At 40.3% G+C, this 60948-nt stretch overlaps 6 protein-coding genes across 10 annotated transcripts; 5 read left to right on the plus strand and 1 right to left on the minus strand.

Moving 5' to 3' along the window:
- The first annotated feature begins 16572 nt into the window (after window positions 1-16572).
- LOC116805904 lies at window positions 16573-20451 on the plus strand. The gene is made up of 4 exons (XM_032741068.1): window positions 16573-16809; window positions 19237-19428; window positions 19494-19764; window positions 20014-20451. Exons 1-4 carry the CDS (start codon window positions 16623-16625, stop codon window positions 20177-20179), a joined length of 816 nt encoding a protein of 271 aa, XP_032596959.1. The 5' UTR covers window positions 16573-16622; the 3' UTR covers window positions 20180-20451.
- Window positions 20452-38282: 17831 nt separating this feature from the next.
- Window positions 38283-40491, plus strand: LOC116805899 (mitochondrial sodium/calcium exchanger protein). Its single transcript, XM_032741055.2, has 6 exons — window positions 38283-38381; window positions 38447-38664; window positions 38728-39379; window positions 39461-39994; window positions 40064-40317; window positions 40426-40491. The coding sequence occupies exons 1-5, from the start codon at window positions 38283-38285 to the stop codon at window positions 40301-40303; spliced, it is 1743 nt and encodes a 580-aa protein (XP_032596946.1). The 3' UTR covers window positions 40304-40317; window positions 40426-40491.
- Window positions 40492-44040: 3549 nt separating this feature from the next.
- LOC6568861 lies at window positions 44041-49485 on the minus strand. Of its 5 annotated transcripts, none has more exons than XM_032740951.2 (6): window positions 49390-49481; window positions 45867-47317; window positions 45592-45724; window positions 45379-45521; window positions 44931-45275; window positions 44041-44866 (listed from the first exon to the last, which is right to left on the minus strand). In XM_032740951.2, exons 1-6 carry the CDS (start codon window positions 49413-49415, stop codon window positions 44301-44303), a joined length of 2664 nt encoding a protein of 887 aa, XP_032596842.1. In that variant the 5' UTR covers window positions 49416-49481; the 3' UTR covers window positions 44041-44300. The 5 variants fall into 5 exon arrangements, with proteins under 5 accessions (XP_032596842.1, XP_032596845.1, XP_043070408.1 ...); XM_032740954.2 differs by having other exon boundaries at window positions 44049-44866; window positions 49453-49485; XM_043214473.1 differs by lacking the exon at window positions 49390-49481 and adding an exon at window positions 49307-49387 and having other exon boundaries at window positions 44049-44866.
- Window positions 49486-49894: 409 nt separating this feature from the next.
- LOC6568860 lies at window positions 49895-50978 on the plus strand. Its single transcript, XM_032740959.2, has 4 exons — window positions 49895-49921; window positions 49985-50165; window positions 50229-50499; window positions 50554-50978. Coding segments are annotated over exons 1-4 (822 nt in total). The 5' UTR covers window positions 49895-49919; the 3' UTR covers window positions 50922-50978.
- A 212-nt stretch (window positions 50979-51190) lies between these two features.
- On the plus strand, window positions 51191-56550 carry LOC6568859 (Fanconi anemia group I protein). Its single transcript, XM_001995349.2, has 13 exons — window positions 51191-51339; window positions 51413-51867; window positions 51928-52163; window positions 52228-52337; window positions 52404-52857; window positions 52914-53002; window positions 53061-53170; window positions 53234-53508; window positions 53577-53911; window positions 53978-54321; window positions 54389-54720; window positions 54778-55540; window positions 55599-56550. The coding sequence occupies exons 1-13, from the start codon at window positions 51235-51237 to the stop codon at window positions 56179-56181; spliced, it is 4191 nt and encodes a 1396-aa protein (XP_001995385.2). The 5' UTR covers window positions 51191-51234; the 3' UTR covers window positions 56182-56550.
- Window positions 56551-57951: 1401 nt separating this feature from the next.
- LOC6568858 lies at window positions 57952-60392 on the plus strand. Its single transcript, XM_001995348.3, has 4 exons — window positions 57952-58134; window positions 59108-59345; window positions 59399-59532; window positions 59809-60392. The coding sequence occupies exons 1-4, from the start codon at window positions 58050-58052 to the stop codon at window positions 60363-60365; spliced, it is 1014 nt and encodes a 337-aa protein (XP_001995384.1). The 5' UTR covers window positions 57952-58049; the 3' UTR covers window positions 60366-60392.
- The last annotated feature ends 556 nt before the right edge of the window (window positions 60393-60948 follow it).

The raw sequence follows: 60948 nt of genomic DNA on the forward strand, positions 1-60948 counted from the left end.
TAGCATTCACTGAATGTTCTGTTTTGTGCTATGTTTTTACATTACAGATATGGGATAGTTGTATCAGGAACTGAAGGAACTGAATACAAAAAGAACACCATGTATTGTGCGACTGCCTGCCCACAACTCAAACTCAACTATTTTTGGCTTGACTATGTGTGCATTTGAAAGAAAAAATGTTAGCACACGGAAACACGAGATATCCCCAACCAGAGAAAGAGAGACAGGTCGAGAGAGAGAAAGCGAGAGAGAGAGAGAGAGAGAAGAGTTGAATCGCTTAAAATGCCAGTTTGAAGTCTATTATTTGCTGGACACGAGCACATATTGATTGCATCGCCAATCGCAGCTGGAACAGGCAAGGAATCCCGGGGGAGACCAGCAAATTGCTTCAGCAAATACAACAAAATACTCGCAAAATGGGCAACAAAAACAAAAATCGGCACTTGGATGCGACTTGCAGTTGAAGTTGAAGTTGCAGTTGGGGCAGGAGCAAATCACATGGTAATGGATGCAGCAACACAAACTGAAACAGAAACAGAAACAGAAAACCGCAATCCGAGCCAGCCCAAAGTTGCAACTTGCTAGTTGCAAGTTGCGGGAGTTTGAAAACTTGTTTCGGAAAAAAGCAGACTTTGGCTTTGGTTTCTGTTTCTCGCGCGGCGGCGTCGGCTTCGTGTAGCTCAGCATTTAGCGTCTTGATCGGTTTATCACCGATTAATTAGAGTTTGATAAATACGCGCACGCCGTGAGTAAATAAATCATGACAGCCAAACAGTATTCAGACATTCAGCGTAGGAGTTCCACGTCGAACTCCGCGAACGATCTCCCCAAACACACACACACACATATGTGTGTAAGTATGCGAGTGTGTGTGCACACACATTCCTCAACCATTTGCATATGCCAAATAAGAAACTGAAAGAGTGTGTGCCAGTCAAAGAGAGTTTGAAAGAGAGCTCGACTAACAGATACCCTGCATCCAACTTTTACATATTCGACTTGCTAATCATATTTACAGTATGAAAATACCTCAATAAAATGTTAACAAACTTAACTATGTCGACTCGTCTGCTGCTGCCGATCAAGTATATATGTATATAACTCATATTGTTGCAGGTGCTTTTCTCTGCCTGAAACATTCTCCTGCACAATTTCAGCATACCCTTTCAATTATTTTTAATGGGTTCAAAGCATAGAAATAAAGGTAAAAATATTGTGCGCAGTTTTGCGCGCTTTTGCATTTTATTTTTGATTGTTTCTACTGTCGTTGCTTTTGACATTCGCACAAAAGGCCAGTTTGAAAGAGGGCCCAAAATATCTTTGAACATTTCTCTGTGAGACCATTAATTATGTACCCGAAAAAAAGAAACCAGAAAGAAAACCAAAATGTCCTTTGAGATGCGACTGATGTTGATGAGTCCTGACTTTGAGTTAAGCTTGAGTTTGAGGTTTAGCTGTAGCTAATTTTGGCTGGATTCAAATTTGTTTTTGGTGGTCGGGTTTGGGTGTCAAAGGTGCTTTGAATTATGCGCCTGCTGCATATGAAAGCAAATGCAATTTTTGTTGTTCTATTTTGTACACTTGAGCTTTGGGTTTGTTTTTATGTTTGGCTCAGAATTTTGAATGAGTTTAGGGGCTTGGGTGGTATGACTGGTAAAATTAGTGGATAAATATGTGTGGGGGATTGAAATGAGGGGAGGGGGGTTCATATAAGGAGGCTTCTGGTGCAAACGGTAAAGGTTTGTGCGGAAATTAAGTAAATCTCTATAAGTCTTATATTGAACAAACTCTTTATAAATGTTAATTGCCTGCTGATTTGTTTGAATTTATAAATATTTACTTAGAAACATTTGACCTGAAGCCAGCTAAATACCTATTCAGATTAACTTTGTAATTAAGTAAATTCTTAACTTACTATTTAATTATAGGAATACTAGCTGCAATGTTTTCGGCTTTCAACTTTCATAATTCTCTTTCTCTCTCTTGATATCATAATTGCATTTTCTTTTGCCAGCCACAAGTATTATGCACTTTGTTATTTGCGCTATTGAAAATTCACGAAAAAAATTGTTCATTTAATTTTGTTGCTCCGACTGCTCTCTCTCTCTCTCTCTCTCTCTCTCTCTCTCACACACTTTCACTCTCTTTCCGTCTCTCTCGCTCGCAATGTCTCTTTCTAGTTTTAATTTGGTTTTTTGCATAGCCACATTTACGAGAAATGAAATGAAATGTCTTTGGTTTATTACCGCAAGAGCTGCACTAGCAGCAGTAGCAAAAGCTAGAAGGAGGTTATTATTATTACTACAACTCTCCCCGACTGTTGGTAGTGGTTGTCGTTGTTGTTGTTGTTGTTTTTGTTGCTGTTGTTGTAGTTGTTGTTGTTGTGGACTCTATGGCACAATGATTGCTACCTTTGCTGCACATTCGCATCGTATCGCATCGCATTCGGCGTCTTTTATTCTTGCCCATGGCACTGGCAAAAATGTTGACCACTTTCTGCTTGGCAGCATTCTTCTCTCCAATCCCCTCCACTCCACTTCCCTCCACTCGACTCTGTGCTCCTTTTGCATTTCAACTCAAGCGTTGACCATTTTACTTGGGTAACTCGTCCTCCTCCTCCTTCTCATGCTCCTTCCTTAGTTTTCTTATTGTCGCACTAAAATTGTGCTCAAGATAACTCAAGGCATGAATGAATGAAATAAAAGGCTGCCTGCTTGGCTGGCTGGCTGCCTGGGACCAAAGTATTTGCGGTCTTTCACATCCTCTTGCACAATTATCCAGATTTCAATATTACTTCGTCATAAACAAAAACTGAGTGCGATCTTACTTGCAGAGAGCAGGGAAAATGGAGGAGTCTGTTTGGTTTTAGGGACCAACTGCACTTTGAGTATTGTGCAGAATGCTATTATTAATTCTATTATTGTTGACTCAGGAATTTTAAGTCACTACCACCCCAAAAAGGGGGTTGGGGCTTGGGTTCGGGGCCCATTGCATGCCTGCATCTTAGGGTCGTTTATATTTATGAAGCCGAGCAGCTCGTTAGTCAGCCAACCACAAACGCTGTAAATCAAGTAAAGGAAATTATATTTTCAATTTGCAGCACTAAGACGAAAATTCCCTAAAAGTCTAATATATGCCTGCCAATTCACTTGGCATGATTTAATCGTGCCCATTAACACACTCGCAATTTTTTCTTTCCCCGCAATTTTCCCATTTTCCGCGCATGCAAATTTTCTCGCAAATTGGCTTAATTTGCAGCGAGAGAGGCCCTTAAATCATATGGGAGAAATATGGCCTGAGGTAAAAACTTTCAATTGCCGTGCATTTCCAAGCAATCAAATCATTACGACTGTCACACACCCATCACACACCCGTCACCCCACCACCCCTCACACTAACACGCGTTGACATTTATCAAAGAATTTCAACTGTCATTTAAATTCTTCTGTACTTGGCCACAAAACAACACGCAATTGAACATTCATAAGCTTCATTCGAAACTCGAGTCTGCCGCCAACAAAATTGGGAACCCGCAAGGGTACACAATGGGAAACAAAAAACCTAATAACCCAAAATTCGCAAAATTGCCAAGCGGGGGTTGAGTTGGTAAATGGAACACTCCCCGAGAGTTCAGTTTGCCACTTGCCAATTTTCCGACGCTCAAGTGAAAATCTTTGATATGCCAATGCCAAACAACAGTTTTCCACCAGGCAAACACAAAAACAAACAACCCACAAAAAGGGAAACGACGATGACGACGACGACGACGGCGACACGTGACAATTGTTCTGTTTCGCATCACCCCCCTCCCACACCCTAGGCAAACATTGCGAAAAGCTTGCAATTTTCCATTTTCGCAGTTGACGTGTGATTTTCATTTTATTTTTTTTCGCAGCAGTCAAGTATGTAATTTGTGGTTAACATTTAAAGAGGGTGTCTGAGCCAAAAGATTTTCAATGGATTACTTAATTTTGTCGGCTGCCAAATTAGCTCCAAGCACAAATCTATTTAATAAGGAAATTAACTGGAGATAACAAATATATACATATAAAAACACCTTACAGCTATTATTAATCACTCCACATATCTAAATAAATCTTGATATTTTTCAACAGCTGCACAAATACAATCAAGAAGACCTATTGCAAAATTAAAAACTCATTTCCAAGCAACTAAGTATTTATTTATTTGTGTCTAGGCGCGGGAACACCCACTCCTCCACCTCCTTTGGCATTTCAATTTATTGCACAATTAAAAAGTATTTCTCATATCCTGCAGCCCATAAATTCTTCACCTACGCGAAAAACTCTTCAGCACCAAAAACTGGAAACGGAAATTACGAAGTGCCTAGAACACTGAGAGAAATCTGCATAAAAACACAAAAAAAAATACATACAAAAGTCAATGGCAAAAGAAAAAAGATAAGAAACAAGTTGGAATGCTCTAGTCGAGAGAGCTCGACTGGGAGACACCCTAGAGACAAAGCTTTTCATATCCATCAGTGTGAATATTTAAACCAGCGCACAGAAAAGCACACGATGAGACAGATACAACTTTTAAATTTATAACAAATTATACAAATAAAAGAAGTTATCGAAGAAATGAAATAAACTTTATCCACATTTGAAGTCCTTAGATCTTATAGGCTTTGTGATTCACCTTGATAATACAGACAGACAGGTATGGCTCAGTCGACTCAACTGATCAAGAATATTTATACTTTATAGATTCGTTCTGAATTCGGTGTACCCTTTTACCCATTTTCAATTAGTGCAGGGTATAGAAAGACATTGCTGTGCCGCTTTTTTGTGGGCTCAGCCGCATCCCGAATTATGAAATAAGTAAAAGCGCACTCCATGCATTAAAAACCTTTTAATTTGCTAAATCGCCTTGCCAGACAACGATGACGACGGCGATGACGATGAAGCACCTCACGGTTACAGATACAGCAATGGCAAAACCGTATACGGGTTACGGGCCACGGCGCAACGGAAGCGGATGGACGGAGTCTGTGTGCATTTTTGAGATTTGCAGACGCCTAAAGGATCCGACTCCTTAATGCCCCAATACCCAAGCCCCATCCAGACGTAGACACTTGGATTTGTACTTTGGACCTGGGCAAAAGTTCTGCAAACACTGGAAAAGCCCTCAGCCTGACTACTCCCCTCCCCCCTTAACTCATCCTCCCTCCCTTTGGACTACATGTGGCGATAATTTCCACTTTGTGCTGCTGTTGACTGCAAAATTCCTATGGGCTTGCAGCAAAATCAAGGAAAAGCAGCTCAGTCTGGCTCTGGCTCTGGTTGTGGCTCTGGCTCTCAGACTCTAAACTCGTACTCTTTTCAGTTCGCCATATAACCTGAAATAAATCTGTGTTTTTCTCGCAATAAATGAAATTTTGGCATTCCTCAGAAAATAGGCAAGCCAAAGAAAGAAAATAAAAAAAATAAAAAAGGGAAAGAGAAAGAGAAAAAGAAAGAAACTCGACTGAAGTCACCTTTGAAAGGACGCACTGAAGCACACGAAATAATTTCACAAAAATCATAATGCATTTTAATTTTGTGCACCTTTAATAAAAGATATAGCGACTATGTTATGCAGCTTGTAACAACTTTTAATGGTATAAAACTTATCGTGTACAAATTTTAAAAATGATTCAAGTTTGAATAAAAAAATAAAATAAATATTTTTTAACAGCTCTAAAATGCTCTTAAGGAAATATTCGACCAAGAGTATTAAAGTTCCTTACTGCTTAAAAGTAAAGTTGCCTGTCCCATTTATGAGGACAGTATTTAAATGGGACTTTGCTCAAGTGCCACAAGGATTATATCAGATTTGATTAAACAAAGTAGTCGATGCGGATAAAGGTAGCAAATACTTAAAGAGACGCCTCAAAGCATGCTACAAATTGTGGAACAACAAATTAATGAAACGCACAAAAATGCGCTGCATGTGAGAAAATAATTAAATTTGATTTGGAAAAGCAAATGAAATGCAATTTCAGCTCAGCTCAGATCGTGGCGTGTCCATGGCAATCAAGTATTGTCATTGGATGACTCCACAGTTATGCTGGAGGCAAAAGCATAGAGAGCGAAGGAGAGAGAGGGGGATTGAGAGAGCTGGAGAGAGACGGGCAGAGAGAGAGAGTGTAATGGAGGGGTACACGCAATCGAAATTAAAAAAACGTCTCGCATTCAAGTTAATTGACAGCTCGCGGACTACAAATTCAACCCACCAATGAGCAACACCCTCCCGCCATCCCTCACCCACCTGCTGCCCCAGCAAAATGCTCATTAAAAGCGTATTATTTGTAGAATGTCTGCGCTTATCTATCGATGTCTGTCTGGAAGTCTTTATTGCGATTGTTGTTGCTGATGATTTTTGTAAATTCATTACAGTTTATTTGGCCAAATAAATTGCAAACTCATTTAGCGCGCGAAATCAAAAACTTTTTTGGCACAACTCAAAGACTTCATTCGGATTGCAAAATCTGAAATTCAGTCAGGCAAAAGCCAAACCAAAATCAAAAGCATTCGCAACATTTTCTCCCCCAACTGCAAGTCAAAGTTTGTTTTAACCATTTTTATATAGACTGGCTGCTTATGTTTATTTATTTTTTATTTATTTGTTGCTCTCGAGCCTAGACTCGCCTAGACATCGTCTGTGGTTTGTCCTGTGTTCCTTGTCCTGTGCTCTGCTCTCAATTTAAATTGTCTCCTTGGAGATTTGTGTGCAGCCGTTGTGCGTTGATTTTGCCATTGAGTTTGCTGCTTGTGTTTTATTTCTTTATTATTGCCATTTGCTCTGCAGATGACTCGACTAAAATTTTATTTGATGCTATCCAAATCGATAGTAATCAATATTGTATTATTAAGCACAATTTGCAGTTTATTTGTCTGCCTGAAACTTGATTAAATTTAAGCTACACTAAACTCGGGCAATTACGACTTTAACTAGTCAAAATTCTCTAGTTGCGAGAGCTCGACTAGTAGATATATATATATATATATATATATATATATGTATATCGTATATATCGCAAAACAAAGGAAGTTTTCGATAAAACTAGATAAAATGTATTTTGCTATGGCAAACGAGAACTTTTTTTAAGCTTGAGAGACGGACATCCTGATCCTGATCCAGATTATGTACTTAATGAGTTCGATGCTGCTTCCTTCTGCCCGTTTCAAACTCTGACACAACTTAATCATACCCTTTTAACCATTTTCAATACAACTCATTTCATAATTCATCATTATCACATATTCAGAAAAATTATGAAAATGCACTCAAACAGAAAAAGGTTCGCGATTCAAAATGAAGCCAATTTCATGCAGAACGACAACAGCAGCAGCAGCAGCAAATGCTCTTCATAAATGGCCAAAAAAAAAGGAGCAGTACGAAAAACACACAATTCAATTACCCCAAGCAAGGAGCTGCAGTTGAAGCTGAAGCGACACGCGACCGCAGAAAAACAGCAAAATAAAATAAAAATTAAAATCATTCAAGCGACGCACTCCAAACACATAAATTATGAAAGGCAGCAAACACGAAAATATTTTGGCCAAAAATGCAAAACAAGAACAAGAACAAGAACAACAACAACAATCAGAACAACATGTGTATTAAATGTTTAACACGACTTTTCACTCATTAACGCGAGATGCTGAGCGAAAAAAAAACAAAAGCAAAGGCAAAAAACCGCAAAAATGTTGAGAGGGTTGGCGCGTGTTTTTGGCATAATTTATGCATGTGTGAGTGTAGATAGGGAGGGGGTGTAAAGTGTAGAGTGTGTGTGCGTTGAGGTGTGGGTCTAGCCAAGTGTTAATTTCGTGGCACATTAAAAACAGCAACAAAAATCATCATCATCAAATTCTGGCTATGGCAAAAAGCAGCAAAGCGCGAGATTTAATGATGAGATTTGTCTGCGTTTGAAATCGCGATATCTAGCTATATTAAAGACTTAATCCTACATTGGGTATATGATTACATATATGTAACCTAAATTTCATTTAGAATCACAAGACGCATTTGAAATAGCAAAAAATTGTAGCAGCAAACAGAAGAATAGCAGACTCTCATAATGATAAAGTAAAGCTCGCCAAAAGTAAAGGACGAATATAGATAAGCCTTCAAATAGATTAATTTATAAACTCAACTCGATCGTATTTTGTGGATGCTATTAATGCGCGTACATGATCCATCTTGAGGTTCTCGCTAGTTTCCCATGGTCCACTAACCGATAAAGAAAAACGCAAATACACAAACAAATAGCAAATGGCAAAACATCAAACGTAGTCGCAACTTGCAACTCGCAATTCTCAAATCGATGGCAAGCCAAAGAGCAGCGCCAAAAGAATGTGACGCGAAAATCAAACTTTGGTAAGCATCTCAAAACTGAAAAGCGACCCGGCCATAATTCATATGCGCCACAAAGTCTGCGGCAATCAAAATGCCAAAAAAAGAGGCAAAAAAAACCACAGCAAGCTGAAGTTGGAGCAATGCTGTCAGCAATGTTGTTTAAGAGTTGCAGAAGCGAACAACATAATTGCAGCCCTGTCTGTGGTGCCTAATGCAAACAAACATGGGATTATGAGAGTCAGAGCACAGCTAGCGATGCCAGTTGATGCCACACAGCCCCTCCTCCCCTCACTCTGACCCGTAACAAGTAGCTGGCGAAATTGGGCCTGTACGTGTTGGCCTCGGACTGAAACGCACTCCGAGCCGAGACAGACAAGGATCGCAAGCGGAGAGATCGTCGAGATCGTGCGATAGCTTTTCATTAGCTGCACCACAAATTGTGGCCTGAACTGAACTCGAACTGAACTTGCCCAATAAATAAGTAATGGCAACATCTTAAAAGTAGTGCACTAGTTGCAGTTGCAGTTGCAGTTGCATGTGCGAATCGATTTTCAACGCCTGCAAGTTGAATGGAATATGTGACTCGCCTCTCGACACTCTACTCTTGCCACACGAAATTATAATTTCACCTACAACAATTTGGCTCCCGTTTCCCTGGCAAACTTACCTCTATTCGCCCCCATCCCTTTCTACCTGTCTATCTCTATATATATAAATTTTTCATGGGAATTACATACGTGATAGATTGTTTTAGCCTCAACTTCAGATGAGCAGTAGCAGCTGGCTGATTGGTTTTGAGTTTTCTCTACCGCCTGCTATTGTTGTTGCTGCTGTTGCGATTGGCATCATTTCATATGCGACGTGACTGAGCCTCAGATTGCCAATCGATTTATTTTGGAATATGGCTAAGAATAGACATGCCGCATCCAACAACATGCATCATGCAACTATGCATGGAAATGAGTCAAGATTGCAGCTAAACCCATCACTGAATGATAACATTATAGGATACATTTCAAAAGTACAAGGAATCTCTTATTATAAGGAGGAATAATTAATAGGTCATAGTTAATGAATAATAATAATAATATATATAATACATATAAAATGTATTTTCAAGATTAATTTGACAAATGTATTTTTTCACGCATACAGTAATCCTTGATGTTGGCAAACTTTCAACGCTGTTAAATTATATTTGTTCCAAATTGAATTCAATTCCCAACAATTCCAAATTATATAATGGATACATTTAAGCATTTAAAGCCCACTTGGTGGAGTGCAGCGCTAATACTACTAATGATCCTCACAATGACAAAAGGCACATCCAAATACATAAGTTTTTCTTATATTGGCAGCATATTAAAAAATGTGATGAACAGCATTCTAGAATGTGTCAGAATAAATCCAAACTAAAAGCAATAGCAACTGTAACAATACAAAAACGACTACAAAATGCAAGTTATTTCAAAGATTAATCTATGCGTATTAAGCAGAAATCGTTGCATTTCCAAAGCAGCAAGGAACACAACAACAGCAACAACAACGAGGAGGCAGAAGGTGGCGCCCAGTGTGGACATGACCCCGACAAGAGTCACAACAGGTGGCAAGCAACAGTCAGCAACAAACGAGGAGTGGGCAGCCCACATGTAGTTGTCCAGGTAGATGTCAGCTGCTCATTTTGCTACAAGTTGTTGGCTGCAAGTCGAGTCGATTGCGGCGCCACAAAGATCAAAAGTATGGCAAATGATTTTACAATGCGCCGCACACTCGTCAATGTCGCGACAAGGGTCAATAATTGACCAGGACCGGAGTCAAGATCAGGGCCGGAGTCGGGAGTCGGGAGTCGGGGCGCTTATTCTGTCTGTTAATAGAGTCGTGATCAACGGCCACGAATAAAGCATATGCACCTAGGCAGAGGGGGGTGGCGCGGGACCACCTACAATCATGTATTTGCTTAAACTTGCAACTGCCCCTTCTTCTTGTTGTTGCTGTTCTTGTTGTTGTTCAATTAAACGTTATGCCAATAAATTGTAAACAGCAAATCGTTTAATCTAAATTAAGCGCCAGCCAAAGAGAGGGTGAGTGAGAGAGGAGAGTGGGAGGTGGGGATGGGGCTGGGGCTGGGGCAGCGATTGAACGGCAATTTCCATCAGCTGCATCATGTGTCATAAACAAGTTGCAAGGCGCCGACAATATCGACAATGCTATGCTACATGGCCCAACAACGCGCAACGCGCAACATTTCCATAAACGACACCATAGACCCACAGGGGCAAGTGCGCCTGCTTCCTGGTCGGACTGAAGCAAGTTGGCTGTTACAAGTTGGCATTCGTTGTCTGTTTCTGTTTCTTGGTTCTTACCTCTTGCCTCTGAGTCTATGCAGCCAGCAAGTAAGCAATTTTTATGCTCATGTTGCACGTAATCACTGCGAGCCGCAGGTGGTAAAAGGCAACCATCTATGCTTGCCACCCGCCCCGCCCTTCCCGTTTCCCGTCATTTCTATGTCTGTGCTCGACTTGGCCCCCGAGAATCAGTGCTGATTGAATTGCACTAATTGCGTATTAAAGCTCAGCATTTTTCAAGGCGAGCACAAATTTGCAAGCAGCCAAATTCATTTACAACGAGAAACACCACAAACACCGCACCACTCCCTTCCCCCTTCAACTCCACCCCTTCGCCCCTCATTCCTCCTTGGCTGCTAAAGGAAGCAACGATGAGGAATCCCGTTGCGGGCTTGTTGGCTTTTATTTCGCTTAATTAATTGGCAGCGCCAAAATGTCTGCAGACGTGGTTTCCAACCAAAAAAAAGGCCATGACAGTTGCCAGGCCAAAACCCCAAAACACCCCCAACACTGTCCACCACCCCTCCACACACCTCTCGACATGTGCAACAAGAAAGCTGTCAACACAGCCAAAAAAAAGGGCTCAAATCGAAAGCTCTTTCCACAAGTTTCTACAGTGTAGCCCCAAAAGCAAACCGCCGCCGCTGAAAGTCAAGTGTCCTTTGAGAATATGTGGCATGTGGCAGCTTGCATGTTGCAATTCTTTCATTTTTTTTCGGCAATGCCCCCCGAAAAACAAAAATAGAAAAAACTAATTGTAACTGATGCTGTGCATATATACATTTTTGGTTAACTCAGCTTGGGTGGGGTGATTTGAGATGCACTCTTGTGGCATGTTGCGCTGTTACATGTGGCACGAAGGGTTAATTAGAACACACAAACGTTTGATTCAGACTGCTTTTCAAGGCAAGGGGTAATTTTTGATAGATGCAAACTCAGATATTCTAATTAACCAACTTTGTAGATAGATGGAAACACTCTGTTTAAACTATAAACATATTCATGAAATTATGAAAAATGCTGGAATGAAAGCATGCAATTTTTGCAGTTGATTAATTATGTGTCAGTGTTTATTATAATTTAATATAACAAATGAATTGGTCTCTGTTTAACACAACTTAATAATGTGCGGGATCGGCTTGTTCATACAGACAGAAAGACACAAAAGGACTTTATACAACCTTATGGATTTTAAAATGGTACCTTCTGCCTGCTACATACACAACTTCACTATCCCATTTACCCATTTCTTGATGCAATAACTCTATTGTTCGCATTAAAATATTTTTAAAATTTAAATTAAGCCCGACATACTCCAAAGTGAAAATACACTCAAAAAGTATGCGAACTACACACAAGAAAAAATGCCAAAAAGTAAAGAAAAAAAAGCAGACTCTACTCTCATTTGTAGTACAATATACATTTATCCCAGTGGAGAGGCTGCGAGTTGAGTTGAGTTCTTGTGTTTGTAATAACAGCATTTTTGCTTAATTAACAAAACAAAGCAATGCCAAAATAAAATATGGTAAGCAAAATAATAAAAAAAGAAGGTATCCTCTATTCCCCTAATACAAGTCAAAGGCTCGTCTTGCATTACCACCTGCGATAGGGTAGGAGAGCAACGGTTGGGTGAGGGTGGCACGTGAGCTGAGGTGGGAAAATATCATGAATAATAACAGAAAAAAGACAACAACAAAGAAATAAAGAACAACCACTCACAATGCTGGCAGCCTCTAAAAAAACGTTGGCAGACAAAAAGATTTATGTTTTCTTTTCATTTTGTACTTTTACATTTCACATTTTACATTTAGCATTTTGCATTTGAGGCGAGCGACGAAAAACAAATGAACAACAAAATTGTATAAAAATTTCTATAGTCTACTCTCGTTGCATACTTAAAGGCACAGGCATAAATAAAAAAAATGAAAAACAAAAACAAAGCAAAGCAAAGCAGCCAAAGAAAATGCTCAAGCACGGAAAAAGGAAAAGACAACGCGATGCCAAGTGCATGAAAATAGAATAAAACACACACACACACAGAAACACACACTCATACAGCGAATGCATTTACCCAAAGTATTCAAAACTGACTCAAATAGGGTGCTTTGAATTAATACTTTTTCGATTTGGTTTTGTCTCGCTGTCAGCCTGCTAACTGAGTGGGAACCAGAAGCTCCCACTTCACAGGACAGTGAGGGGATTAAAAAATTAAAGGAGTTATAAATTTATGTTCTTGCTGGAGTTCAATGTAGGCTTTAAAGTTATAGGTGATGAATATATCAATATTAAAGATTATTACATCTGCTAATCATTAAGAAATTAACTAATATACATTTAACATTCAGACAGACAGACTACATCGACTCGGCAGGTGATGCTAATCAAGGATATTTATCTTATGGAGTCGCAGATGCTTCTTTCTGCCTGTTATATACTCTCCCACAACTTCATTATACAATTTTTACTCATTTTAAAGGGGTAAAATAAGCACTATGTTAGACGGCTATCGGCCTATAACGCCGGCAAACATAGGTTATTTTTGGTCCGTTGTGATAATCAGCACTAAATAAGACCAACAGAAGACTAATGATGAACAGTTCATTAACATAACACTTAAACGCTTAATTATTAAGCGTTATTAATCATATTAATAACTACAATCATGTACAGCACTCTCGGCTCAACTTAACTTAAGTAAATAGCAAAAAAAAACTTTCCAAGCAAACTTGCCTCACATGCATAATAATGATGGAAAATTTGATCTTGGTCAGACAACTGGCGCCACGAAAAGCCCATAAATCATACACTCAAGTCCCCCCAAACACACACACACTAGCTACACACATTCTGATTATATGCGGAGCATGCATGCAACGATAACTCCATTCAAAAGCTGACCATCAGCAGCAGCAACAACAACAACAGCAACAGCCAAACAATTTTCCAATTTTCACATGCGAATTATGGTCAGCAAAACAAACTCCCCCTACCCCAACTTCACTAGCCCCTACTCTGCCCCCTAAACCACACTCTATAACTATTGAAAGTCTGGCAACCCACCACAGATACGAATTTTGGAGTGATTGATAGCATGTTATGAGTTAACATGCTATTATTAGACCACAAGATGCTACCAAACAACTGACTGCATAAACAACAACAACATTTGAGAGCCTGTCGAGCATCGTTGGTCTCTCTAAACCAAATGTTTACTCACGACTTTTCGCTGGGGTCTCTGGGCTTTGATTTTTCGTCTCGATTTTTCGTCATATTTGCCAAAAGTGGAAAATTGTGCAAGAGAAATTGATTTCACATGATTTACGTGCAAGTTTTCGCAACAACAACAGCAACAAACAGCAGCCCAAGATCGAATTTCTAATCTCATGTTCGCTGCTGTTGTTGTGCGCCACTGTGGGGGAGCGGGTGGAGGACGGTATCTTGGCCAAGTCGGCAGTTTGGCATCACAAATCAATCGAATCGGATAATCACATGCCACACAATGCAGCCTCAACTTCAGCTGCAGACGCAGCTCGTTAAGAGCAACTACTGGCCAACAGATGGCGCTGCCGATCGTGTTCAGTTAGTTAGCCTCCTAACTGCTGTAACTGCTACTTGGTCAGTTGCCCAACAACAGCTAGCTACTAACGCCATTTCAATTCCAAGCAGCTTTATCCATTAAATAGTGTTCGTTTTCTATCTATATAGTTAATATAGTTAAAATAATTTCCTTAAGCTGGCAAATGTCAAAGGCAAACTCTGAAACTCAATCAATATTCAGTCTGTGAAGCGCCGCACAAAGTCAATGTCAATAAATGCTGACAAAAAAAAAAACTAAAATCAGTTTGCCATTTATAGAAACCAAATATTGCATAACCAATGAATATTATCCACTCTATCGACTCTATTTAAATATGCGTAACTGTTGTATACTGTTAATCCGCATCGATTTTATGTTAATCAACTAAAGGCCACACTTCTTCACACGCTTATAATACAAAGCATAGAGAGCCGATTTTAAGCTATGTTTACTATCAAATTTTGAATGATATTCAAACTATTTTAATAGTTACTTTAATATTACCTATGCAAATATTTTTTAAGGGGCTTCTCAAAGCCAAGCATACATCTCATTTCAGATATCGGATGTCGATTTTCAAAACCAGATATAGAGATATTTTGTTATTATCAAATTGTTCTAAGCCGAAGACTTTTATTTATTGAGTTACTTACCATTTATTTAATTTAAAATGGTTTTAATTTTATCAACACTGGTTTTTTAAAACCAGCTCTAAGGCTATATTAATGGTATCAAGTTTTGCTAGTTATTAAACTTTTCTTTATTCAGCAAAAGTTTCTCCAACTCATTTGACTTTTCATTTTTATTTTTTAGGGGTATCTTAAAGTCAAGCATGCCATGCATTCTTAGTTTTTGTGTGTTTACGCTTTTGAATGGCTTGTTGACATAAATAAATCAGACATTTGCAGCGAATCTCTCAAAGCACGGAGAATAAACTTTAATTAATGCCTTTTGCATATGTCGAATCATTCTGCAGAAACCTGTTTCGAATGCGCAAATGAATAATCCAATCAATATTTACACACCCAAACCAATGACTTGCCAATTTCCGATGAATGTATGTAGAACGAGCTTGTTGCTAAAAGAATCGTTATAATAAAACATGCCATATAATAAATCAATAACCGCAGGGAAGAAACCAAGCCCTACATATATATATATAAAAATAGTACACAAAATAAAATATATTATAAAAATCAATTCAAAGTTTCAAATAATAAAAATCTCACTTGAATTTCACCGGACAACTTTCGGTAATTTATAAAGAAAAAAGTAAAATGCCAAAATACCAAATGGGCAACAAAGAGACAAATAAATTTCGAGAATCTCTCCAGCAAGCAGACAAATTGATTAACTGTGAAAACTAAACAACAATCAAATAAACTCTCAAACGGTATTCAACATCACAATGCGATCGATCTGATCTGGAGGAGTGTGTCTTCTGCCTTCTGCCTCTCTTGAAGTTGCCGCAAGTTGCAAACAGATCATTTAACGTGACACCTTAATAAAAAATTGTCGCCCTGTGTGAAAAGTGAGAGTCGAGCACGAGCTGCGAGAGAAATTATAACACATCGGCCCAAAACGGAGACCTAAACTTGAAATATATTTCACACAATAACAAATATACGAAAAGAAAAAAATAATAAATACTGGTTTGGTGCTCAGCTCGCTTCAAAATATTCAAGACGGGGCATAAAACTGTCAATCCGAAAGAGGCGACTTTACGGCCAGGCCCCCCCTTCCAGCTTGTTTGCATTGGCTTTGAGTGTGGCTCTGACTCTGACTCTGACTCTGACTTTGCTTGTTGGCCTGGCTAACTGGCTGGCTGTCTGTCTGGTCCGGCTCGGCTCGGCTTGGCTTGGCTTGGCTTGGCACTTAGCATGCGCATGCGCTACCGTTTTCTTGGCCAGTTGTATTTTAGCCATTAGCACGTTCGGAGCTGGAGCTGTTGCCGCCGTCAACAAGTGTGAAGAGTCGCAGAGTCTGAGTCTGAACCAAGTGCTCAACTATATACATATTTATATACAAATAAAAAACTAAAAGTGAATTAAGACTGGGCGTTAAGCATTTAATGTTGCCGCGAAAGCGAAAGTTGCGTGCAAAGTGGAGTTTTTTTAGTTGCCTCAAAACAGCAAATAACTGTTTGATTAAAAATAACAACAAAGACTTTGTTTTAAAACGAAAATTGAACAAACAAAGCGTGCGAAATCAAGAAAAACAACAACTAGAACAACACAGCAACAACAACAACCAAAACAGCGAAACAACCTTCGAGAATTCCTCAACAACAACAACAACAAGACCAACAATAACTCAGCCCAGCCCAGCCCAGCTTCAAAATGCCTGGAGCCAGTTCTCAGTCGCGTCTCTTCTTCTACCTGCTGTGTGTGGCATCTCTGTTGGCCGTCTCAAAATCGGATACCGGTAGTACAAAGAACTCCTACTTTATGTCGTATTTCTATTATCTGATCGTTAACTTTATCAACCCATTCGCAATGCCCGTCTTCTATCGTTTCGCCCATGTCTGCCTAAGCTAGACTCCTATCGAATTTGTTAAACATATTGAAATATTATATATAACTACATATTGTAACTCAATTTGTACATATCTGTATATATTATATATAGTTTTATCTGTAAACTAAGACTGTTATTTGTGTGTTCAAAATGTGATCGGCCAATTGGGTTAGTTTAGTTAGTTACTGATAATTTACTCGTCGTCTTCGTCGTACCTGCTCTCTTTGTGATAAACCTTTTGATAACTTGTACAATAAAATATGTAAAAAAAAACTGCTTTAAATGTGATGGTGTTTTTATTTATAGTCTTAAGTGTATATATCATTTAAGTTGTAAATATGTCATCTGAAAATATTCTTTTAGTGTGCATTTACAAAAATTCATCTTTAGCCTTTGGCCATCATATTGATAAATATATTACTTACACCAACTAATAAATATGTTTAAGCTCTAGAAAATTTTCTTTAATTAGATTTGCATTTTATATACTTTTTCTTTTCTCTGCACTTTCTTACGAAAATTTAAATAGTTCTTGATGTAGATTAAATATAAAGGAATCTTGGATGTTTAGCTGAACTAGTTCGCATTGAATAGATTAGAATGGAAATCGAATTGTACCTATATTCGTGAAAATGAGGCACCTATAGTTGAAATGAAATAATGTAGTTTATATAGTCTCTGAGATTGTATTTTTTGGAGACTAATTTGGCTGAATCAACTTCTTAAATTTTTTACTTTGATTTGAAAACTGAGAAACTTTTTTTAAAGTAGATATGCTAAGGGCCAATACCATCTACGCAAGCTTTACAGCTAAGCAGACTAGCTTAGATGTTATGCAAAAACTAACTGACTCAAATCTAACCTAACCTAACCTAACCTTGTTATAATAATAATAACGATATCTGCCCTGACCAAAAAAATGTAATTCTGATAATAACCAAATCTCAAATTGGCTAAAAAACAATCTATGATCAGGGCTGCGAATGCCAAAGAGCCCATAAAACATAAGACACACCACATAGACATCACACACACGCACACACACCACATATACACACACACAACATAGACACAGCACACGGCGCCAATTAAACATTATACAACAAGTCGCAAGTGGCGCTCGTGCAAGGGCCATAACAAGTTACAGTTGTGGACGTGACGTCTTGCCCAATGCCAATATTCGAATAGACGACTAACTGCATCTAAAACAAAAGCGAATGCCGACCATAAGCCACATGAACTATTAATATATATATATATACATATATATATTCACAGACCAACATTAATCTGCTGTCCACGTTCTCAGCGCACTTGAAGGTTGTTGTTTGCCGCATTGTGTGTTCGTTGTGGCTTTAGCCAATTAGCACATGGCACGCAGCATTTAAGCCAAAGGTATTCTTTGATGATATATGTGGTATCTGCCAGTCGAGTCGAAAACTTAAACACCACTGGATTTCAAAAGAGAGTGAGAGTGAGTGCAGTGAGAGAGACAGATGCTGATTGTGTAGAGCAATCTTCAGCTTCCAGTTTACCCGTATTTTTTTCACATAGTGTCTCTTCTCTCAGAGTCGCTCTCTTGTCCATGATCTTGACCACGACTCAAACTTGGCCGGTTGAGTTGGTAGCTGGTAGTTGGTAGCTCTCATTGACATCAAAAATAGTCGCGAGTCGCATCGGCAGTCAAGGTTAATAGTTGAAACTGTTAGCCGCCGCTGGGCTGGCTATCAATTTGTGTGTTGTTTGATTTTGGTCTTTGGTCTTTGGTTTTGGGTTTTGGCTAATGATTGCCGGCTACGTCAGTGTTGGCTCTGATGCGGAACTATTTAAAACGCGGAAGTTCACACAAGAGATGATTAAGCATAATAAATTTAAATATTTCTTGTTTTTTTTTTTTTTTTGTTATTTTTGTTCGTTTAGTTGTCGAAGTTGTTTCGTAGAGAACTTGAGCTACTAATCTCGTTTGGTCAAAGAAGTTTTAGAAGACTGCTTAATTGGGAACGAGGACTCCACCTTCAAATCCCAATATGTGTAGTTCTCAAACTTGATATCAATAAATAAAAATAATGATAATCAAGTCAAATCTGGTAGGCACATGTTTTCTATAAAACGTAATATGCAAATCGATTTCTATAAAGTATTTTTATTCATATTTTAACTCTATTTTGTTTGCTTCTTTATAGAACTTTGCCTTAAAAAAGTATAACAATATCGATAATCAGTCCAAGACCACTACTAACTTATACACTTAGAGGAATACAAAAAAATACATATTTAACAATTTTGCAAAACTAACTGACTTTTTGTTTTATTCGTAAGTCAGTGTGATTTTATTTTTTTTTTGGAACAACTGTATATAAATTCTCTCTCATGCTGTCACACATTCACATTCGCACACTCATCACACTCGAATACCATTCACGAATTCACTCACAGTGCCACTGCAGCCACCTACCGAGGATCTGGCTTACGATGCCGTGCTCCAATTGGGTCTCTTAAATCATCGTCTGAATCAGCTGGCCAATGAGGAGGAATCCAGGCAATTGAGTTTATCAAATCTGACACTCAACGCACTAGTCAATCGTATACCGTGTAATTGTAACGAAGGTCTATGCAAATGCTGTGCAGGTCTGTTTTCTCATTACTCATCTGCTACTTTATAGGGTAAGTTCGTCAAACTTTTTTGATATCAGGTTTTCTCGCGGTGATTGGCATGAACAGCTGCACGGAGGTCGCCTATCGCCCAGAGGAGTTCTCATTTGAGCTGCGAATGAGAGTCAACGATAAAATTTGGTTCCGCCATAAGGTCTCCGGCCAGAATCCGCCGCCTTTCTGCTTCCGGCCGCCACGCTTCAACTTTGCCCGCGCCTGCATCCAGTTCCACGACATTTGGTTCGTCGGTCGCAACATGCACGTCTGCATGTTCATGTCCGGAGAGTTCCAGGGATTCGAGCTATTCGAACGGTAAGTTATTACGAGTAATGTTAGGTGACATTTGATCACTATTCTCAGATTTTATGGACGGAATTGTGCCATGCATTTCCACGGAAAGTCTTCTTTTGTAATTTAAATGCAGTCTTGATCTAGAGATCAAACTATGTTTTTTGAAAATTGGTTCAGCTTTGACAAAGTTATGGCTGTGTACAATTCTTCAACTAATTGTTTTTTTTTCAGTCTGTAATTTCTCGATTATTTTCCCTGCTTTATTTTTAGCAATTTTGATTGTCTATTGTTTGGTGATCATGGCGTCAAGATCGTACCACCCGAGCAGGGTTATCCGGTGCGTCCCAACGATGTAGCTATTGAGGAGGTCGAAGATGAGATCGAGGACTATGATGAGAATGTTGTCCGCAATCTGGCCGAAAGGATGTTCAGCTGATCGAGCTGCTAGTCAAAAGCACAGAAATCCTCCAATAACATAATCTGTAACCCATTATCCCTTGACCCTTGAACACTAACGCTTTTATACGTAATCGAACACTCTTCATACTGCATCCCACATACTACCTCATGCTCCCGATTCCCTATCCTATATCCTACATACTCCCCTGATTCCCTACTTAGTCTAAACTCTTTTAATTTATTATTATCACCTCGTCATTGTTTATTTATTAAAGCAGGCGAAACGCTTGATGTCATCATGTCCTTTTATCCTGCGCCACTTGGCTGCCTACTCACTTGAAAGCAAAGCCCAACCCTTCTCCCTCCCCACCCCTTCACTCATCCAACAGACCATAAGGAGCCACCTGATGCGTCGCTTGCCAAGTGTGAAAACTGCAAAAGGTGCGACGTGTGATGTTCATCATTCAAAAGCCAGTGAACAAAACTCCCCCCATGCAGATATCCCCTACCGCGTACTCCCCTCCCGCTGACCTTGTCTAACCACAGCATGTGCAGTCAGCGCATCCGCATCCTGTTGTGCCTGCCTCTCTGCCCCTCTGCCTCAGTCGTTTCTTTCAAGTGCAGAATAAAACACAAAGCGCATTCAAATTGTAAAGAATAATGCAACCGGTTGCGTTGCATGTGCAACTGCAGTCATACGAGGTACCCCGAGGGGGGTGGAGGGGAGAGGGTGTAGTCGTATTCTTTTTGCATATGCAGCAACACGTCGAGGCGACGATGATGATGGAGTTCGAGCTGAAGCTGTTGCTGTTGCTGCTGCTGCTGCACTTCGTTTGACTCGCAGTTGACTGTAATAAAGGACTTTTCACAGGACCAGAACGAGAATGCAATACATTCACATGGTAGCAGGACAAGACCTCAAACCGAGAGTCTCTTGCAAAGTATTATTTCGCACTTGAGGCCTCAAATCGTTGCAACAAGGGCAAGTAGCAAGGGGCAGATGGCATGTGGCAGGCAGGTGTCATGCAAATGCAAAAAGGATGCAGGCAGCAGAATATGCATGTATGCAATCCAAGCAATGCAAAACACTTGTGGCCCACACAGCAATTAACAGAGTGGCCAATACTGGTGTGAAAGATGATTAAAAGGCTTGGTGAAAATGAGGAATGGGATTCATTTGCTAATTAGCTACATAATTAGCTTAAGTTTTAAGTTGTGTATAAGAGTGTTTATAACAAGAAATAACGACTACCTAAGGCGCACCGAAGATTATCAATATTATCATTATTACTTCTATGAAAGCTATATGATGTAGAGGTGCAATTTTGATAGTACAATAATAATAAGACGTGCACTGAGTAAATTTGGTTTTGATATCTAGGTAAATAAAAAAAAGTTGATAAAACTAAACTATATTTCTTCGCAGCTGAAAACAGAAAGCACTATTCACTTTCTTTCCTACTCATTTTCTATTTATTCTTTCCTTCCTTTTTCCAGTCATTTCACTCCTTTTAATGTATTTAATTCATTTATTCATATTCACTTTCTCCCCTATATATTCTATAATTATTCTTCACTCCTTTTCACATTCTTATTTTCATTCATTCATATTAACCTTATCCGCTGCTCATTGTATTTATTTATATTTATAAATAAATATTCAAACGTTGCCAAACTCATAGCAAACAACCATTCAATTAAAAGATACTTCCTATATTGACAGATAATTTTCCATGCCTATTGACTTTGTCACACACACGCACAAAGGCCTCAATTATGCTGTTGGTCATTGGCCATTAAGCTATTTAAAGGCCACTTCAGTTCCCGTTAAACACGTTGACCCCTTCGCACAACACAACGAAAGAAGACCATATGTGTGTGTATGAGAGGTGCGAACAACAACTAAGCTGACAATAAAAAGAAAGAGAAAAAAACGCTGGACTGGGCAGCTAATTTAAAATTCAAATTTGAGTGCATTTAGCGTTCAGTAATTGATTTGTTTGCACACACGCGACACCAAACACAGCAACAGCAACAACAGCAACCACAAACTAGTCGAGTCGAGTCGACCAACTGACCCAAGACCAGACCAGACAGACTCAAGCGAAACTCGACCAGGGGAAAACAAGGGCAGCAAACTGACCAGCAACTGACCCCTGACCCTCGATCAGTGTGTGTTGCCCGGCGCAACAGATGCACAGATACAAATCACTTAAGGTCCGCCCCTTTCCTCGGTCACTTTGGTCACTTGATGCGATTTGCAATGATACCTTTTTTTTATCTATTTTTTTTATTTGTTGCCTGTTCCCTGAGGTCAATTATATTATTTCCGGTTTTGTTGTGTGGTCAGCCAACAGAGAGGAAAAAAAACGTTTGAGTTAACTAGAGTGCTCGACTCGCAAATACCTCCTATTCTGTTCATGTTCAATAGGAAAATACGTTTTATACTATTCATCTGTATTTCTAAAATTGCATATCTGTTTATAATATATATCTGATGGTAGGCTATGTCTTTACAAATGTTTATTGTATTTGTATCGATATTCGTGAGACGGATAAAATAAATTTGATGAAAATTATTTCAAATTTGTATCCTCGACTTCTCCATAGAAACTCGGCTGGCTACTTTTGCACAGGGTATACCAAAAAAAAGATATCAAATTGAAGTGTCATGGTCAAATGGTTAGATCCGTGCCAAAGCGAGCCCCAGGGACACACACTCGCACAAACATATAAAGTAAAAGAGGATATTTTGTTATTATGCCCACTGTCTATTACAGAAGCTGTAATTGAATAAGTCACGCCCCAGGCCAAGTGGTCAAAAGGTGTGCCAGCATACGGGATTATGGAGGAAACATGTGCTGACAAAAAAAAAAAAAAACTAAAAAAAAATAGATTTTTATATATCAAGGGAATTTCACTTTGCTTAAAGTTCAATTTTGTTAAGCTTTCTCTTTCTTTGGAACTGTCTCTCTGTCTGTCTGTCTATTTATCTGGCCAGCGAAAGCAAATTTTCAAACTACCCCCAAAAGTAATTAAAAACATGGTCGCCGGTGGAGACGCCACCAACAACGACGACGACGAATGTTAATCAAAGCGGAGCATAGAAAAATACAAGAAAATATATTCGAGTGGAGCAGCTGAGCGAAGAGCTGAGGAGTTATATACACGAAACATTGAGCTACATTGTCCTTGGGGTATAATTTCTTTTAAATTTCTGCATTTAAGGCGGGGGGCAACTATGGGGAAACCGGGGGAGGGTATTCAGTAGTAGTCGTCCGAATACCAGACGGCTAGAGATGTGGCAGCGGAAAATGGTTCATTACTGCAGTGAGAGCATTTCGACGGGGAATCCAAGCGAGTATTAAATATGTGGTATACACAGATAAGTATATATACGTATATGAAGATTTAAAAATAAAAGAATTTTAATTCATTCTAATACTAAACGAAAAGTCATATAATTATTATATATATTGAATAATAATAGTTAATTAAATGAACGTCCTCTGGTCTGAGTATCTTTTAATTAGTTCTTTAACGTTTTCAGCTCGGTATTTATAATATTCTACGGGCTTATTTTTCATACTTCCCACTACTGTTATTGAATTAGAAATCTTTTTACCGAACGACTATTTAATATATACAAACAAATATAAATATTATAATATAATATTTATCTTAATATTAAATAAAAAAATCGAAAGTATTAAAAATTTATTTTATTCCAATGCTTATTTTTTGGATTGGTATTTTGAACTTTGTACTATTAGATGATAAGGACTCCTAAAGTATTCTTCAAACTTTTCAATGTAGTTTTTTATAAGATAATGTCTCATAGTTCCTATAACTGTTAACAAAATAAGAATATTTTCAACATTCGGCATTCCATATTATATACATTTTCTATCATCTCGCCCTCTTTTGAAATTTATTAATGTCATTAGCGCATATTATTTACAAAGAATGCTGCCCTATAACAAATAACTGGGGCATTAATTAAACTTATCGAACAGGTCAAGTTATGTCTCCAGCTACTGCATATGGATGAGCCTTGCTTCTGCCACTTCTATTATATCTATACTCAACGCAGATGACGCGCAATTTGTTAGAATCAAAAAATGTGAACAATTTTTCATAAGATATCTGTGACGAAAAATCTTTCACAAAAGTGAGAGAGAGACACACACACACACACACACATACAGCTAAAAAGCGAAAGGATACGCACAAGCAAGCACACACATATATATATATATATATCTGTATATATATTCTGTATATAGAAAGGACTTATGTACAAGGAATGTAAACGCGACTTTCATGCGTGATGTGCGTGAAAATTTCCCCTCTTTGTTGTGCGCGTCTGTGTGTGTGTGTGCGTGTGTGTGTGTGTGTATATAGAATATAAATACAGCGACACAGCGCGAGTTTCTTTCGATTTTCGGGGTGGTGTTTTTCTGGCCAAAGGGTTAAAAATCTGTGCGCTCAACATGCGTGAGTCGAGTATGTGCGTGTGTGTGTGTGTATGCGAGTGTGTGTGTGCGATAACAGCGTTGCCAGCTTGTCGACAGCATTATCTTCTTTGGAGCGCACAAACACTTTGCAAAGAGGACACAACAATGGGAAAACAAACAAAGTCATTTACATAGCTAACGAAGTGAGTGAACCAAGAGGAGGGAGAGAGAGAGAGAGAGAGAGAGAGAGAGAGAGATGGAGCAAAGAGGGGGCTAGTATGTGTATGGGACTGTGGCGCGTGTTGGCGGTTTGTGGCAAAAGTAAAATGGCGACCAGGGCAGGCAGGCAACTTACACTTTATGTGTCAATTTTTATACACATTTTGTGTCATCTTATCACAAACAGAAGCAGCGAAGACGGGAGTAGCAGGGGGCAACAGTCATTAGGTATTCAAGCTGGGCAAGTGAAGCCTTTATGTGCAGCCAACAAGAACCGTAAAGACTCACTATTGTTGCTGGCCATAATGAATATGATGGCTCTTATAAATGCGGTTCAAATTCAAAACAGGGGAGTTAAGTTGGGGAGGAGATGTTTTCAAATAGGGGAAGGTGGGCGGGGGGGGGGGGGGGGGCAGTTCTCAGTTGTGTTACATTGCAAAACTTATAGCCTTAACCCTTGTGCCATTTGGCACAACTGACGCCTCCATAATCTGGCCACATTCTGCTATTCCGCTGCAAACATTAAAATCTTTAAAAAATTTGCATACATTTTAAATTTGAACAAAGTTGGAAAATGATTTCTCTATGCAAAACAAAAACAATATTCAATAACAACTCGCTTCAAATATATAATTACAAATCACAAAGAGGTCCATTCTGATCTGATGATCTACAGAACTTAAACATTCCATTTAAAGCCATATCTCATGAGCTCAGTGAAATTTGAAATTAAGTGTGGCTCAGTCATTTAAAATAAGTACATTTTTATCATACTTCGTATAATATGGATAATATCCACTGTTGACAAAATTGCAAGCTCATTAGTTCTGAAGGCTGTCGAAATCCCATAATCTGATGCCGCTCTAGTTTTGATTCCATTTCCATCTATATTGATGTAGACCAAATGTAAACTTACTTACGAAAAGAACAGTCTTACTATATGAAACAAAATATATTTCTTTGGATACTGACGTATTTCCAGTTACTCATAATCTCCATTTAAAATATTTTTGAAGTATCATCTGATTTATGTAGATTTTTTTTGCTTAAAATCCGCAACGAAAACATATTTGAGATATTGCCTTAAAATATGTAATAATTCTTCATTTTTAATATTTTTTGGCATGTTATGCAAAATAAAAAGCAAGCAGAAATGCGCTTTATTAATGGAGAATACTTGTAAAGCGGAAGCGGAAATAAACAAACCTTGAGCCAAGAGTAAAAAAAAAAAACATAAAATATATAGTGAACTTTAGGGTGAGAGGACGTGGGAGGGGGACGGGTAGATGCTATATTTGATTTATAAATACTTGACATGAAATTTATGGAACGTGAACGCAAAAATGGCGCACACGGCATCGAGAATTGAATGGAACACATTTTATTACGCGGGAGTACCCCATTGAATGAATGCTGGGCAACCCCTATATGTGAAGAGATAACTGCCAAAGCGTTTTTGTAGCAAATTTCAGTTGTGCATTTGGGGGAAATATGCATATGAGTTTTTTTTAGTCTTACTCTTGAGGGTGTTCAGAGTTGAGAAGGGTTCTCTATTGACGCCATCTTCACAACACTTTTATTATTTCCTTTTAGAATTGTGCAATTTACGCCATTTGCTGTCTATATACTTTATTTTGGCGCTGGATATTATATTACTGTTGTGCTTTATTTGATTGTTCAGAAATTTATATGCTCATTTAAAGAATTAACGACCTTTGACTGATTCGCACTGATGCACACACAGCACGGCATTTGGGCGGGCGAGAGTAATATGTATATGTACTCAAAATTATTGCCAGCAATTTGTACGGCACAGCCATTAAATAAGCAAATATAGCTTCTTTTTTAATATGCACTTTGCCTCAATGCAATTTAATGCGTCATTTTTAAAGATGACGTCTGCCCAAAGGTGATAAATAAAACTTGGCTTATAAGGTCTATGAAATTGTGTTGAATTTTAGCAACAGCATCCAAGCAAAAGTAGAGTCTGCCGCAAGACTTGATTTGAAAACTATTTTGTAAGGATACAAAGCTATATTCAAAACTTAACACCTCTTTGAATTATAATTTCTAGTGGATACGCAATATATACCAATATATAAGAATTAAACTTTACAAAAAATATACTTTCCTTAAGATCAACATCTGCTTGTCTTTCGCAGTCACTGTTCGCATTGAAATGTTTACTCTGGCAAAATATTTACAAGCAGCTCGACACTTTAAAGGATGCCTCACTTCGCATAGGACAAGCCAAATATAAAAAATAAGAAAAAAAAATTCAAATACAGATCGAACTGAACGTGAACAAATACAAATACTCGGTTTTTGGGGTTCGGTTTGTTTTGCTTTTGTACGGCTTTTTCAAGACCGTTTTAGGAGGGTTGACAAAAATAAGTGAAGAAAAGAGAACTGCAAGATGCGACTCAACGACGCAGTCCCAAAGTCAAATTCAAAGTTCAAAGCGAAGACAACCCTCGGTAAAGTTTTCGGCTTGAAGTGCGCGAGTTTTTCACTTGAAAAGTGTTGCTGGAGATGCGACCAAAGTGGACACGACACAAACTCAAACCCGTCAACCTCCATTCTCCAATTCTCTCCCTGCAAAATTGCCTTTGATAAACATGAACACCTTCTCAATAGGTTGCTCTGTATTTGGGGTGGGAGATATGGGCTGCTCGTCATTCAAATGTGTTTTTATTGATGCGCGCTCGCGGCACTGCGGATGTGTTGTCCTTTGGGTTTTCCATTCTAATATCCGCCGGTGATAAGCTGAATTATTGACAAGCGCTTCTAGCTAGCTTCGTCCTGTGCTCTGCTGTCCTGCAAGTTCCAGCTCCTTTTCCTGCTCCCGTCATGGTGGCCAATGTCCTTTTGCTCGTTAATGTGGGCCGCGTGTTTTTTATTTATATTTTCCGTTCCCTTGGCCGTTGATTTGATTTGGGTTTCTCTCCTGCGGTTGCCAGCCACATTAAAGCGTTGATATCATTTTGGGGCCAAAAGAACTTATCTGATAATATTATTTCATACTCTCGATGTGCGTTACCATTTACCCATTAAAAATGCGAAAAAAAAGTATATTTAGTTGAGTACCCCATATAGTATATATATTCTTGATAAATATCAACAGTCGAGGCGATTTAACCATGTTCCCTCTCTCTCTCTCTCTCTCTGTGTTGGAATGAAAGAGCCGATCTTAGAAACTATTAAAGCTAGAGACTTACAATATCGTATGTAATTTCTCGAATATTTTCCGCAAATCAAATTTATTTAATTTTATCAAAAATTGTTCCTATTTCGCAAACATCAATATAAATCGATTTACAATAGCAATTAAAGCCAAATATATATTTAGAAGGATATTCTCTACCCGAGCTCTCTCTGTCGCTCTGTCTCTCTCTCTCTCTCTCTCTCTCTCTCTCTCTCGCTCTCTCTAGTGCATACTAATCTGCTATTGACTGCAGTCTATATGAAATTGCCAATCATTGAAATGAAATTGTCCAATATCTAATTTAATTGAGTTTTTAGCTGGCAATATAAATTGAAATGGCATTAGGCAACTATTAGTTATATGAGTATTTGCACAGTCCGATTGCTAATTGAAAGTCAGCCATCATTTTTCTTTTGGTGTACACACGCATCTATCATAAATTCCTGGCCCAGACTTTGAGGTAGTAAATATGTGCTCTGTGTTTTGGGCCAAAGTGCGAGAATGCGTGTCGTATGTAAATTAATACAAATGGATGCAGAGCAGAGAAAAGCGAAAGTGACAGAAGAGAGAGAGTGAGAGAGAGAGAGAGAATGGGTCGTTTTCCAATGGGCCAAAACATGCAAAGGACACCAAAAGGACACAAGAATAGAAACACGCAAGTCTCTCAAGTGCTAATAAACTATATAAACTACATGCACATCGAGAATGCGAATGCGCGTTAATAATTCATGTTGGCTAATAGACGACCAGGGCTACAAACATCATATGCAGGCTGGCACTCTCGCTCCCTCTCTGCCTCTATATATGGGCGGAGACGGAGAGCAGGCTGTCAACGTCAACCCTTTTTTTAGTGTGTGTGTTTTGGTAAGCAACCCAAAGTAGTGCACAAAATTTATGGGCAATTTCAGTTGTTGTTGCTGTTGCTGTTGTTGTTAGTCCTAGTTCAAATTTACCTTGACACTATCTGGCCCGATATATCTACGCGATACTCCTCTAAAACGATACTTGCCCTATTAGCTGAGCAAACAGTTTGTTGCCTTGTTTGCATATCATGAATAAGGACATACACACACACACGCATACACACACACACACACATACACATGGCATACACGTAATGTCCTTTCATTGTTTGAAATTTAATTAACAAAAGGGTCAATTGTCGCTTGGAGTGTGGAGTGTGGATTGAACTCTTGACGCCCTAACCACCCCTCCCCCTCCTGATTCCCCCTGCTGGTCAACAAAGTGTCCAAACTGGTAAACAATATTTTTGATTAATTTATGAATATTCGTGTGAAATTCCCCTCTTTTATTATTTATGCCTGCATGAATATCCGCGTTGCGTGTTTTCTCTTTTTTCGCTCTCTGTTTTGGTCAAAAGGAGTTTCCCAGTTTCCCATAAAAGTGTAAGTTTAATGAGCGTAATTCAGTAATTATTCTAATCAACATTTTATTGTGCGTAATTGTGACAATATAAACTCAATGGTTTTTTTATGTTCAAAGTAATATATGAGCTGCATTTAGCTGAGGGCTAGTTTTTTTACAGTGTCTGTAATAAATGTCTAAAGATTTCAAGCAACTAATTGTTAAATATTCAATTCCAACTTCAGAGAGGTAACACTTAAATCTCAAGTCATATCGCAAGGCGCAGCATCCCTTGAGGCTATCAATACCAAACCCAAACACACCCAACAACAATTCTCGAGAATGCTTGCCAAAACTATTTTCAAAATCAAATTAAAAGTGAAAACTAATTCCCACACATGTTGTGAATTGTCATGCCTTCCTTCAGGGTCTGCTCCTCAGCTTCCTGTTTTTCTTCCGGTTTCTGTTTTAGTTTCTGTTTCGGTTTCGGTCTTCTGTCTTCTGTCCCCCAAATAGTTGACAAAGTTTTTGGTAAAATAATAAAATCAATAAATGACTTGTGAACTTTGCTTTGCTTTTGTTTTAGTTGTGTGTGTCACTTTAAAGCCGTGTTGGGCAAGGTTGGGCGAATTTGCAGTTTGATTTACGATTTGTGTTTTACATAATTTAAATGGACCCAAATGGGAACAACTGGAGATGAGATGGATTAAGGAAAAACGTATACTACATTTGGCAAGACTTTCAAAACAAATTTATTAGTAAAGTTAGACTAAGATTACACATCATAATCATCAATTATAATGCCAATAAAAACCGTAGATAAAATATATATGCTTACTGAACTGCCATCATTAATAAATAGCTTAAGCAACTTGAAAGCACTTTTACCAGTTTAGTTTTAATTTAGAGACATTTTTACCGTTTGCTTGCTAAAGGACTTCAGCACTATCTATATCTATCCATATTATATATATTATTATCATCCTGCACCGAGCTGTCTGTGTTTGTTCAGCTAGGTAAGCACCTCACTGCGGCTGACATACCATGAATTTTTCATGACATTTTTGCCAAGTGAAGAAACACTTCAAAGGATGCACTAACCACTCAAGCATAAGGATAACTGACTGGCTCCAGTGGCAAGGCGAGCATAGGAGAGGAGGCAGGACTGCAAGGCAGGCAAGCGCGTGCACACATTTTGAGCAAAGTGTCAGCAAACATTGCAGTCAAGTCAAGGATGCTGCAGATGCCCCCCAAAGGGAAGGAGGCACGGGAAGGTAGGTAGACATAGTGGCACATGAATGTTAAATGCGTAGGTAGCATGCAGCAGTTCAAAACACGCAAGTGTTGCAGCAAGCTGGCCAAGGCAATTGGAATATGTGCTAAACTGTCAGTAATTGAATACATGCTGATAGAGAGAGAGAGAGAGAGAGAGAGAGAGAGAGAGAGAGAGATAGAAAGAGGGAAGCACTTAAGCGAAACACATCCCACTCCAAATACTCAATTCCTGCCACACACACAGAAACCCACAATTTGACACAGTAGCAATAGCAGCAGCAGCAGGGGCAGGGACATGAGAAGGGCATATCCTTCGAATACCCTTCTCGATGTGCGCTTTCGCCACGGCAATTAACTTTACAAATCGCATGTGAGCCTGTGATTAATTATTCCAAAACCGGACACTCCTGGTCCAACTCCAACTCCAACTCCTGCTCCAGCTCCAGTGCCACACCGGACAGTTAACCCATTTTGGCCTCAAAAAGGGTTGCACTACAAACAAACAGCTGCAAGTCCTTTATATGTATTTTTTGGACAAATATATTTTTGACATTTTACATTTGTGCAGAGAGAGAGAAACCGTAATGTGATGAATGCTTTTGCTCATAAGGCGTAAATTGAAACTATTCTTGACCGGCGCACGATTCCCATTCTGACCACATGCCACTTAGCACATGTTGTTTGCTAGCTCAATCCCACCCCCTACTCCACCCCTTCCTGCATATCTACACATGGTCAGTTTCCTCGCCTTATCGAGCCCCAAGTTTTGGCATTAATTTTGATTTGGTCAACACTTCATTAATCACGCCCCAAACGCAAAGGGTTCTTCAAGACCTTCGCACACACTAATCTCCTGTGGTCAAGGACATGTGCGTGTGCGTGTGTGTGTGTGAGAGAGTGTGTGAGTCGAAAGTTTTATTACAACCTTATCGCTTTATCGAACAGGCTCTTTTCCAACAGAGGGGAAGGTTATTCCTTTAAATTCAAATTTAAATTGAATTTCTATTCTCAGTTCCAGGCACGCACACAGGACAGCATCCGGTCTGGGTTAGAGGATCGAGGGGGGATTAGCATTTGCATATGCTGTTATCCTTTCTAAGAGATCGCGTTGCTGCCAGCTATCAAATATTCAAATTTTCATGCTCACTGATCCTGATCCTTGGCATTCGATTCAAAACATTATTCTAGGCGCAAACACATAAAACAGCTGTTTGCCACATTCAAATATGTTAAGCACCCCAAAAGGGTTAAACGGGGTATCCTTTTTGTTGTTGTTATTATATATTATATTCTATTCAGAGCGAAGGAAGCTGAGCAAAGCAGAACATATGACGATTTAAGAGGGGAAAGATGGGGTCAAAGTTGATCGGATATTAGTAGTATAAATATCTGTTGGATGAGAGGATAGGGCTGAGAAATACATAAATTCCAATTTTAATATGAATTTTAAATGAAAATGGTGATTTCTAATTTAAATGCAGTATTGATTTAAATGATTAAAAAGTTAAAATCGAACCACCTTTGCGGAACTTATAGCTGTGGGGAGATTTGATCCGTCTCCACCATCCAGGAAAAAGTATTGCTCTTGAAAATCGAATCCTTTTTAACAAAGTTATTAATTATTTTTGACTTTGACAAAGTTATGGCAGTGGAAGGTTTTTATATATATATATATATATATATATATATATACATATATATATATATATATATTTGTGTATATTTGTTTGTGTATGTATATATTGAATACTTCCAGATAACTTTAAAGCGTTCAGTCAAGCCTCCATTGACTTACCATTTCCATTTCCATTCCTAACAGAAAACTTCAAAAACGGAGAAATACAAAAAAATCAGCATTTAAGCTGAAAAAGTGGAAAAACTTGCTTTGCCCTGAGTGCTAAAAAACAAGCACCAACTAAATGTGAATCTGAATGGTGTAAGTGTGAGTGTGAATGGGCTCGTATGCTTGCCATATCCTTTATATTAAGCATGGTTTGTTGATGCTTGAAAAGCCGAGCCACAGCAACTGCAGGACGAATCATAGAAGGCAAAAAAAAAGAGAGTCCCTTTTAATATGCAAAGCAACTGCCTTAGGTGCAAAGTTGTGGGAATTAGGAGAGGTTTGGGGGAGGAGCAAGTGAGAAGGGAGCTGCAATCTTGGCCAGGCTGCTATCCTCGTAGTTTTTGCCCAAGTTGAGTGGTAAAAAGTTAATGGATTGTTATCCTGCGGGTTTCTTCGGCTCATCCGACGACTTTGTCTGCCTGCCAGCCTGCAATTAAAACGCATCCTTCACATCCTTGCCAGAAAAAACATCTTGAGCTTCGTTTGCAGTTAATGAAATTCTTACAAGTGCACTTGCCAAGCCATGAAATAATGAAACATATGCAGCATCCACACCCCCAGTCCCACCCCACCCCCCACCCTTCTCCCCTCAGACATAGCCAACAAAATATTTATGTAACATATTTACAAAAGTTTTTCACATCTTTTGGAGTATTTCTTTCCTTTTTTTTAGCAAGTCACCCAAACTTTTTGCCACATGAGAGTAAAACAAAAACACTTTAACAAGAAAAATGTTTGCTTTTGCCACAGGCAAAAAATTTCGCAGTGATTTAACAGGCTCATAATGAGCTGATTATTGCGCCAGGAGTGCAAACTGGGGACTGCTGCAGATAATTGACTTAAATGAGCTACCAAGGAAGCTGCCTCACCTACTTATCGCTGTATATATATATAATATATACAGAGCAGGGCCTTCTTAGAGTCAAATGTCCGACTTAAAGTGCCCGCCGCTTATGAAACATAAATTCAAGAAAAAAACAGCATAAAAATCGATAACCTACATTTGCTGCAACTCAAAAAAAAAAAAAAAAAAAAGAAAAAGAAAAAGGAAACAAACAAAAAGCTCCAACAATATATATGAAAAACTTCACGTAAAGAACAAAGGAACAACAACAACAACAATTAAAGCATATAACAACCCTCAATTACGACAGCGAATTTCGGTTTACTTTGCCAGCATGTGTATTTTTTAATTAGAACAAAAAGGACGCACGAGGATATGCTTCTTGCTGAATGTGATGAATGACGAGACGCATTGAAAAGAAAGGTAGCAGGTAAAATATTTGGGAGGATTAACGGCATTAAAATTATGCATGACATATTTTACAAGTCTATCTTAGTAGATTCGAGTTCAAGCAACTTATTGATTCCAAAATTAAGATACTCTAGACGAGAGAGCTCGACTGGGAGATACCCTGTTTGTTTAAGATTATAGCACATTTTAGCTAACAAAATCTGTGATTCTTATCCGATCTTAATGCAACTTTAATAGTTGATAAATAATAGGACTATATAGGTATAGGTTTATTATGTATCAGCTGAAGGCTATATCTGGCTTTTTCCCATTTTTAATGGGTATCTGTGCAAACATAATCAACCTCTTACCTAGACAGCAGTCACGTAACTCATTCATATCTTGGCTTGTTGCTTGTCTGAATGATGCGTGTATTTGCTTATTACTAGGTGTATTCACAGGACAAACAAAGTCACGTGTCCTTTGCCAATATGTGAGTCTACTTTGCCTTAAAGACAGCAAACATGTGCCTTAAAGAAAAACTCGAAACAGACTATTGTGCCTGGGTGAAAGGGTCCTCTGTGTGTCCTGTGTCCTGTGTCCTGGTCATGTCAGTCGCATATGCTAATTAGGCAATTAATATTTGTGGGCGAGACAACTTAATTTATAGACCAAGAAAGCATATTTCTGTCTTGTTATGAAATGCGATACTTTTACAGCAAGCGAGTCCTTTTTTAGACCTGGGTGTGAGTGTGTGTATGGGTGTAAGTGTGCGTGTACGTGTGTGCGTCATGCGGCAGGACAATAAACTTATCACATGTTGCCAACGCTGGCGTCCCAAAAACTTTTGCAACGAGTTGAGTTTGATTTGCGGTCGTGCCCCCAGCTCACAAATATATATAAATATATATATATATTTATATACATGTACACATACACATATATATAGACATATATCCTTGTTTCATCCGGACTGGGCTGACTGGGCTGTCAGAGCACTGATATGCGGCTCACTGGCATATTATTTTGAGCCGCATCAGCAATAATAATAATATTTTCTTAGACACTTCAGTTTTCGGCTGCATGCCAAGCATAACTTGCCACAGGTTGCGCCAGGCTACAGTCAAGAGAGGGACAGGCCTTGTGGTCACCCAGTGAAGCATGTGCAGCATCTGCAAGATGCATGCCCCTCAAAAAAAAAACAGAAAGTCTTGTTACTCCAGGCGACATTTGTCAGACGACAAACGAAGATTGAAGTGGAGTCGACTTGGACTCTAGTTGGAATTTACTTGGATTCTAGTTGGAGTTGAGTTGGGGCTGCGGTTGCTGCTCAACAGATTTGATTAAGTTTGCTTGTCTTGAGGCTGACACAGGCTGGGCAAATGGGCAAATGGGTAATGCGATACATGCCAACAAATAGAATTTCTATGGAGAAAGAGAGAGCGAAAACTATGAAATTAGATTTGAAATATGTAAAAGAAAAGCTACTTTAAAAACTACAGCTACCCATAACTAAGCTCCACTTGGAGCAACATTAAATCGTCAATAAATATACATATGCACTGCTGCCTGCTGCTTACAAATTCGCACAAGGAAATAAGTTAATCGTAAGTCAAATAACTCTGAGCAATTTTGCAGCTGCTTCAGCGAACCAAAAAGCAAAAAAAAAAAAACAAATTGCAAAATGTAAGGTAAACACACGGCTCAGATCAGCTTTTCAGGTAGGTGGAACGATAAACTTTTCCATTCGAGTAAAGTTCGTATTACGTATACGTAATGTGGCAATAAATGTTGCGCTCGATTAAAAAGCCATTGCAATCTTTTTGGCGCTAAGGCGCCTCAACGAGAGATACGATACAAGTAGGAGAGAGGGGATGGCACGAGGTGAGCGGGGGTGAGTTATAGCTCCTTGTCTGAAATCTGTTGGGCCAACAAAATAAAAAAAAGAAATTGTGTAAACTCCAGACAGACACAGCAGAGTGTGTGAGCAGAGTGGGCGTGTGTGTGTGTTTGTGTGTGGAGGTGTGTTGTTAACGCGTCAGTTACAATACACATCTTGCGTATACAATACAAAATCCACCCACATCCCCCATCCACCCCGCTCCACCTACTATTCATGTGCAAAGTTGGTTGCTTAAGTAAGTGCTTGTTATATTGCCGGTAGACTTTGCAACCGACGATTAACTGAAGCCGGAAAAAAAGAAGTGCGTTAAGTGGTTTGAGCCATGTGAGAGACAGATGTTTAAGTCAGACAAGTTAAGCCTTAAGTTGTAGCCGAGTACGATATGTTTAAGATGAAGATAAAGATAAAGAAGTTAATCCTAAAGTTGTAGCTAAGTAATTCACAAGTGATATGCTTAAGATGAGGATAAAGAAGTTAAGCCTGAAGTTGTAGCTACATAATTCGCTAGTGATATTTTTAAGATGAAGATGAAAATAAAGATAAAATTTTTTATTTTAATTAATCCCTGTTCTGCTTAAAGGTTTATTTTATAGCTTTCGGAAACAAGTCCAAAACTAACTCTATCTATTCTTATTTCGCTCCATATATTTATCTTTAGTTATTAAAGCCACATCTCACATAATATTTCCTCCTCCTCCCTGAACTTTTTGTCTACATCTTTCGCAATATGTCTTTCTGTAGCTTTGAAAAACACATGTCACATAATATTCCTCTCCTGTTCTCCAAACTATCTTTCTGCATCCTTCAATTCCTCTCTAGTTACATAATAATATTCGTCTGCTCAGCTTTAAGCCCTTCTCTCCCACACTTGTATCTGCCATCAGTAAATGGCGCTTTTTGTGTGGCTGGCCGAAAGGCAACCCGAAAGCAACCGCAAACAACAAATTTACAGTTTACGTGTCCTTAATTAGCAACAAGCATGAAAAAGGCTGAGAATGAGCGAAAAATAAATGAGTGCAAATCCAAACTAAAAACTCGCCAAATAAATTGTGCGCTGAAATAGAAAGCGCGCACAAAACTAAGTAAAAAGCGCACAGCAACAAAAAAAGACAAAACAAAACAAAGAAAAAACAAAGCAAAAAACTTTTTTAATTTTATTTACATTTTTATGATAGAATTTAATTTTGCACAGAGATTTTCCATTCGTCTCTCAAGTATCAGGCTCTATTTCTTTTTTTGCCCCCTGTGCAGGATTTATATTTTTTTTTAGTATTTTTTAATGCAACAACTTTTGTTGGTGCTTGTTTTTTTAGACGGTTCTTGTAACGCTTGCGTCTCACTGATTCCTTGATGAGGGCTGGCAGATTGATGCTTCAACTTTTTGCTTCCTAACTGACGGCAAAGGAGGGGCGACAAATGGAAACCTCCTTCTTAAAGGTGTTTCAGCTCAAACTGCAACTGCAAACCAGTTGTCAATTATACCCGTGTTCATTGGCCATTTGTCCATTTGTCCACTTATCGCCTTGCTAAACATGTGTGCCAATCACAATGGAAACAACAGAAACAGGAGTAACAATCGCTGACCACCAACTGCGGTGTTTTGGACAATCAAATGACCACTTCAATGACTTGAATTCTGCATCCCTCCCTTTTCCTACATCCCCTACATGCCTATATCCTGTCCATGTGATTATTATAAGCTGATCAATTTGTAAATGAGCCTTGTCCAATTTAACGCAACATTAAAACTGACCTTAGGTCATTTGCCAAACAGGCTCTCGAGCGCGTGCCCTCAACTCCTGAATCGGCAGCCAACCGGTTTTTGATCCCTAGAGAGAACACATAAATGCACATGGCATCTCTCTCTCTCTCTCCCTCTATTTCTCTCCTATCTCTCTCTTCCTCTCTCTCTCTCTCGCGCTGTTTCTGTCGTTTTCCCCTATGCAATGCAACCACCGAAGCCCGACGACATGAGCCTGCACTCAACCATTGCCATTTGTCCTGTTGATAGTTCCTGGACAGGGGTCAGCGGTGTTGCCAATTGGTTGCATGACATTTTCATTTACCGTTCCCTGCTTAAACATTTATATTTGTGTTGTCCTTTGTTGGTGTTGCTGCTGTTGTTGCCACACAGGAGGGGCAAATGCAGTGCTTGGCATGTGCAGCACCCGGGGGCATTGAATTCTATTCAGGGTGTCTGCTTGTGAACTGAACTGCAATCCACACAGCATAAGAGACAGAGAGATTGAGAATAAAGAGAGATAGCGAGAGAAATGCCTGTTGTTCTTCAAGCATTTCATCTCACTGTGCAATGTCACAATAAATAAGATAGAATGTTTAAAAATCAGAAAATTATATCTCAAAAGGTAAGGAATACTTTCATTAAAAATACTTTAAATAGAATGGTTTGTCCCTACGCAATAAATATTATTCTTTTAAATATTGTTGCTATGCGAATGAGAATCCTTTGTAATATTCTTAAATCTTTTGTTATTTCCTCTAATTACCAGCTCAGTTATGCTAGTAAAAACAAAATCAGTTGCTTTTCATTCACATTCATTGAATTGTGACTAAGTATAACAAGTAATATTCCAATATACAGTCAAGTACTAACTTTAAATCTCAATTATAGCCGCAATATGTTCAAGTTGGTACCATACAGTCAATACCCTATAAATGTGAATGACTCGTTGCAGCGTGCGCGACGTCACATATCCTTTGTAAAGTTGTGGAACGAAGTGAGTATTGCCATTGCAAATATATCCAATCTGCGCCAAGTCTTAAATACCCTCCTCCCCATCAGAGCATTTGTTACTATCCTGAGCAACTGAACCCCAACAGCATTGACTTGTGTCGCTTCGTAATGGACACTCCAAGTTGTGCCTATTTTGTGTACTATATCGACTATCTGAAACTTATGTTTTGCACTCTGGATTTGAATTGGCATTCTGCATATATGATTGTCGTGGTTTTAAGCTTGTTATTTGGCTACAGCCTGCTCTACATGATCACCAAGTATTTGTGAGTGTACAACTCGATATAGATACAGATAGATATATAAATAGATATTATGCCTATATGCAGCTGCCTGCCCAACTTTATGATGCTGATGAAGCTGCTTCCCATCTCCTCATATGCCTATAGTTTTGTCCACTTTGGTTTTTGTCTCTTCACGTGGAAATATCTAAATTTCTGGCTAATTTGCCCCTATGAGAATGAGTATAAGGCCTCGTTGATTCTTTCCAAACAAATTGGTGATGCTCTGCGCTACTTTGTGGTGGGCATTATGGTTCTCTGCTTGAGTGGTGGTCATCGTGTGCAGAGTGTGCTATGGTGGAACAACATGGCATTCATCTTCATCGGCTTCATCTATCTGCTCTGGCTTGTGCGTACCAAATATCAAATATTTAGTGAACGTCATTTGGCCTACAGTGATTCGCATATGCTGCGTTTCCATGCCTGGGCATTACTATTGATCTTCATTTTAGTCCTGTTGCTAGTCCTCGTGATATCCTATTACAACATTCAGCGAAGAAAGCAGCTTGGGAAAACAGAATCCGCCGAAAATGAAAGTGAAATGGATGAGATCGATGCCAATTCCGATCTGGCCAGCGATGCGGAGATTACGGGAAGTGCTCCAAGGCGTGAGGATTTGGATTCATTTCAGATTTGGTGGAGCGCTGTAAATGGTTTGTCCCACATGAAGGAGCCCTTCAAAATTATAGTTGTCCTCTTTGTGAGTAGAGTCCTCTTTCTGAGTGTACATATGTGAATGAAACCTAATCTATCTACCCTTCCCCCTTCTGTTCCCACATAGACACCCTTCTATTTTGTGCTGGCCATCATCATACCCGTTCTGGATGAGAAGAGACAAATGAATGGCTGGTGCAAGCCCGTCGTGCTCGTAAGCTTGCTAGTATTCCCAGTGCTATTTATTGGCCTGATGCCAGATCCCAACACCTGGATCGCCGTGCTCATCTGCAGTTGGATTATGGCCTTCCTCGTCCACATCTCATTTCACTCGCTGAGCGAACCGAATCTCGTCTGGTTGAGTGTCTTTTGCATAGTAGGCACAATTGTGTGCTCCGTTTGCCTTCACTCGCTAATACGCGAAATTGATAATCTTGCTTGGCAATATTTAAGCATAAGATTCCACTCGATACCCGATCTGATCTGCCTAATGTTCCTGAGCTCTGGCGAGATGCTCTGCGCCTTCGTAATGCTCCTCTACCTGAAAAGATACAAGTTGTTCGATGCAGCCTATGGACTCGTCATGGGTCTGGTCACCTACACAATTTACACCACTCTCCCTCTGCTCACTCTGAACAACTGCTACAACGAGCAGACCTATGTGAGTAGTGGGTCAACCTCTTTAATGCGAATGACTCGAATTGTATATGTAATTTATGTGATTTATTAGATTATGTGCACTGCGCATACGGAGACTTGTTACACGTTCTTCATGGTCATCTTTCTGGGCACTCTCTTTCACGTCTCGATGTGTGGCAATGAGTTTCGCATATCGCTCTTCTACTATCTGACCATCATGTACGTGACTTATGTATTTTTTCAGTTGGCAGCCTACATTCACTGGGTGTATCCATTTGGTTCATTGCACTCCATTCGGCCGCCCAAGGAAACCGCAAATCATTGGGCTTAGACAACTTTAAGCAGGTATTTTAATTTTTATTTAGTGTTGAATAAAAGACAATGTTTACCATTTCAGTTATATGCATTGCTTCCTCTAGTATTAACACTAATCTTTGCTCTAACGACTTTAAGCCGATCCGTGTGTGATTACAAGATATCCCCCTCCCTGACACCCTGCCACCACCTCACCGCCTGAAGCGCTAAGCAACTCTAGTCAGGCTTGAACAAAAGCGCTTTTGTGCTTAAATTTGGTTTGATGCCAAAGCAACCGGACTCGAAAGGGGGCAAGGAGGCAAAAGGAGGAAATACGTTGCCTACTTCAGGGGTTGTCAGTAATATTTGGCTTTTTGGCTAGGCAAACGTGTGGAATCTTCGTGCTAACCAAAAACGAAATTGATGAATTTTTGTTTTTGTCACAACATTTTTTCATTTTTTTTGCGATTTCGGGTGTTTGAGAGGAGGTTGTAGTATTCAAAAGATTTTTAGATTATTAAAAAAATGGTTACAAGTGAGAGAACATCGAGGATACGACTTCAACACTGTTACAGGACGTCTTTTCGGCATACTCGGCATCCTTTGGCTTGGCATATTTTGACATTTGCTAAATTAAAGTGAGTTGCGACTTTTTCTCTATTTGTCATTTCATTTTTTATTTTGCTGGCACCTTTTGCATTAAATATGAATTCATGCAGAAAGTGTGAAAAAAAACAACGAAGCGGAGTGCAAAAAGAAAAAAAATAATGGTGAAATCAGTGCAGACAGCACAGGATACTTTTGCTGACAGGACATTAAGTCAACAACAATATGCGACTGCTTGCCATCATTTGGTTGCCTCCGATTTTCAGTTTCGCTCACCTCTATCATAACTTACCATCATTAAATATTTCAATATATTTAATAATATTTTGTATAATATTTCTGATTAATATGAATGAACGGTAAGCAGAGAAATAAAATATAACTGCAGTTTATAAAAACTTACACTTCTTGTATAGATGACAAAAATATTCGATAGCGTCACCTACTATTCAGCTGTCGAACGTTTCGCTTCAGCACTTCCACGCCGAGATGGCTCTAGACACTTTTACTGGCGCCATCTTTAGTACACCAGGAAATTGTTAGGAACAGAGCTTTCACACCAAGATGGCACTAAACATATCAGCGCTTTCACGCCTAGATGACACTAAATATTTCTGTTATCGCCATCTTTTGTTCACCAGAATATTTTTAGAAACAGAGTTTTCACGCCTAGATGCCGCTAAATATGTCTGCGCTTTCACACCTAGAAGGCACTCAACATTTCTGCTAGCGCCATCTTTTGTTAACCAGGAAATGTTTAGGAATAGATTTTTCACGCCTAGATGGCACTAAGTACTTATGCCAGCGCCATCTTTTGTTTACTTGGAAATGGGTAGTAACATCGCTTTCACGCCTAGATGGCGCCAGATTCTTCTGCTAGCGTCACCTTTCGATTCTCAATTAGTGCAGACTACGAAACACAATACCTTAAGGGCACCACTAGTATGTGAAACGTGTCCAGCAGAAAGCGCAGTGAGTTTGACATATAGATTTCGACACACAACCAACTAAGAACTGCTGCCAGCTCAGTATATTACACACCACACCGAGATGGAGCAAATACCTGAACAACAAAACACGTGACTATACACAAGCACACAGATTCTTGAAGGTATTCAGCAATTACACTTGCACAAAATATGCACTGAGCTCGATCTGCTTTTTTGAGCGAAAAATGCACCGTGCCATCTATGGGCTGATCGAACAAACTACAAATGCGCATGGGTACTTTTCAAAAATATTAAGATGTGGAGCATAATTACCTATTGTGCATTTCTAGCGAAGTTTTATTTAGCATCAATAGTCTGCAAGTAAGTTGGCAGTTAAGCCAATTCAGAATGTGTAGCCCTGCTTTTGTGGCGCCAGATTTAAATAGTAAAATACATTTAGGTCTTGTTGCATAGATAGATTTTGTACTTTCTTCAGATGCTCAAGCTTAAAATGCTACAAAGAGCATTCAATAAAATCAAAGCTCCCGTCAAATGCAAAGCAGCAGATCGATTGCAGCCCAGATTAGTGAGAGTAATAAAGTATTGAGCCTCATCGGGAGTTTGGCAAGCAGGTTGATCGCAGGAGATGTGCCCAAAGCCCTGCGCCTGCACAGAGAAGAAAAGTGGAGGACAGGGCTCAAAGTCGTAGCCGACACAGGCATCTGTCAGATCATAGCTATAGGAGCCTTGAGGAGCCGTCGACTCACAGGTCTCGTCCTGGCGCAAGGGAAGACTCCCATTGCGGAAGGGCAGCTCGTGACTCCGCGAGAAGCAGACCGCAAAAGTGATCTGACTAATGGGAGTGATTTTCAGATAGCGCATACTCCGCCTGCCTGCCATATAGAGTGCATCTAGGCGATAGAAATTGATGTTACCGAGGCGCGCATATTGCTCGAGGGAATCCGATCCATATTCGCCAATGGCGCCATTCGAGGAACAGCGCGGATTCCAAAGACGACGCGGCACTAAAGTTGGATACTAAAGTTGGACAACATCTGGAGGATGTGGAGTGGGGATACTTACCCTGTCTTATCCTCCTCACAACTGGCAATCCACACTTCTCTGGCGGTTTGCCAATGTTTAGCAGGAGCAAATCCCTGCTCGGCTCCCGCACAAAGTCATGGAATCTCACCAGAGCACCGCCTCCATAGTAGATAATGTGCAGATTGGGTAAACTGTGACGCATGCGATGCATATAGCGGACACAGTAGTCGTAGTCCCGCTCATCCACAAAGGAGGTCGGACTGGGCACAAGCAGAGCCACCAAGGAGCGTCCACCAAGATTCCCTCCAGCTCTCTCCACATCCAGCAGCTCTTCCACTCGACTGCTGAGTGTGTTTAGAATTACTGGTAAGTTTAAGCCAGGTGGATCTGGATAAGGAATATACATATATATATATATATATATATATATGAATAAGTGATATAAAGAGAAGATCGTTGTTTGTTAGAGATCCCATTTTAGATCCACAATAACTTCAAATGCGGATTGTTCAAATTGCTTACGCCAATAATGCGATGTGGCATTCCAGTGTTCATATACATTGACTATATAATCGGTGGTATTGACGATAACTGAAGCATCGGATGCAGCAAAGAGTGTTACTCGGCTCGCATATGGATGTATATTCAAATTCTGTAAAACGTAACTAGCAAAGAAAAGATCAGATTAACACGTATTATCATTATAAATATACTCAGAGCAAAAATCTGTCTGACTTTTAGAAAATCGTCGAAGTCGAAATACTTTTCCCACGTGTATGTACATAGATATATTCTTAATTCTAAGAAATGCAAACCCTGGTTTGTAGAAAGCCACAATCTTCAGATTTAGAAACTTACTTTCTGAATAATAGGTTACAAAAGTTCAGTCTGATTTTTTTCTGAGTGTATAATATTTAGATAGTAAAAACTTACGCCACATAGTCGACGACCCAAAAATATGGCCAACTGGTGTCCACAAAGACAAAGACATCCGTCTTAATGCTCGTCAAATTGGATATATCCGACGAATGCTCGAATGGAAAGTAGTCCATATATTCTATAAAACAGAAAGTTTAATACTGATATTGATACAGATATAGATAAAGATAGATATATATATACATATGTACAATATAAGGTTATTCAATATGGAACCACTTGGGAAGATAGTAGTAAATAATAAGAAACAAAAACATGCAGTTTAGTTCTAGTGGGGAATTTATTTGCAACTTAATTTTCTTCATTTTGCACTGGAACTTACAACTTAAATAAAAAACATTATAATAATAATTTAAGACGACAAATGTGTGTGGAATGTGGTGGAGGGGGTGGGAAGGGGGGATGGTAATTTGAACTCGTCTAAACTGGGACGGCAACTAATACTAATGCACACATCTGTCTCTCTCTCTCTCTCACTCGCTTGCTGTCTCTTTCGCTCACTCTGACTTGGAGAGTTTACTGCAAGGATTGCTGCAGCAGCAGGGCCAGCAGAAGGGTAAAGAAGCTGGCCGTCAAAGCGGAGACACCATTGTAGCAGCCCATATTGACAACGGAGACGACGTAGCGCCACTGATCGGGCGTCTGGCACTCATCCTGGGTGCAGGATGTGGTGCTGGTGGTGCCCGGCTGGACGGACAAATAGAGCGGAGGACACTGGGTGATGGTGTAGTAGCCATTGCAGGCATTGGACAGATCGTACGAGTAACTGTTGCCACTGATCTGCACACAGCTCTGATCCGCTGTGGAGCCACTGTTGGTGCCGGTGGTGCCGCCACCGTTGCCGTTGGCGGTTGAGTTCTGCTGGGGCCACTCGTAGGTGCGCGAGGAGCAGACTGTGAAGCTACCACCGTTCTGGGACTGAATGGTCACCACTCGATTTGCGCCGCTGCCAAAGAAATAGTTGGGCGCTACCCGATAGAAGTTGGCGGTGCCAGGGCGAATATACTGATACATCTGATCCGTGCCCCAGCTATTCGTATACCATGCGGAGCCACAGCGCGGATTGATGATGCGACGAGGTACTGCAAGAGGGGGCAAGGAATATTAGTTGAGCTTAGTTAAGTGGAGTTCATATTTGCCACTCACTAAGCGCGATACGCCTGGCAACTGGACCTGCCGAGGTGGCCACCGTGCTGCCCGTCATCAGAGGGAACAGATCCTTGGCACTATCGCGCACAAAATTGCTGAAGCGCTGAATGCTGCCACCGCCATAGTAGATGAAGCGTAGATCGGGTATCTGCTCGTAGATATACTGCAACTGAGTTGTGACATAGTTGGAGTCGCCATCGTTGACATTCGCCTGATTGGGCATGATCAGAGCCACCAGGGAACGACCGCTAACGGAGGAGTTGGTCTGCTCCTCATTCAACAGAGTCTGGGTAAGATTCTGAATGCTGCGCAACACATTCGGCAGATTGAAGCCCTGTTGCACTGCAAGAAATAGACAACGATTTAGTTTGAGGAAAATCAATTTCAATCGTGAGGAAAAATGTCGAATTTTTTCGCAATTTTAGAAATAGTTAATATAACTTACGCTGCGACTGTATTGTATAATTCCACTGCTGATAAAAGTCGGTGATCAAGTTGGTGGTATTCACAATGATTGAACCATCGTAGGCGGAGAGCATCGTCACCGAGCTGGCATGTGGATGAATATTCAGCTGCTGCAGGATGTAGCTAGAGGGGGAGTGAAGAGACTCAGCCTTAAATGAGATGTTACCCACGGATACCCATTTTAGAAACTCACGCTAGATAGTCCACAATGGTGCTATACTGCCAGGTGGTGTCCATAAAGACGTACAAATTAGTCATGGGCGTAATGATGTCGGATAGATCCTGATTATTGCTGGCCGTGCAGGAGACATCGTTCAAGGATTGCGCTAGGGAAGAAGTGCGAAAAAAGAGATCACAGGTTGAACTTAACTTAAAAGTAGAGCTAGATAAATGATGCACGACTAGACATATCTTAAGCCCAAGTGGTTCCAATACTCTATATATGATATGGGGGATTCTTCTACTTACGGACATAGGTGACCAGTGAGAGGGAGGCTGTATTGGCGAACTCTGCGATGGCGGCTGGCTCAAGGGTGACCTTCAGTTGCATCTCGCGATCGAGGACCTGGGCAAAGGCGCTCGTTTGCAGCTGCATCTGCTGAGAGGGTGCTACATTGGGGAACTGCTGTTGGCGACTGCACGCCTGAATCCCCGAGCTGAGCACACCCGTCGCCGAGTAGTACATGCGCAGCAGCTGGGACAGCTTCAGGCCGGAGGCTTGTGTGCGCCACTGCTGCACATTCATGGCAATGATGAGGCCATCGAGACCACCACGAATCTCTGCATCGGTTGCCTCCAAATTGTTGCGTTGTGACAGGAAATACCAGTGCGGCAGAACGGTATCATTCCAGCCCCCGGTGGCACCAACTGTGGCCACATTATTAACGGAGACGGGCACCTGGACGAGCGTCACCTCGGCCAAATCACCAGCCAGAGTCGCCGCCCAACGATTGTCCACCGACGACGCCGTTGTCTGGGATTGAGTGCGTCCACCACCACCACCAGCACCACGACGTTGTGTGGCCAACTGGAGCAGCGTGTTCAACGGTACATTTTGCTGTTGCAAGCCGGTGGCGACACCTGCAATCAGAGTGCCCGCCGAGACAGTTCCCCAAGGGGTGCGCACAACGCCATCCTCGACGGGACACTGACTAGTGCCGCCCTCATTTCCAGCGTACGCCCAATCGGAGTCGTAGTCAAGAGCCTGTGAGCCCTTCTGCTGCACATAGTTGGCCCTTTTCGGACGAGTGTCACTCAGCCACTCGGCATCCCCGACAAAGTTATTGCCCCTGCTCAGGGCACGTGGCAAGCGCTGAGACCGATACTGTGACAACTGACCACAGACCGTGTTCTCATCTCCACGCTGGCGTGTGTCGAACGTACTGGACAGCATAAAGTGGATCGAACAACGCTCTGTGCTGGTCAACGAACTGTTTGGGAAATTATTCGCATTGCCCGGCAGCAGCCGGGAGAGCAGAATCCGTAACTTGGGAAACTGAAAGCCTGTTGGACTGTACGGGATAACACCCTGAACGGCATTCACGCCTGGTGCCCGCTTAATGCCATCCTGGCGGAATCGGTGCAGGAGTGCAACGGATACGGTTCGTATGTCCACCTGGTAACCAGTCGCCGCATAGCTCTGCTCCACCTTCTCGATCAGTGAGATTAGCGTGTCCATGTTGGCCGGCAGTCGATTGTCACGATTCATAAAGTACGAGGAATTATAGCATTCGATCAGCGATGGCGGTATCTGCAGCTGTGCATTCTCCTGGGCCAGCACCGAACCCGATCCAATGATGCCAAGGATCAGGCCCAGCCACAAGCAGACAGCGGCTGCCTTGAATCCTAATCCTACTCTCTGCATGCCTTGGTCTCCTTCGATGTCGTATTTGATGTGTTTGTCGTTAAATCGATGGCAGCTGATAGTGTGAAAATTTAAAAGATAATTAGTTTTGTGGAAAATATGTCTTTGTGAAATCCTAAAATACCTAATCACAATTAACAAAAAAATCTTCTACAAGAATTCTGCTGTGTATGTAGCATACGTTATGGTCCAGTTTATAGTTGACATTTAGGCAGGTTAGTGTTATGCTGCAAGTCGAATTAGTTACAAAACTCTCGACTTTATCGAACCGGCCATGGCCCAAATAAGAAATACGAAAACTGAATTGAGTCAGCGGCCGCATGGCTTACAGTTTTCCACGGACCCTACTGACACCCCAATAATAGTGATAAGAGAATATCAGAAGAATGGCCATTGTATTCCTCTTATCAACCACAAAACCAACAGCAACAACAACAATTTGTCGTGTTTGATTTACGCTCATGTGCAAACTGTGTTATCCTTATCGCTGTACAAACATTTTGGCTTGGGCTTATAGATGTCTCAATTTTACTACTCCATGTATTTATATAGGTGCACGAATTATTGATCTGGCATCTGATAATTTTCAAGTGAGTCAATTCATTAAATTTTCTATTTGAAAGGCCGTACTTTTTATTGAGTCAGGTGTGGAATCTAGAGAGGGAGTAAAGACAAGTAAAGAGAGAGAGAGAGATAGATAGAGAGAGAGAGAGAGAGAGAGAGAGAGAGAGAGAGAGAGAGAGAGAGAGAGAGATGGTATGATAGATAAAATCTGTGAAAGCAACCAACGAAACACTTGTCTGATATTTGATTTGTGTTTACGAAGTGAAATTTTCAAAGCAATTTTGAAAGTATTAGAAGTTTAATTTAGAAAAAAAATTAATTAATTCATTTTGGATTTTATAAGAAGAAAATAAGAAAAAAATTCTATATGTACCTTACAAAAAATCGACATGCCTACATACAACCAAATAATGTTTATAAATATTGACCATATTATCGAAAATGAGCAAATTGACAAAAAGAAATTGAAAAGTCTTAAGTATATTTTCAGATATATAAATGTATATCAGATATACATATATACACAATTACAGCTTAAGCCTATATATATATGCAAAGTTTCTCTAGAAATCATAGCAGAAAAGCTGCTCGCATGCATAAGGCATTAAATATCATATTGGAAAGTCTTCAGCTTAGAGGTTATTAGAGATATTAGAGGTATGCAAGTTTGCCATAGACACATTGATATAGGTAGGTCACATATAATATAGATATAACTCAGTCACAGATACACAGATACAACTATGAGACGGATACACATCCGCCTAGCGTGAGTCACTTCCTGTCTGTAATACGATTTTTACAACTCTTTGCGAACTTTCTTTATAGCCATCAATGTAAGCGACTTATAAGCACATTCTGAACACTTCTTATATACCAGGGAAACTGATGTCATCAATTTTGGCGCACACTCATGTACTTATCAATATTGGAGGTATATACTTGTTATATATGTATATATATATATATCTATATATACTATAAGCAGACGATGAGTCAAATCGCCTTCATATGCCTTTTATACGCATTGAATTTAGATCGGTTATCAGCTATTATCAGGTATATCAGTAAGGAATTTGTTGGTAACAGATTGGCAACCAAAACTACCCACAAACTAGCAAAAAATAACTATTGCTTTACTGACTAACTGACAGAGAGGCGCGTGAGTGAGTCAGTTGTTAAATTCTTAGCATAATGTTGGCTATTCATAAACATATATAGCATACAGTTTGTATATATTTTTTTTTCGTTGCTCTCTTCATTTCGCTGCGATAAGATAACATTATAATTGTTTAAGCACAGTTAGTTGTGAATCTTTTAAACACTCTTTTGAATTGGGGCGTTTTCCGTCTTGTGTAGACTTATTTTGTAGACCTACTTTTAATTGTTATACAATTTACAGTATCTACTTTAAGTTGATTTCATTAGGATGCACAATTTTTGAGTCACTGCAAATATTTTATGGCCTCACGTTAATTACAATCTATTCCAACACATTTATTTTCAGTTAGGTTTTACAGTATTTTCAGAATTTTCACAACCGTTAGTTATTTTCCGCTTTACCTTGTTCCACCTGCTAAACTATTCATACTGATTCTTTTGTTTTTGGGCCCGCAGGTGCCTCACCTATTTGGCCGAGCAGCGACGAGTGTTGTAATCTCAGTCACAGTGCTTATCAGTAATCTCCATCCACACATATATTTATATATACAGATAAGATATGGCACTTTCGGATCTGGGTGAATAATACAAGACGCAGCAGCGAACGTTGTGCAAATTAATACTTCTGCTACTTGCCAAAGTCTACACGCATGAGGCGAGTTAATACAACTATAGTATTACGTGTAAGAGATAGAGAAATTCTTAATTTTAAGTTAAATTAATAATGGCGATAATTAAATATTGAGTAGCTCAAAATACAGGGAATTTCCCTTGAAGGGAATTTTTAAAATTTCGCGCCCACTATCGTCAGGGCTGCACGACTTGCTACCCAAAAAAAATATCGATATGCCACAAACGTACGCACGACCCAATCAGATACCAAACTTAAAGAAGAAGCAGAAGCAAAAAATAATCAATAAATAGCGAGCGAAATGTAAATAGAAAATTGCATTAAATATTTTCAACAAAATATAAAACAAAGCAATGGATATTGCAGGGGCAAACACAGGACGGCGCAACAGGATGCGATATTCGTGGCCTTCATGGAGCGACATCCGATAATAGCGAAGAACTACTATAAAGGTGACAAGTTGGCCTGCGAAGCAGCCTGGCAAAGATTAAGCAGGGAATTAAATAGCGTCGGACCGCCAGTAAAAGAAGCCGCCGAATGGAAGCGTGTAAGTTAACCAACACTTAAACAATAAAACCCTAATATGTTAGCCTTTGTGGAAATTTCATAGGTGTGGAAGGATTGGAAGAGTTGCATACGCAAGAAGATAGCCAACAACCGACTGGAACCGAATGCAACTGGAAAGAATTCCCTGTACCAGGACACCTTGACTCCCCTCGAAGATGCTGTGGCCACCATCACCGATCTGTATGAGATGGCAGATGTGATGGTTGAGTCACAGCCAAAGCAAAAAGTCCGCAATGGAACGAACACAAATACACAAATGAGATTGCAGCAAATAAAAACAGATCGAGACGAAGATGTGTCCGATAATAATAATGGTAATACTTTCAATGCGATAATCGATATCTCTGATTAACATGCGATTTCTTTAGAGGATGACGATGAGCAGGAAGAGGAGGAGGATGACGCTTCGGCTGAATCGATCTGCGTGAGAAATGTCGGTGTTAAAGTCGAGCAGCAAATTCAAAATCAGCCGACCACGGGAAAAAAAAGGAAATTGGACAGCGATCATCTCAATTGTGGGGGAGCGGCGAGCACAGTGCTCCTGGACATTGCCAAAGAGTTGCGGGATCTAAACAGACAGACTCGAGTGAATGCCCAGCGCACAGAGGCTAATACGGAGGCGCTACTAGCGATGGGCACGCAGATATCTGATCTTATGCAACAACAACTCAAGGAGCGAAAGCGACTCAATGCCATCATGGAGAAGTTTGTGCTCAAAATGGAAACTACCGACTAGAATAGATTAGTTAGTTTAATATAAGCTTAAGTTTATACATATATAAAGGATAATCGTTTATCACAAAATATATTTTGAATTGTATTTTAAACGTTGTACATCAAATTTTATCGAAACATCAATATGTTTAAGCATCGATACTTCGACTGCCAAACACGATCGATTAATTGGTGAAGACAAACGGTAGTGAACTGCCGTAATCTCATCACTAACTACTCAGATACCATCACTAGCTGCAAAACAGCGCGAAATGTGGAGGAGGCATTTTTTAATTTAAATAAAAATAAGTTTTTAAGCGAATTTATAAACTGAAATGAACAATATGTCGGCCACTTTAGACGTGCGAGTATGCAAGCTGGGCGAGAAGAATCAAATCGAGAGACTGCGCGAACTCATCAAAAAGACCAGCCTCAAGGAAGTAAGTTGGTCTCCCAATTTAATTTTAGAATAAAAAAAAAAAACAAACACTAAATGCTGGCATTATTTTGCAGCTAACAGCAATCCTTAGCGGCAAGTTGGCGCGAAAGGATTTCATTAATTTCTGGAACTATCTGTTGCTCGGCTGCGACGGGAATAAAGTCGAGATGCAGGAGAAGCGTTTTGCCTGCGTGCGTTGTTTATTGGAAGGCTTGCGATCTGTGGAGATTAGCTACAAGCTGAGTATTGATTTGATTACCCGGCTGTGCCATGATTTGTCCAGCTACACGCCGGAACAATTGAATTGGATCGTTGAGCACTGCATTGATGATTTGCGGGCGGGCGATGCCAAGTGTATCGCCTGGAAGGATCTGTTGCCAGAGACACTGCTCGTTTTGGCCATTCGACCACGTCTCATCATCAATGGGATTGCGATGAGTGGGCCGGAGTTGAGGGACACCACTGTGCGCAATCTGAGTACCATGCGCTGGCCAACAACCATACTGACACCCATTGCGAATATGTTCAGGTGGGTAAAAAATTTGGCCTACTTTGAAAGCTAAGATTATTCTTTACTTTGCTTTTGCAGCACTCTCAAACTAAGCGTTGGGGAGCGCTTAACGGTGCTGAACAAGTTTGCTGGCGCTCTCCAGGAACTGTCACCTATGGAGCTGCCTGTGTTGTGCTATCAGCTCTTCTCCATGTGCACGAATGCAGCTCAACTGATTATTCCACTAATGGCGCTGGAAAAGTATTTTCATCGCCACTACTACAAACGTCTGTTCTCCGATATGTGCAGCAATTCTACAGATTTTGATAGTATCGGTTCGTGATTAACAATCGAAAATAATCTCAAATTGCTTTTTTAATCAGCTTGTTACATCAATAGATGCCTATTCGGACAAGGAGCTGCGCGAGGCGGAGGAGACAGTGCTGCATCATTTGAATTACTGCACCATGTATCTGCTGAGTGAGCAGCATGTGGCCATTATGCTAAGGGTGGGGGAGTCACATATATATCTATATCTATAGCCTAGGTCACTTTTAACTTCCGTCTCCTTGCAGAACTTTCTCCATATGCCCGATGTCATACTAACGCCATTTATGCTCAGCGCTATCATCTCGATGACTTCTGTGAATCGTGATCCGGAATCGGCGAGGTTTTCCAGCTGTATTCTGTTGCCATATCTGCGTAACGTTATCAATCATAACGAGGAGGAGCAAACGATGGCCGAATACTCGGTGTGGTGTCGCGATACTCTGCACCGCAAGCATGTAGATATGTTGCAGGTATTCACCGTGCTCATCGATCAGAACAAGGATGGCAGGGATGTGGTTACCCCAGGTCTAGTTAACTTGGCCTTTACGCTGCTCAAGGCGCACAATGCACCCAAACTGAATACGTTGGCCATCACATTTTTGATCAAATTCATACGACGACGTTTCATGTTCGGACAGGGCATCATTAAGCGCATTGCCGAGTGGATGGTCGTCGATCAGGGGCAGAATCAGTTCTCGGGTAACTGGCATATTTATAATCAATTCTCTTGTTAACTGTTGATTGACCTTTAACAGACTGCCTCACAATGCTGAGTGTGGCGGATACTTATACCGTATCCGAATGCCTGGAAACGATCACAACGGTTATGGAGGACTTTCTATGGGTAAGTCATTTAGTTCCCCTTGCTTGAAGATGCTTATTATATCAGTTTTATATTTCAGCTGCCTGGCGATCAATCCATGCGCATGATGAACTTCATTTTGCCACTGCTGAAGCTCTCCAATCGCGTGCGAGATGCTTTAATCGAAGTGCTGCGTAAGGCGATGACCAAGTTAGTCCTACTTCCATCCATTTAAACTCTTTCTATATATTAATTGTTTTTTGCTTCTCTTAGGGACTATCGCACACGTCGCATGGCCATCTTTGGCTATTGCATGATCCTCAAGCAGCTCAACAACAGTAACTCGGCACGTCAGTCGCAGCATAAGGCTAGCAGTTTCTGTACGCAGCAGAGCATCTCTGGCTACTCGATGATGACGCAGAGCTCCTTTGGCATGCACAGCAGCATCAATCCACAGCGCAATTTCGATATGCTTACGCTGGAAATTATTGGCATATTGCGCAGCTGTTTTGAACAGCAATTGGGCATCAGACGCACACTCTACGAGAGTCAGTTATAGTTAATAGCTATTATTGTTATAAATTATATATTAAGGTCAATTTCTTCCTTCGCACAGATCTTCAGCGTGCTGTTGAATTGAATGCTAAACTGGTGCCGCATGTTTTGCAGTTTGTCGACTTTCATTTTCGTGGCTTCTTCGATACGCCATTTGTGGATGAGGCTGGCGATGATTTGGATACACAATTTGGCATAAATTATGATCGGCTCGTTAGCGTCAAGGATGAGCAGCTGGAACTGAAGGACAATTTGGGCTGCTTGGTGCAGTTTGTGTCGCATTGCTTGGCGATCTTTGAACGTGCACCTACGGGCTGCGATGTGCATGAAATGCAACGATTGCTCACGTTCTGCACTCAACGTATGGTGGCCAACAGATTGCCACTGGAGGATATGGTGAGTAGTCAACGATAAACCGCTAGCTTTATATCTGTACTGATTACGGCCTTGCTCACTGCTCAGGCTCCGCCAGCTACTCCAGTGAAGTGTGCACGCATTCAGCAGCAGTTAAATCTCATCGAGGGACTCATTTCACATGCGCTGCTCAGCTCCAAGCCGGACAACTATGCTTTGCATCCAGTGTTGTCGCTTTTTAAGGTGCATCAGAAACTGCTTAACGATCTGCATGGCTTGGCAGCCGCCACCTCAAAGAAATCGAAAAAGAGCTCCAAGCATCACTCACTCAGCGATAGCAATGCAACTGCTAATCTCAGCGTGAATACGGTTAAACTAAAGCAAATATGCACACAACCGGAGAATATTTGGGATCTGGCTATAATCGAGAAGCTGCTCCATTTACTGCACGAGTGGGTGGCATTAAAAAAACATACTATAACCCAATTATTAATCGCATTTTTCGCACTCTTTTTGCAGTGATCATATACCCTTTGCGAGTGTAGCGAGCACAGCTTCGCTCCGGAGCTATAGGCCCCTGGTGCGTTATGTCTTCGAGATTGCTGCTCAGAAAGTACAGTGTATACGCGAGGAGCCGGACTATAAACAGCTCTCCTACAGCAAGCGCACACTGAAGCTGCTGACAGACATCTCCAAGGTGATCTACGAGCGTTGCATTCGTCGTCTGCCCAAGCTGTGGCGGGACTTTGATCTGGAGAGCGCCGTCCTGGCAGCCAAGTGCTTCATGCAATGCACTCGAACAGCGCACGTGACATACAGCAAGCGTTTCAAGGAGTTTGTTAAGGATTTCGGTAAGTTATATTATTAATTTAAGCAGATGCTCCTCTTCATTAAGATGCCTTCAACAGATATGTCTGTTATAAATAGAGAGAAGGAAGTCAGCTATGTGTTGCAGGATGTGCTGATCAAGTATATGAAGGAGGATATTGGTAACGATGAGGCTGCAACTCAAGCACTGCTCAGCTCTGATAAAAACGGAGCCAAGCTGCCTGTTTATTTGCTGGAGGCACTGGAGTTGTTCTACGATCACATTGGGTATGGCGAACGTCCTGCAATTGATTCCTACACTTGGCTGCTTGAATTCTGTCAGACGTATGAGTTGCCCAATCCCGAAATGGGTTTGGTGCATCGCATGCTGTTCACGCAACGCCAGAAGACGCATTCGGGTCCGTTCTTTGATGGCGTTGCCAGGCAGTTGGGTCAAGTGCTCGGCTGGCAGAATGATGACAGAGTAATCAAACATTCTAATTTGAGGTTAAAGTCGCTGAATATGAATACGACAGCGAGTTGCTTGCAGTATTTATATGCAGCAGTCCAGAAGCAGCTGGAAGATGTTGAATATTTTGTGATCAAAGCCAACAATTTGAATTACAAATGTAATATTGTGCCTGAATCGGATCGAGTGTATTGGCGTGGCCATCTGGAGGCGTTGGAGGGCTCGATCTGCACGCAGCTAATTCTGATAACACGTACCTTGGTGGAGATAACAAACGTGTGCATTCCACTGGGAAGCCATATGGATGGTCTAATGAAGCTACTGATACAACATTATACGTGCCTCAAGAATCTAACCAGACACTATTTTGGCGCCAGCGCAAACAAGAGCCTCAAGTGAGTAAAGATGAACTCTCATAGACTGTATTCATTGGATGTTACTTTTGTCCTGCAGGTTTGAGCAATTGCTGCGCAATGTGGGTAAATCGCTGCCTGCGAATATTTATCAGCTAATCTCGTATGTGGAGTATAATATACTCGATGAGGAGCCTGCGGGGAAACGCACACCGCAAGCGGAACGCGACAAAGTGTTGCGTGAGACGCGTCTCATTCCTAAAGTGATACTGGGCATTGAGAACTTCAACAAGCACATCATATTGCTGTCCAAGAAATTCAAATCCTATGATCGTTTGTCCGATCATTTGCACTTTGGCGCTGTGCGTGATTTTAATATACAATCAGGTGATTTGAGAGCTGTAATTGAGCAAACTTATTCGGATAGCTGCCAGAGTGAGGTGTCCGAGAGCAATTTGGAAGAACCCGATGAAAAGGAGGAGGAGCAGAGGACAGCGGAGGTGCCTGTGACCGATGCGGAGGACGAGCAAGAGCAGGAACAGAAAGAAGAATCCTCGCCACCCAATAAGCAACCGGAAACCTCCACTCGCGAAGCTCAACGACGACGTCGCGTTGCCAGTAACGATGTGTCGGAGGAGTCGTCACGGCCGAAACGTAGGCGTGGTGGATCCACCAAGAAATAAGAGCGTCAATCATGGTTACGTGGATGAGCTAACTTATGTGCTCGGTGCAGGGAGGAGGGCAGGCGAACAAGAGCGTGCCTCTGCATCACATCATCAACAGCAACAACGGCAACGGTCTCCATTTAAGTTTTTAACTTGTGTTTTTTATGTACTTTCGGCGCAAATTTGATGCCCGCACGCAATAGAGCAACTGCCTATCCCCTCCCACCCACGCCAATCCCCATCCCAACATCATTTTATTGCACTTGAAAACTTAATTAGGCCAAAATGCGGTGTGAACGCCTATGTTTTTCTCGTTCTGTATTTGTATCAACGTATTTCTCTCCAGCTGTGCGAGATTTTTATTACATGCATCAAATGTAATTTGTTACCCAAAAATTTGATGTGTTTCTATCTTCTTGAAAATGGCATAAATAAAAGAAAACTTCTATGTTGGGGCATGCGGGTGGGGGGATGTAATTTTTGGGGGTTGCAACTGCTGCTCGTGATGGCCTGAAAACTGTTTTTCTTTTTGATTTTTTATTTTTGCTTTTCGACCATCATTTAAATGCGTGACAGGTTTTATGGTCAGGTAAGTTTTGAGTTTTATCTCGTATCAAAGTCAAAGCTAACGTATTATTTATTTATAATGTATTTAGCTTATAGTAAAGGGCCAATCCACTATGTATAGGGAAGTGTATTTCTACTACTTGTTGGATTAGTTTTGCAGCACGCCTCAAACGTTCCCCATTCGCGTTCTGTATCCCTGTTATATGTGTGGCAAGAGGCAACTCGAGCGTGCATGGGTGTCAAGGGTCAGCGCGCTTCAGTGCAGCGCCAAGAGGCGAGAGGGGTTGTCTGTGTCTGTATTTAACTATTTTTGTGGTTGCTGTTGCAATTGTTTCACTGATTTTGCCTCCTGCAGGCGCTTCACTCATCCATTTGAGCATAAATGTTGCCTTTTGTCATTGACTGGCTTTGTTCTTTATCATTTTTATTATTTCGGTTTGAATAGATGCATTTGGAAAGTGGGTACATTTTCTATTGCAGTTGTGCATTCATTGATTTTGGTATGAATTTGTTCATGTCTAATTTCATTCTAATTGCATTCAGCTTAGTTATTCGACTTTTAATTGATTCGGTTTTGGTTTGGTAAAAAATAGCACTCTGATATTTTTTCGCATACTCCTGTCATTTTTATAACAACCAACTCATCCCCTCACTACATTATTTCTGTATTTGCTTCGTTAGCAAAGCTCTCCACATTTACATGGAAAACCATAATTTTGTTGTTTTTCTTTTCCGATTTTTCTTGCCATTGTATATTGTGTTCTTGCCCATCTAGTTTTGTGACATTCTCGTGCATTTTTAACAAGCTTAGTGCCATGGCAAGTGTTTGATTTTCAATTTCCCCCCGGCCTGTGGTGGTTGGTGTGTAAATTTATTATTCTAATTTCCGCAGTTGATTTGCTTAGATTTATTTTTGTGGATGCAAATGTTACAGGCGCGATCTGAGCATTTTGTTATTAATTCACTTTAAACAACATAAATTTAACTTTACATGCAAGCAAGCTCACGTGCCCCAGGGACAAGCTAGGCCGAGTAGTGAGTCAAATTTCCAATAGATACACAGATACAAAATGTATGTACGAGCGCGTTTTGCTTCTTTTTTTTTGTCGTCGAGCTTTGAATCGTGATTTGCGAGCTGTGAGCTATTCTACGAGTTTGTCGTCGTTTAATTTAATCAAAAGCCAAGCGTGCAACTTGACGAATCTTTAGTCGATCACACGAGCGCAACGACAACGGTTCACTTTCGGTTTCTCCACGGCGTAGATCGGTCTCATTCACATTTCTCTCGCAAACACTCCTTGAGCTTAATTCATCTCAAGATGATCACTGATCGGGGCTCTAGTTTGTTATTGCTGTTTCTTGTGCAGTTGTTGGCTTTGTGCCACTGGAGCAGCGCCAAGTTGCGTGAGTATTTACAAAGGGGAACATGAGACAAAAGCGGATTGTCGGAAAGCCCCACCTACAATCTAAAGGTTGAATGTGTCAGCAGTCAGTCAGACAGCAATTAACCAATCTGTTTAAAGTGTGCTCTGCAAGGCTTGCATTCAAACATAAAACTAACGATTTTTGCCAGCTAAACCAAAGAACAATTTTTAGTTCAAGTAATTATCTCATATAAGCATTTAAAAAATCGTTTGATGAGTAAAATCATAGTTAACGATTACTGATCGTCAAGGAATTATCAAATACTTGGGATCGTTTTAATGTAAAGAGTATTAAGTAATAATAAACGGAGCAGTCCCAACTGCTAGCTTTGGGATAGAATTGTAGCTTGATTTTCGGCTTAGAAATCTGGGCTTACAGATTTAAATGCAGTATTAATCTAGACACTAAACCTTTGTATAAAAACCCTTGCTTTTGAAAATCTGTTAAGTTTTGGATAAGTTATAACGCTGACAAGAATTTTACGAACATACCTAAATATGTATTAAGTGATGATTCAAATGAATTCAGTTTGACTGCGGAAGTACTTTTTTTCGCAACAAAAAAAATGTTTAACCTTAGTCTTACGGCTAGACATGCTATCCATAGTAAACCAAAGTCGACCTCTTATGCTGCTGCTGTCACAAAAGGGGGCCACTGACCTGCGCCCAGTCAAAACAACGATTGTTGCAACAACAACTATAAACCGTCAATTGCAGCTGTTGTGCATATTAATTATGCTCGTCGTGACGATGAAGGCCGCAGTCACAAAAAATATGTAAGCCCCACACACAAAATATTAATCAGAGTGAACGTTTCGTAGAATTGCAAAGGCAGCAGAAAATTGGTCTGACTTGAAGGTGGCACGTTCTTGATTCAAGTTCAAATGCAGAGGGCTGAACCCAAATTGGGAATTATGTAAATAAATAGATTTCCTTTTGATTTCTCTTCTCAGCATCCAGCATAACACCCTGTGCTCGCAACGATCCTCAACTGGAGCGTTGCATCATCAATGCCGTCTATCAACTGCGTCCTCTCCTGGTCCATGGCAATCTGGGCGATGGATTTCGAACTCCTCCACTGGAGCCACTGCAGCTGGACAACATTGAGCTAGGAGGCGGCAGTCAGTTTCAGGCAACATTCGCTGAGTTAGAGGCATCGGGTGGCAGTAATTTCATCATCGATCGAATAATGTAAGAAGCACGGATTATACTTAAGAAATGACTGCATTAAGTCCTGATTCTAGTGCCAAGCCTGAGGATATCTCGTATGATTTGTGGATAACTCTACCTCGCATTGACTTCAAGGGAAAGTATTCCATGCGACTCAATTTGTTGGTGCTGGATATTAAGGGCAAGGGCAACATGCGTGGCTATTGCGGTGAGTATTAAAGAGAAAAAATCGACCTGAATTTCAAGATGTTTTTTTGTAAAATTGGTAACAGCTAAACTCTAATATAGCATTTGAGAAAGCGAATTTCAATTCAATTTTCTGAATTTCAGAAAGGATTTTTGTCGATTTAGGGATTATTTCTAAATACAGGAGAAACTTTCTCTTTTTAGGGCAATTTTTTAAATTTCAATGCGATTTTCTTCTGAGTATTACTTAACATCCAAGCTAAGTCCATGATTGAAAGCCTAATTGAATTCTTTCCAGACAATGCCAAGGCTGCTGTCAAGATGCGCGGCACACGCTATCTGCGCAATGGACTGGAGTATGTCAAATTCACCAAGATGACGATGAGAATTCAGTTTAGGGATTTCAAACTGCGATTGGACAATCTCTTCAACGGGGATGGCATATTGGGCGATGTGGGCAATACACTCATCAATGACAATCAGGATCTGTACTTGAATGAGATTGTGCCAGGATTGGAGCGTGGATTGTCCAAGAAGTTTCTGGATGTGGCCAATGAGATTTTGGCAACGGCCACCTTTGATGAAATGTTTCCACCCGGTCGCACTGTGGTCAATCCTATTCATTTTCCCAATCCGGCAGCACCAGCTGTGCCCGGACCATCCATATTTGAGCCAAATTTTGCCTCACGTAATCCTGTGGGCGGCATTTTGGATCAGCTGCCACCCAGAAATAACAATCACAATCAAAATCGCAGGCCCAAACAACCGACGAACAACCATCCGGGAGGTGGTATTTTTGGCGAGATAACTCCAGGCGGAGGCATCATTGATCCCAGACTGAATCTGGACAGATAGAATTTGTATATTTGTTTGTTTCTTGTATTTGATGTATTTTTCGATTAAATAAAGTTATTTGTTTCTTTTTAAAATATGAAGTAATAAGGGGAGACTTATAAAATAAACTCTTTTTTAAAAAGGATCACAAATTTTTGTTAAAGCCGATTGAATACTTTGAATGGAAATTTTTCTTATAGTAAGGTTAAATTATTAACATCTAAAATATATTATATATATTTTTTTAAATTTCTTGCCTTTTTGCCAGGTCACATGATTATGTGGGGATTCTGAATCTCTTGACTGGTTTAGTAACAGTTAAAACCTATCTGGAAGGTCTTCAAGTTATAGCTATGGCTCTTAGACACCTGACGCTGACTTTGGGGCACAGTTGCCAGTCTCTTACCCAAGCGCTAATTTGGCTAAGAGCGCTTAATGTCTTACTCCATTTGCTTGTCGTTGGCTCAGAGAGTGAGATAGAGAAACGGAGAGAGAGAGAGAGAGAGAGAGGAAGAGAGGAGAAAGCTTGTGCAAACTTTTTAATCCACCGCAAAGCTGGAACAGTTTTGCATATTAAGCGCAAAGTTTGCGACTCTACAACACC

Source organism: Drosophila grimshawi, unplaced genomic scaffold (assembly GCF_018153295.1).
Source record: "Drosophila grimshawi isolate 15287-2541.00 unplaced genomic scaffold, ASM1815329v1 contig_131, whole genome shotgun sequence".
Lineage (NCBI taxonomy): Eukaryota > Metazoa > Arthropoda > Insecta > Diptera > Drosophilidae > Drosophila > Drosophila grimshawi.

Coding starts and splice junctions, on each gene's coding strand:
- LOC116805904 (XM_032741068.1), top strand. CDS start 16,623: ATGCCTGGAGCCAGTTCTCAGTCGCGTCTCTTCTTCTACCTGCTGTGT. Junction 19,429..19,493: donor TCTATGCAAATGCTGTGCAG/GTCTGTTTTCTC, acceptor TTTTGATATCAG/GTTTTCTCGCGGTGATTGGC. Junction 19,765..20,013: donor GGATTCGAGCTATTCGAACG/GTAAGTTATTAC, acceptor CTTTATTTTTAG/CAATTTTGATTGTCTATTGT.
- LOC116805899 (XM_032741055.2), top strand. CDS start 38,283: ATGTTCAAGTTGGTACCATACAGTCAATACCCTATAAATGTGAATGAC. Junction 38,382..38,446: donor TTGTAAAGTTGTGGAACGAA/GTGAGTATTGCC, acceptor CCTCCCCATCAG/AGCATTTGTTACTATCCTGA. Junction 39,380..39,460: donor AAATTATAGTTGTCCTCTTT/GTGAGTAGAGTC, acceptor GTTCCCACATAG/ACACCCTTCTATTTTGTGCT.
- LOC6568861 (XM_032740951.2), bottom strand. CDS start 49,415: ATGAATAGTTTAGCAGGTGGAACAAG. Junction 47,318..49,389: donor AGTTTAGCAGGTGGAACAAG/GTAAAGCGGAAA, acceptor TCACACTATCAG/CTGCCATCGATTTAACGACA. Junction 45,522..45,591: donor ACCATTGTGGACTATCTAGC/GTGAGTTTCTAA, acceptor CTCCCCCTCTAG/CTACATCCTGCAGCAGCTGA.
- LOC6568860 (XM_032740959.2), top strand. Junction 50,166..50,228: donor AAGCCGCCGAATGGAAGCGT/GTAAGTTAACCA, acceptor GAAATTTCATAG/GTGTGGAAGGATTGGAAGAG. Junction 50,500..50,553: donor TGTGTCCGATAATAATAATG/GTAATACTTTCA, acceptor CGATTTCTTTAG/AGGATGACGATGAGCAGGAA.
- LOC6568859 (XM_001995349.2), top strand. CDS start 51,235: ATGAACAATATGTCGGCCACTTTAGACGTGCGAGTATGCAAGCTGGGC. Junction 52,164..52,227: donor TACAGATTTTGATAGTATCG/GTTCGTGATTAA, acceptor TTACATCAATAG/ATGCCTATTCGGACAAGGAG. Junction 53,171..53,233: donor CTGCGTAAGGCGATGACCAA/GTTAGTCCTACT, acceptor TGCTTCTCTTAG/GGACTATCGCACACGTCGCA.
- LOC6568858 (XM_001995348.3), top strand. CDS start 58,050: ATGATCACTGATCGGGGCTCTAGTTTGTTATTGCTGTTTCTTGTGCAG. Junction 59,346..59,398: donor TTCATCATCGATCGAATAAT/GTAAGAAGCACG, acceptor TCCTGATTCTAG/TGCCAAGCCTGAGGATATCT. Junction 59,533..59,808: donor CAACATGCGTGGCTATTGCG/GTGAGTATTAAA, acceptor AATTCTTTCCAG/ACAATGCCAAGGCTGCTGTC.